Source organism: Mixophyes fleayi, chromosome 5, assembly GCF_038048845.1.
Source record: "Mixophyes fleayi isolate aMixFle1 chromosome 5, aMixFle1.hap1, whole genome shotgun sequence".
Classification (NCBI taxonomy): domain Eukaryota; kingdom Metazoa; phylum Chordata; class Amphibia; order Anura; family Limnodynastidae; genus Mixophyes; species Mixophyes fleayi.
In genome coordinates this window covers 261618709-261690797 of record NC_134406.1, presented here as the reverse complement: position 1 = coordinate 261690797, position 72089 = coordinate 261618709, and the positions used below count along the sequence as shown (strand labels likewise).

At 41.7% G+C, this 72089-nt stretch overlaps 1 protein-coding gene across 1 annotated transcript; it reads right to left on the bottom strand.

Moving 5' to 3' along the window:
• Nucleotides 1-32136: 32136 nt before the first annotated feature.
• Nucleotides 32137-69436, bottom strand: MAL2 (mal, T cell differentiation protein 2). The gene is made up of 4 exons (XM_075213994.1): nucleotides 69148-69436; nucleotides 49650-49820; nucleotides 36667-36819; nucleotides 32137-33723 (listed from the first exon to the last, which is right to left on the bottom strand). Exons 1-4 carry the CDS (start codon nucleotides 69349-69351, stop codon nucleotides 33652-33654), a joined length of 600 nt encoding a protein of 199 aa, XP_075070095.1. The 5' UTR covers nucleotides 69352-69436; the 3' UTR covers nucleotides 32137-33651.
• Between the last annotated feature and the right edge of the window lie 2653 nt (nucleotides 69437-72089).

Here is a 72089-nt window from a genome sequence, read left to right as displayed (position 1 = left end):
CAGGAAATCACATGCTTTGTGATCAGCAAAACTGCACGTAATACATCTTAGTTTACCACACTTATAAAATCCGCTCGATCTACTGAGCCATCTGTTGGCAGATTCAATAGGCTTTGAAATATATTGAGTTCTATCAAAATGCTTGAATAGACTCAGCGCTAATGTTTCTTTAAGGTTTCTAGATCTTCTAAATACCACCATATTGTTGGTCTTAATATCCTTGCCTATAAAGTTATCCAATCTCAACAAAGAAGCATTTCTATTGATGACCTTTCTAATGTCACATGCTGTAGAGTTGTACTGGGTAACAAATGAAAATGATCTAGTATTATCCTGCATATTCCCGCTCTTTTTTGATTGAACCAATAGTTCAGATCTATCGATCTTATTAACATCCAGTAAAGCCTTGTTCAGAATGGAATCAGGATAGCCCTGTTGTTGGAATGCTGTGTAAAGTTTCCTAGAGTGAATAGTAAATTCCTCAGGTTGTGAACAATTTCTTTTTATACGCAAGAACTGTCCCCTGGGAATATTATCTCTCCAGGGTTTTTAATGATTGCTACTATAATGGAGAAAACTAAGAGAATCCACATCTTTAGAGTAATTGGTAGTTACTATTTGATTATTAATGATTTTCACTGTAATATCTAGAAAATTAATCGTAGTGGGATGGAAACATGTAGTAAAACGGAGTCCAAATGCATTAGAATTCAAATGATCAAAAAACAGTTGCATAGTGGGAAGGTCCCCATCCCAAATAAAAAAGAGGTCATCTATATAACGGCCATAGAGGACCAAGTTCGCCCCGAAAGCGGAATCCCATATGTAACGATCCTTAAGAAGACCCATATAAAGATTCGCATAACTCGGGGCGAACCTAGTCCCCATGGCCGTCCCTCTAGTCTGCAAATAATATTTTGAGTCAAATAGGAGATAATTATGGTTCAAAATAAATTCTATAGAACACAAGAGAAATTCCGACAACCTACAGTCCAAAGTCTCCTGTTTGCTCAAAAAATATCTCACAGCCTCTATACCCAAATCATGGGGAATGTTCGAGTAAAGAGCTTCAACGTCACAGGTGATAAAGTAAAAGGAGGACTTCCAATTGATGTTATGGATCAGCCGTAGAAAAGTGGTGGTATCCTTGATATGAGATTTTAATGCTGTCACAAACGGTTGGAGATGAGTATCCACATAAAATGACAGATTACCGGTCAATGAACCCACACCGGAGATAATAGGTCTCCCCGGTGGGGACGTGAGCGATTTATGTATTTTTGGTAAATGGTAGTATGTTGGTATTATAGGGTATTTAGAGAATAGAAACCAGTAAGTTTCCTTTGAAATAATGCCAGATGTTAAGGCTTGATCAAGTATACTTTGAAGCTTCTCTTGAAATAATGAGGTGGGATCATAAGTCAGTTGCACATAGAATCGATCATTGCTTAACTGTCTCATTGCTTCAGCATGATAATCAGAGACACCTTGTATTACTGTACCACCACCCTTATCTGCCGGTTTAACTATTATGGTATTGTCATCTATCAAGTTCTTGATGGCTAGTCTTTCTTGGAAAGACAAATTATCTCTGAGCGGTTTGTGTGAGGCTGACTCACAAATTCGTTGGAAGTCCTCCATAGTACTTTTAAAAAAACTTTCGATATAAGGGCCCCTAAATTGTAAGGGATAGAAATCAGATGGATTTTTGAACTTGTGCATAGATGTAGAAGCATTAATATTGAATAAATCAATCTCAGAAGTGGAATCGGATTTCCAGTTTTCCCGCCACAATGATTCCAACTCAGACAGGGCTACATGATCACCATCATCTAAGACAATGGGAGATAGATCTACCTTGGCCCTTTTATTAGTGTCACTCACCGGACTGTGAGTGCTTCTTCCCGGACATTTAGGAACCGTGGCCGTCCTCCATCCTGAGGGACTGCGCATGCGCAGCCCTTTCTATACCTCCAGTGTATGTTCCTTTAACTTAATTGGCAGATCAGGCAACCTCCCTATATTAAGCACCTGTGGTCAACACCACGTTGCCTGATCTTGGAGTCTCATTCCCCATGAGTCTCTGAAGGTGTTCCTGTGTTTCCTCGTTTATTCAGCCCAGCTGATTCCTGTGGTTTCCAAACCACTTCTACCTCTGTGGTTTCCAAACCACTTCTACTACTGTGGTTCCCATACCACTTCTACCATCTACTGTATCATCGTGACTGTGAGCTGATTCCTATCCGCTGCCTCCGTGCACTACAGTCTTCTAACCACTTCAACTCTACCATGTATCATTGGGACTGTTAGCTGATGCCTATCCGCTGCCTCCGTGCACTACAGTCTTTCATTCACATCCACTCACCTGTTCATGATTGTGACTGCTAGCTGATTCCTATCCGCTGCCTCCGTGCACTACAGGCGTCAACCTGCAACTCGTCTGTGTTTCATCATCGTGACTGTTTGGCTGATTCCTATCCGCTGCCTCCGTGCACTACAGTCTTCAACCTGCAACTCGTCTGTGTTTCATCATCGTGACTGCTAGCTGATTCCTATCCGCTGCCTCCGTGCACTACAGTCTTCAACCTGCAACCCGTCTGTGTTTCATCGTGACTGTTTAGCTGATTCCTATCCGCTGCCTCTGTGCGCTTCAGTCTTCAGCCCTTGTCAACTCTCCCGTGTTTCCTTGAGTCTGCTGCCACTATTGCTACCCGCTACTCTCCGTGATCAACTGTTCCAGTTCAACTCTGCTCCGGTGTCCCATCGTTACTGCACCTGCTGGTTGCTATTGGCTACCTCCGTGTTCCCGCAGAGACCCGCTGCTGTTACTTCTCAGCGCTACTCATCCATCTACTGCTGATCCGCTCTCCACGCCTTCCTGGGTTCCCTGCTGGTCTACCTACCTGTGCGCTGCACCTGCTAGACCACCGCTTCACCCATCCAGGGACTTTGCATCCTGCCGGCCTCCTGCCGTTCAGGTATCTCTGCACTTCTGTCTGACTGCCTTCTCCTGAACCACGGTATGCATACTTCCCATTGACTGTGCTGTGTATTGCATACCTTGCTGGACTGTGTTGGTTCTCCTCTGGAGTGTACTATCCGCTGAGTCTATTGCCATCATTGACTGTGTTGGTTCTCCTCTGGAGTGTACTATCCGCTGAGTCTATTGCCATCATTGACTGTGTTATCTCAGGCTGGATTACTTCAAGAGACTTTCTATATTGGCAGTGTTGTTCAGTCATTTATACATTTATATTGTGCATATTACTGTGGATCAAAGTCAAGGTGCCCGTGTATATATTGTGTTGCAGTCTCTCCCCGTGCACCTCCTCACATATATATTCAGTGGTACAACTTGCTAGTGGCAGACCACTGACCCCTGTTTACAGTCTCACCTGTTCCAGTATCCTCTCACATAGCAGTGGTACAACTTGCTAACGCAGACCACTGACTCCCCGGATACCTCCACTTGGATTCCATTCCTTCACTCAGACAGCGGTACAACTTGCTATCCGCAGACCGCTGACTCTCATCACCTCCTCGTTTCTGTTGGACATTCCTCCTCACTATAGCAGTGGTACAACTTGCTACCGCAGACCACTGACTACCTTCACGTGTCCTTTGTCCATACAGTTCCTCGTGTATTACTACCTCCATATTGCCAGTGCTGCTAGTCATAGACTTTCCTGAGCATCTCATCATCTGCTATTTCCTGTTCCGTGATCACCCTGCTACCAGAGTACCATATTACCACCTATACTGCTCTGGTAAGCCTATCACCTGGTGATCCCTGGGTAAAGACTCCTAGTGCCCGTGACAATTAGCTTTGATGGCAAAATACCGTTTTCTACTAAGAGTCCTGATAAATTTGTTTAAATCTACAAATAAATTGAACAATACTACTAACTGGAGGATTGGAGATTTGAGAAATTTTAACCTTTTTTACCCCGGGTAGGACTTTATACATCCGCTGTTTTCATGATTCATCTGAGCGGCTGCTGATACGGCTGAAGCCGTAGGCGGAGGACACTGAACCCGGCATGCAGGTTTGTCTCTTTATAACAACCAAGCTCCATATAGCTACTACAATTTACATGAGTATTCAGAGCTGGGAGCCTAGGTCATTGAGCTCACCCATTGGCAACATTATGCCTATATTTATAACATGCTATACATATATTCAACATATTGAGACATGACCCTTTGAAGAGAGCGACCTTCTCTATACAGTTGCTCAGATTACTCTGGATATCAATTTAAAATATTATCGGCAATCAACCCGGATGGTAGTCTATACGATACGCGTAATATATACAGGACATTCAAAACCTTTTTCGAACCTGGTTTTATTTATTATGTGATGCATCCTAAGGACACTAAATAATGTTATGCATATTATCCAAGTGATACAATCACATGTACTATTTAGTTATTTTTAATATTGTCTCCATCTTACTCCAGTGTACATTGTAGCAACTTGCTCATTTATATTGGGTATATATTGAGAAGTGAGGCACATTAAGCCAAACGTCCTTAAACTTATCCACATGTTCAGAAGCATAGCACTTACCCATTGAGGGTTAAGTTGTTGGTCACCTCCAGCCAATAGAATCCTGTGGGAGTGTTTAGGTTTGTGTGCCCATATATTCTCACGCAGAGGATGCTGGGTCTCTTCCGTCGCAGAAATCAGGAGGATCGTGGTGTGCGATCTGGTTTTAATGCGGATTTTATTTACAGGTCCATCGGATCGAGAGGGACAGATATGGTTGGTAGGTCATTCCTATGTGTACTGGGCATCCAGGCACGATAGGGAGGTAAGAGGTTCAGTAATACCTGATTCGTTTCAAATTAAATGGTTTGGTTATAGGGGTATGCAGTGGAGTGCTCTTATTCCTTTATTGAAGAAATTGGAGTGTAGTGAAGGAAGACCAGACGTTTTAGTGTTGCATCTAGGGGGTAACGATTTGGGTAAAGGGAAGTCCCTTGATCTTTTTATAGCAATAAGAGAAGATTTGCGCGCTATTCAGGCTTACTGGCCGCAAGTGCGCATATGCTGGTCTAATATTATACCTAGGCTTAGGTGGAGGTCCCCCATATCGATGGCCATTATGAAAACACTGCTTTCCAAAGCCAATAGAATGGCGAGAAAGACGTTGCAGTCCCTGGGAGGGGTGGTTATTCCTCATCCTTTGATCACAGCTACAAAAGTTCATTTATATAGGCAAGACGGGGTACATTTGTCGGTTGTAGGGAATGATTTGTTCATAGAGCAGATTGGGTTGTCTTTGGTTGAGGTCATTAGGTCACTTGGTGGCGGGCTGTCTGACCTTTAAGGTCGTCAGCTTGGCAGGAGAGCCCTTGCAGTTGGCAACTCGGGCGTACGGTGCTATCGCTGATTGGGTAATGCCACCACATACTTCGAAGCATCTTGGTTCGTGGTTACCCGGTACGGGAACCCTGTGTTCTGCATTGTACGGCAATTCATTCGTGAGCCCTGAAGTGATATGGTCACTATTACGCCAGATTTAGCACCGGCCAATCGTAAGGGACTAGGTCCCGGTATCAGTGGTAGGCCGGGGGGCCGTACACTGTTTGGTTTAGCTTTTATTTAGTTAGCTGAAAGCAAGTGCTCTCGCCCCACCAGGTTTATACATTTAATAAACTGTGACCTTTTTTAAGCCATAGCTGAAGTTGTCGGTGTCTTTATTTACTAGTGGTAAGAGGTATGATTGTACATGAGGAGAGGTTGTGCGCGGAAGAAGGAATCTGTGGTATGAAGTTTAATATATTTATGTATTAAATTTTCATGCCGATTTGAGCTTTGCACTATCTTATATTTATTTATTTTCTAGTATCTATTTTCCAAACGGGTCCAGATCCCGTTTAGACAGCAGCATCTCAATCGTGTGTTTTAGGGTAATTAGCGCCCCTTATATATGTGTGCTTGTTGTGTTTATATATATTAGACTATAGACAAATATATTTACATTAGAGAGGCAGTGTTACCACAACTCTTAAAATTATAGGTCACATCAATAACAGGGAAGTTATTGGAATCACTTTAAAAAAAATGACTATTTAGAGTCATATAAATTAAAAGATATATAGATTTCCTGCTTGGAAATAACGTTAAATAAATCTACTGGATTTTTTGGACTAAAGAGATAGATTTGGGTGGATCAGTGGATATAGCTTATTTAGATTTTAGCAAGGCATTTGATACCCGATAATTGTGGGAAAATCCTTGAATTTAATTTTAAAGATAAAGGAATGGATAAAGACTTGGCTAAAGGACAGGTAGTGTTGTAATCAATAGTGAAGGGCTGGTAATCATTGAGGACTTTAGACACCAATCCTGCATCCTGTTTTATTTAATGTATTAAATAGTGATATTCTTTTTGGTCTACAAGGTCTTTTTTGTTTATGGTTCCTATCTTCAAAGGGGGGATTAAATTTAGCACAAAGTGCCGCGATGTGTCTCCGGACCAGTTCACGGAAACACATCACGTCAGAGTTTTCTCTCAAATCTCGGCTAATTTTCCCTCGCGTCTCATAGAGATGCGAAGAGAAAATGAATAAAGATTCTGTACCGTATTATGTGCGCAGTCGGACATCAAAGCGATGTCCTACGGCTCCTCGCAGCTAATTAAATTCCCCCCAAAAAGACATTACTAAAAAAATTATTCAGAGAAGGACTACTGAAATGGCGCTTGGCCTGCACGACAAATTAGTTCAGTTATTAATAGCGTTCTGGAGGCAGTATTGTAAAAAAAATGAGGATTTGTGGACACCGAAAAAAAATGAAAAGCACACAAACAATAAACACGCCTAAATGAGGGTTCTATTCTGTCGTTAGATGTTAATATTAGAGATGTTCACTGACCCTGTGTTTTGGTTTTGGATCTGGATTAACTTCGTGTTTTGGTTTTGGATCCCTACTTTCTTGCTAAAATCACATAATTTGCCTCTTTTTTTGTTCCTACATTATTATTAACCTCAATAACATTAATTTCCAATCATTTCCAGTCAATTTTTGTTATTTCTGTTATGGACAAGAACACTGCTACCCCTCCTGTTTCTGTGTGAGCAATGGCACTGAGCAATGTCACTGGAGAATTGAGAGTGACAAGCACACTGCTACCCCTGTTTCTGTGTGAGCAATGGTACTGAGCAATGTCACTGGAGACTGGAGAGTGACAAGAACACTGCTACCCCTGTTTCTGTGTGAGCAATGTCACTGGAGACTGGAGAGTGACAAGAACACTGCTACCCCTGTTTCTGTGTGAACGATGGAGCTGGATCTTCTGGGGAGGGAGGTACCTATGGAATCCAAAACCTGCGAGATCCGACAACGCAACAATGACATTTTGCCTCGATTCAGATCTGAGGATGCGTGAAAGCACCGAGCTGGCTCGCCAGCCTACTCGGATCCGCTAAGTTCGGGTGGGTTCGGTTTTTAGAAAACAGAGCCTGAGCATCTCTAGCTAATATGATTCTATGCTTCCATAAGCAAGCCATTCCTTTTTAGCTGCATTATTCCTTTCCTAGATATGATGATTGGGAAAAGATAGGAGCTTAAAACTAACCAAAATTAGGGTATTGAGACAAAATTGAAGGGTGCAGATACAAAAAATAATCTGTCGGGGCAGAGCTTTCTAACAGGTTCAGATAGCATCAGAGATACATAGGCGAAAATCAGTATTTATTCGAAACTGATAATAGTGCTAGACACTGTGGTGTCCAGGGGGGTGAGGTAGAATGACATAGGTCTGTAACAAGGGTGGGTGAAGATTTTTGGGGGGGGGGGCAGAGTTGAGCATAGGGGAGGGAAGGAGTGAAGAGAAAAGGGGTCGAGTTCTCATGTGTAGTCAAAAGAAGGAATTACACAAACCGAGTTTCTGAGTTATAATATTCAGCCCAGGCCAGCCATGTAGACAGAATTTGTTTAGGATGATCATGGAGTAAGCTAGTGATGTGTTCTAGTTTATAGATTTGCCAGACATTGTTGATTAGGGTTGTCAGAAGGCCGCTTCTGTGTTAGGAACTTACCTTGTTCCCGTTCCGCTGCGCTGTCAGCGTAATCTGACAGCGGTGTCCGATCTGTGCAGCGCTTCTTCTGTTGGCGCTGCCGCACTTCCGGGTTCTCCCTGCTGCCGATCATGTGACTCCTGGGCGGGGAATTCAAACTCCTATATCTCCCCTGCTCTGACACGCTGCCTGTGTCAGAGCAATGTGTTTCCTGTTCCTGGCTACAGTTCCTGTGTCCTGACTCCTGTGAACCTGCTCCCTGTGTATCCCTCTATTCCTCCTACTCCTGTGTACCTACCTGGCTGTGACCTGACTATTCTTTAGCTTATCTCTGGCACTACGAACTGGACTATCTCCTGTGTACCGACTCGGCTGTGTTACCGACGATTCTCTGGATCTCCCTCTGGCACCGTATACCTGATACCTTCTGTGTACCGACTCGGCTGTGTTACCAACTATTCTCTGGATTTCCCTCTGGTACCGTATATCTGATATCACCAGTGTACTGACCCGGTCGTCTCTCTGGACCCAAATCCTGCCACGCACCCATTGGCTCCGTGCATCTACCGGTTACTGTTCCAGACCTACTACGCCTGGAATTAACGGTTAGTGCCTGTACTTGCACCGCATTGTCTATTTTCTTGTCTGCCTGCCATCACTTAGAACTTTCTCCCTTACGTCAGTAGGCTAATCTGGGGGCCGCGACCTGCGGTTCTTCGGCAGCAAAGTCCACACTACCTTGCGGTGGTTCTTGGTGAAGACCGGAAGGCCGTTAGACTCCGCGCCCTAGGTAAGCCTGTGCTAATACTGACTAAGGCATCATAATCGTAACATTCTGATTGGCTGATTGCCAAATCATCTCGGAAACTGATAGGTGCTTTCTTCATTGATCATGCATATATTATAGAATTTTGTATTTTACTTTCATTTGTATGCAGCAAGGAATATTATATCTGCTGTAGTATACCAGGCCTAATATTGTATGCGTTTTGAGCCATCAAAACAAATGTTTTTGACCTTATGATCTGGATGTGTGTACACGCCTGATGTACACCAGATATAAATCTGGCATCTATACTACACCTGCAGATCTTGCAATGTGCTCAACTCTGCATATGGGCATAAATATGCTATTTTTACTAACAACTTTTTTAGCATAAATTACATACAACATGTGTCCTATTCGGCATCAAGTCCAATTATAAACTAATAGCAAATGGTTTCATATTTTGCAGCTCTTAAGAACATAATAAATGCAAAATAGATTTATGTTAATGTGTCTATAAATTCCAATATTTTTTTACTTTAACTAAACATTTTGAGCGAACCGGCCAACAAAAAGTGTACTCACCTCTATTTATCTGTTTTACTGCACAAAATAATATTTATCGAAGGTGAGTTATTAAAATAATATGATGTTGAATTATAATCACAGCATATCTGCAATATGATGCTCCTTTGCGGCCTGATTCATCATATGTCCAAAGCCTATGTGGGTTATAAATTTCAAAAGATCGCACAGAAAAAAAAATAGAATTAATGCTACTAGTTAATAATATATTAAAATTAATGATAAAAAGGGCAAAAAATTTTTTTTTAATTAATGTCTATGGACCTGATTCATTGAGGAAAGTTAAGCAAAAAATTGAGTACGTTTTCTTACTCAAGTTCTCTGGAGAAAACCATGTTGCAAGGCAAGGGGTGCAAATGAGTTTATTATTGTGCACATAAGGAAAATACTGTCTGCTATTTTCATGTAGCACACATATACTTGATAGATTATTTGTACACTGAAATTTAAAGTTGATCTAGGACATGTCCTACCCCAAATATAAATCTGCCATCACATTTTAAATTTACCTCCCCCTCTAATGCAACATGGTTTTGCCTTACTTACTTACTTTTGCTTAACTTTCCTTAATGAATTATGCCCAATAACTGAATACTTTTTTTCCCTGTGCGTTCTACTGCGACTTTATGTTCCCAATATGTCAACAAGAGACATTACAGATCCGCTTGTAGTTGAATACAGAAGTGCGTATGCCCAAGTTACTTTTGTTTTTAAAAAAACGCAATTCACGTTAGTTTTACGTGCCTTAATGAATTAGGCCCACTATGTGCAACCGAACTACAGTGTTTTTATGAATGTACCTCTGTTTTAATTTTCTGTGGTTTTTTTTCTTTGCAGGTCAACCGTTTAAATACTTTGTAGTAAAACAATGTTGTCTCAGACTTGTAATTCTTATAGTTTTCTGTTAGTTCAATGAAAAATAAACTATGTGTATTTAAAACTAACTTGTGACCGAGTTAGAGGAATTGAAATAGCAGAGCAGAATAGTTTAATTAAAAAAAAAAAAGTATTGACATTCATGTAAATGAACATTAATTTCATTGAAGAGTATCTTGAGTTTATTTCCTAACGCTGTCTGAACAGTGTTTACTTTCCTCTGACAAAACTCTTCCGTTCGCTTCTAGTTAATCCTGGCCTGGCTTCAGGTTTCGGTCTTTAGACCAAAGAACAGGAAACATAGTCTACAAGGTTTAGTCATAGCTACTTTTGACCATTGCGTCTGAACATCCCAACTGGCCTATGAAAAGACTCCTTAACCGAGGGCACGTGTCCTTACCCCAGCCACAGCTAGCCAGGAAAAATACACGTTGTGCGGATCTGTACAGTACATAGCACGTGGACCATTAACCTGCAGCTGCTAATTATATTTTCACATTTCTGAATGGAGCTTTACAAGCCAGACCGCGGCAAATGTTTTTTTCTTTACACTTTTCCAGGAATGCGGACCCTTGATTGACCCGCGTGCTAAATATGGACAATCCATTCCATTCCCCCACATTACAGGAATTCTTGGCAGTAGCTATGAATAGGACATGTATTCAGACCTATTGAAACCCCCAACTGTTACCAGTGCCCACCAGACTTAACAATTATACATACTGTCTTATTCAAATTCAATGTAGCTTCGAACTGGGGCGTTTCACATTTTTCTAGTGAAATTACGAGAAAGGTAAAAATACAACACTGCAATAACTATTCAAATATCTTACTTGCCAATTCACTTGTGGGCATGATGGGGGGGGCGGGGCTCCAAAATTTGGGTCATTTTGGACCCGCCCCATGACGTAATGATGCAAACGCGCCATTTTACAGCAGGGGTTAGGGCCAAACGCCGCGATTCCCGGTGAATCGCGGCGTTTTGGACCTAATTCTGCCCACGTCATTAGGAAGTGGGCAGATCCGGGAGATTGCCACACTCCTCCGGGAATCCGTGAGACTCATGCGAAATGCGGGAGTCTCCCGGACATTCCGGGAGAGTTGGCAAGTATGTCTTAAACAGGGGTTGCTTAAAGGATAGTTCTAATTTTAAATAAAATTTGTAGTACAGATGATGATGGGGATGATATTTTTTTTTGTATTATTACTGTGACCCCAGAAATAAATTTTTGTCCCAATTTTTTTTAGTTGAAATGTTGAGAGTTAGATACAAATTAGCAGAGGAGATAACACATAATGGAGTCTCAGGTCTGTCTCACAGAGCAACCAAACATTTCTGGATCATTGATACTAAAGATAAATGCTTAGATCCGATATAAGTAATGGAAGGCACTTGTTTGAAATGAGAATTATTCTTTACATTCTTGATACTTTTTCTGCGCACTGCAATAGCAACAGTGACCCCTTCAGATCCAGGTATAAAACTGCACGGCTCTTACAATATTGTTTTTATTGAGATAAGTTACAGGCTATTTGCAACTGTTCCTGCAAATCTACATCCAACCAGGCAGAACAGTCTAGTATAGTATGGGATGGTCAAGATTGGTAAGCAGACCTAGGGGTAAATGTATCAAGTTCCGATTTCTGCAAGGAGCTTTCTGTACACTCAGGCAAGGGGGTAAATTTATGAAGCTGTGGGTTTGAAAAAGTGGAGGTGTTGTCTATAGGGTCTGAGTTTCTTATTGTATTCATTCTTCATCTCCTGCATGTAGGTTTTTAAGTGGGCAGAGAGCAACTTGTAGCCAATCAGATCATCGGAATAGTCACAGCAGCAGCAGTTGAGGTTGCTGATTTTGTGGAAGGCAGTGACCTGTCCACTCATGTGATTATATAAGTGAGGGCGGGCTGCATATGACACGGCCAGTGACATGATGTGAGGAGGGTGATGCAGGCAGCAGGAAGCCACAGACTGAGAGTTATATAGCGGAAGGAGCACAGTCCCCCAGTAGCACAGAGTAGGAGATGAGTGATGTGTTGGTGAGGACAGGGCTACATGTGACAGCAAGTGCAGTGTCAGCTGATACAGAGTGACTTTCTGATTCATATACAGGTGATGTCATAGCAGCTTAACAGACTGCAGTCTCATGGTCTCATCATTTTCACCTGCATCAGATCCTATTAGGACAATGTTCTGAGGAGTTGGGAGCTGCTACAGCTGTCTGTAATGCTGTGGGGAAGTAATACTTTACATTTTAACAGAGCTTAAGTTGAACGTCAGGATAACACTGTACTATGTATATTACTGTCGTGGTTCAAGACAGAAAATTTCAATTTCAGCGTTTAGTGGTCCTTTAACACCATGTTGTTGCATTTTTCTGTTTACAACTACATACAAGCCCACCAGCCAGGTATTTCAGGCCAAGTGTCTGTTCTTTTGTGATAAATACCAAAGTCAGAACATACACAGTCACACAAGACTACGCGTGAAAGTAAAACTAAATGTTCCCAGCCCGGACATTTTCAAAAGCCTTTTATCTGTCACTCTAATCTGACTTCATCTTCATACCGTTTTCTAACGTGGTGTCAGCTCTCTACAGACTGTTGAATGTAATTAACACAACAGGACAGCAGTCACTGGCGTCCTGCTCTTGCTGGAACAATGTGTTTTTCCTCTCTCTCGCCGTTGGTTGGAAGCGCAGTTTCGCGCAGCAAATTTCACGGGTGAATCTGAGAAACGTAAAAACAGAAAAATAACTGACCAGGTCCCATGACTTCACTGAATAGTGGAAAGTTTGTCACAGGTTAATACATCTCACTGTTCTTATTATTTATGTTGGTTTTGCACGCATAAGTGTCTATGTGTTGCGAGCGGCAGCTCTTCCCTGCATCATGACAACAGCCGGGACGTCATTTCCAAGATCCGGGATCTTCATGATGTTCTGTTCAGCACCGCGTCCCGGCAACGCTGGTAACCAGGAGTGCATGCAGTAGTAATCATAGCCTGTGGGATAAGTAATGAGTATTAGACACCTGCTGAGGGCCTCATTGGTTCCACCTCTTCCCCCCTTCCCTGATTGGTCACCTTGAGTATTTAAGGCAGGGAGGGCTTAGTTCAGCTCTACGGCAAAGGCAGTTGCTAAAGGTGAAGACCTCTGTCTCCTGTTCTGAAAGCTCATGTCAATAGTCGCGAGGTGTAACATTATAACCGGCCAGTGAAGTTACTGGAGAGAATTATCCATGGATGACAACAGAACAAATCCCTCTCCAGCCCAAGTATTGGCAGGACAAGTCCAAACCTTGTCACAGATGGTCCAAGGACTCTCGCATAGCTTATCCACGCAAGAAAAAGCCTCTAGGACTTCGCAAGCCCAGCAAGTTCCTCTGGCACCTGCTGTGGAACCCAAATTGAATCTGCCAGACTGGTTCTCTGGAGAGAGAGCTTTATTCCGCTATTTTAAAGAAAGTTGTAAGCTCTATTTTTGGCTAGGACCCCGTTATTCAGCTTCAGAGCAGCAAAGGGTTGGTATTATAATATATCTCCTCCAAGGTGACCCTCAGTCCTGAGCATTCAGTCTTGCTCCTTCATTACAGTCAGTTGATGCATTCCTTAATGCCTTGGGCTGCTTTATGATGATCCAGATTAGGTGGCCTCGGCCGAGGCTCACCTAAGGGCTTTGAAGCAAGCTTGGCGCTCCACTGAGGAATACTGTGCTGAATTTAGGTGATGGCCTACTGACAGCGAATTGAATGATCCTGCGTTACACAGTCAATTTCGCTTAGGTTTGTCGAAGCAGATCAAAGATGCTTTGGTAAAGTATCCTTCTCCAATATCTCTGGAAAAACTCATGCAGCTTGCCATCAAACTTGACAGATGAATCAAGGAGAGGAAGGCGGAAAAGGAGGTACCTTCCTGTTCATCATCTGCCTTTGTTCCTGCATCAATAGACACTGAGGAGCCTATGCAATAAGGAGCCTACCGTCTTTCTTCGGAGGAAAAAAACAGGAGACGGACCCAAGGTCTCTGTCTTTATTGTGGCATCAAAGGACTTTTTTGCCGTTCCTGCCCCAATAAATTGGGAAAAGAGCTGGCCTAGGGATTAAGGAGGAGGTTCACCTAGGTCTGCAGATCATCTCCTCCAAAAATTTGGTGTTGGTTCCTGCATGTATCACTTGTGGTTCTCGTTCCTTTGATATTTCTGCCTTTACAGATAGTGGTGCCGCTGGTAACTTTCAGGGCATTGGATCTTATTATTACCAGTCTATTACTTTTATTTTTATCACTTTTATTCATTTTATTACCAGCATACTGCATTATTGTTTTGCACCATTGTTTGCCTATTGTGGTCCACATCTCTGCAGATACTTTACTTTGTCTTATTTCTTCATTGTTACCTAATTGTTTCGCCTGAAATTCTATTTTCTTTATTTTTATTACTTTTGTTCTTCTTATTAACAGTCTATTTCTTTTACTTTTATCACTTTTATTTTTATTACCTGCCTACTGCACTATTGTTTAGCTTTATTGTTTGCCATTGTTGTCCACACCTCTGCTGGTATTTTACTTTTTCTTTGGCTCTATTTCTTTGTTGCTACCTACTATTGTCCTTTCTGACTCCTCCCCTGCCTCTTCCACCTTGGCTCTCTCACCCCTCCTCCACCCTTATCTCTTTTCTAGCACCATGCCTCCACGCTCCTGCCCTATTCCCATCCTCTCCCCTAGCCCCCGCCCCTACATTAATGCTCCCCCTCGCTCCACCAACCTCGCCACTCTCCTCCACATCACTCCCCTTCCCTCCCTCCCCTTCTCCTGTGCCCTCTGGAACTCCAGATCTATATGCAACAAACTGCCGGCTATCCATGACCTCTTCATCTCCAACTCTCTTAACCTCCTTGCTATCACCGAAACCTGGCTCTCCTCTACTGACACTGCTTCTCCCGCCGTTCTTTCCCATGGTGGTCTCACCTTCACCCACTCCACCAGACTGGATGACCGTCCAGGTGGGGGAGTGGGACTCCTCCTATGCCCCAATTGCACTTTTCGGGTCATTCCCTCCGAACCGTCCCTCTCCTTCTCCTCCTTCGAAGTCCATTCCATCCGCCTCTTCTCCCCCATTCACCTCCGTGTCTCAGTCCTATACCGCCCCCCCGGCCCCTCTTCCCTCTTTGGTGACAACTTTCCATCCTGGCTTCCCCACTACCTGTCCTCTGATCTCCCCTCTATCATACTTGGCGACTTTAACATCCCTATTGATCTCCCCTCTGACCCTGCCTCCATCAAACTTCTTGCCCTTTCCTCTTCCCTTGGCCTCACTCAGTGGACCTCCTCCCCCACCCACTGCCTTGGTCACTCCCTTGATCTTGTCTTCTCTCATCGATGTGATCTCTCTGACTTCTCCAACTCTCCCTTCCCTCTCTCTGACCACCACCTACTCTCCTTCAATCTTTCCTCTTCCCCTGCCCCACCCCTCCATAAATCTACCCTCACTAGGCGCAATCTTGACGCTATTGACCCTACTTCCTTTTCCTCCACTCTTGAAACCCTACTCTCCCCTCTTCCCTCCCTGGTCTACCCTGACCAAGCCACCTCTCTCTATAACCACTCTCTCACCACTGCCTTGGATGCCATCGCCCCTGCCACCTCAGTCTGCCGCCGCCGCTTAATTCCCCAACAGAAGTGCACTCGTGCTGCTGAACGTCTCTGGAGGAAATCTCGCTCCCTGGCTGACTTCCTTCACTTCAAGTTTATTCTCTCCTCCTACTGCTCCGCCCTCTCCCTTGCTAAACAATCCTTCTTTAAGTCCCTCATTTCTTCTCAGTCCTCTAATCCCCGCCGCCTCTTTGCCACGTTCACCTCTCTCCTTGCCCCTCCGCCTCCTCCCATCCCACTCTCCCTCTCTGTTACTGATTTTGCATCCTTTTTCTCCTCTAAAATTGAGGCCATCAGACTTGATATCTCCTCCTCCCTTCCCTCTTCTGCTTATCTCTTCACTCCTCCCTCTTCGCGCATCCCACCCTGGTGCCCCTTTACGCCCTACTACGGGCGATGAAATCTACTCCCTCATTCTTTCCTCTCCCCCGTCCACCTGCCACCTGGATCCAATCCCCTCTCACCTTCTCCGCTCCCTCTCCCCCACTGTCTGTGCTTACTTAGCTCACCTCTTCAACCTGTCTCTCTCCGCTGGCACTGTCCCCTCCTCCTTCAAACATGCCCTTATCACTCCTATTCTAAAAAAAAACAATCTTGATCCCACCTTACTCGCCAACTACCGTCCCATTTCACTTCTCCCCTATGCTTCTAAACTTCTCGAGCGAATTGTCTACAACCGCCTCACCTGTCACCTCTCAGACAATTCCCTCCTTGACCCTCTCCAATCTGGCTTCCGCCCCCTCCACTCCACTGAAACCGCCCTCACCACTGTAACTAACGATCTCCTCTCTGCTAAATCCAGGGGTCACTTCTCCCTCCTCATCCTCCTGGACCTATCCGCAGCCTTTGACACCGTAGACCACCCCCTCCTCTTGCAGACCCTTCACTCTCTCGGTCTCTCTGGCTCTGTCCTCACTTGGTTCACCTCTTACCTCGCCAACCGCTCTTTCTCGGTTTCCATGTCCGGATCATCCTCCCCCCCTTCCGCCCTCCCTGTAGGAGTCCCTCAGGACTCTGTTCTTGGCCCTCTACTATTCTCACTCTATACTACCTCCCTAGGTGCTCTCATCACCTCATTCAGCATTCAGTATCACCTATACGCCGATGATATTCAACTTTACATCTCTTCTCCTCATCTCCCCCCCCCCTCCTCTCTCGTGTATCTGACTGCCTCTCTGCCATCTCCTCTTGGATGTCCTTACGCTTTCTCAAAATTAACATTGCTAAAACCGAACTCATTGTTTTCCCTCCATCTAAGTCCCCATCCCATCTGGATCTCTCCATCACTGTCAACAACTCCACTATCTCTTCTGTCCCCCAACTCCGCTGCCTGGGAGTCATCCTCGACTCCTCGCTCTCTTTTGCCCCCCACATTCAATCCCTCGCCCAATCCTGTCATTTCCAACTTTGCAACATCGCCGCATCCGGCCCTTCCTTTCTCATGAAGCAACCAAAACTATTGTCCACGCGCTTATCATTTCCCGGCTGGACTACTGTAACCTTCTCCTCACCGGCCTCCCCCGCTCTCGCCTTGCCCCTCTTCGTTCTATACTTAATGCGGCTGCGAGGCTTATTTTCCTTTTTCGCCGCTCTCTTCTGCCTCCCCTCTCTGCCTTGCCCTACACTGGCTCCCCTTCCCTTACAGAATCCTCTTCAAACTTCTTACCCTCACCTACAAGGCCCTCTCACATTCCACTGCCCCTTATATCTCCAATCTCCTCTCCATCCACACTCCCGCCCGGTCCCTGCGATCGGCCAATGACCGTCGCCTCTCCTCCTCTCTGATCACCTCATCCCATTCCAGAATTCAAGACTTCTCCCGAGCTGCCCCCCTGCACTGGAATGACCTCACACGCTCCGTCCGTTTGTCCCCTAACCTGTGCTCTTTCAAACGGGCACTCAAAACTCATCTCTTTCTCAAAGCTTACCAGCCTTCCACCTAACCCTCTCTCCACCCTCACTCTTCCTCAGTAGTGGGGAGCACTTGCTCCCCTCCTCCGACTCCCTTTGTGCCTGCCGTCTGTCTACCCTCCCTATAGGATGTAAGCTCGTATGAGCAGGGCCCTCCTACCTCCTGTCTCACTACCTTATCTTCTGCACCACTTCAATATATTTGCCTTGCCTGGAGCCTCTGAAGTCTTGGTACTACTCGTTTATTGTTTTGTACTGTTATTCCCTGTACGGTCCATTGTTTGTACTGTGTACGGCGCTACGGAAACCTTGTGGCGCCTTATAAATAAACGATAATAATAATAATAATAATTGGATTTACCAATTCTTCCGGGATTCCTTTCATGAGAATCAGTACTGCTATTACTGTATGTGGCTTAGAAGGAAGGCCACTCCCAGGCGGCAAGATCTTGTGTGAAACTCCCCTGCAACAGTTGACAGTTAGAACCCCTCACTCAGAAACTCTGTCCTTCTACCTTATCAATTGCCCTTCTGTACCATTAATACTGGATCATCCCTGGCTTCATCTTCATAATCCTGTAGTGGATTGGGCTAAAGGGGAGATAATTCAAAGGAGTTCCTATAGTTCTCAGGCCTGTTTGACTGTGCCCCTCCAGGTTCTGCAACTTGTTTCAGAACAGCTTCCTCCCCAATACCACGAATTCTGGGATGAGTTCTCTAAAAAAGTGATTGACTCTCTGCCTCCACATTGTGATTTTGATTGTGCCATTGATTTAACTCCGGGTTCCAAATTACCCAAAGAGAGGTTGTATTCACTCTCTGGTCCAGAAACTAAGGTCATGCAAGAGTATGTGTAGAAAAATTTGGATAAAGGTTTTATTAGACCTTCTAAGTTTCCAGTAGGAGCTGGATGTTTCTTTGTATCAAAAAAAGATGGTGGGTTGAGGCCTTGCATCGATTTTCGAGACCTTAACAAAATCACGATTAAAAACACCTATCCTCATCCACTCATCTCCATGTTATTTGATAAATTAAAGACTGCTACCATCTTTACCAAGATTGATCTGCGCGGAGCATATAATCTTATCCGCATTAGAGAGGGGGACGAATGGAAAACGGCATTTAACACACATTCTGGCCACTATGAATACCTGGTCATGCCGTTCGGTCTTTGTAACACGCCCGCAGTGTTCCAAGATCTCATTAATGAAGTATTCCGCAAATTTCTTGGCCAATTCGTTGTCGTGTATTTGGATGATATCCTGATATATTCACAGTCCTTGTCGCTACATTGGTCCCATGTTAAACAGGTCCTCCAAAAACGTTGTGATTACATCTCTTTGCCAAGCTGGAAAAGTACGAATTCTAAGTACAGAAGATTTCATTCTTGGGGTACATAATTTCCTCTACTGGTTTCTCTATGGATCAAAGCCATCCAGAGGTTCTTGTGCTTCGCAAATTATTATAGAATATTTATTTGTGGGTTCTCAGATCTAGTAGCTCCTATTGTACACACATAGCACACTGACAAGCTCCGCAGGAAATTCTTCAAACAATTTTCCAGGAAACCCAGGTGTCTGGGTTCCTTAATCCCCCTCAAGAGGTGGGGTACTGTTACGAGTGGTGGCTCTAGTGGCTCTACACCATTCACTCCTATCTGCGCCCCGGCTGTCATGACAACATCTGGTACGTCACTTCCGGGATCTTCATCTCAGCCGTTGCCAGGGCAACGACCGAGACACTGTTCTGTTCAGCGCCATGTCCCGACAATGCTGGCAGCTGGGCGCGTGCAGTAGTAATCATAGCCTGTGGGGTAATTAATGAGTATTATACACCTGCTGGGGGCCTCATTGGGATTCACCATTCCCTGATTGGTCACCTTGAGTATTTAAGGCAGGGAAGGCTTAGCCTCCCTGCCGGTTATAGTGTTTATCCCCTGTGGATAGGTGATCTGCTGTGTGCTGTGTTGCTGATTCCTGATAGATTCCCTGTTTTGACCTTGGCTTTGTTTTGGACGTGCTAGAATTCTGATTGCCCTGACCTCTTCTTGTTATTTAGATATCCCTGCTTGCTGCCAGCCCTGACCCTTTTGCCTGTTTCTGACTATTCTACCTGTCACGGACTCCTGACTTAGGCTAGTTTCTGATCATCCACTCCTGTCTGGCTACTACTTTATACCCACCTGCCACAGTATTGTATATGAGCTTTCACTACGCTGAGCTTAAGACCTGGGGGTAGCCGAATGCCTGTGAGCATGTTCAGCTCTACGGGAAAGGGGGCTGTTGAAGGTGAAGACCTCTGTCTCCTGTTCTGAAAGCTCATCTCAATAGCCGCGAGGTGTAACTTTATAACCGGCCAGTGAAGTTACTGGAGAGAATTATCCATGGATGACAACGGGATGAATCCCTCTCCAGCCCAAGTCTTGACAGGACAGATCCAAACTTTGTCACAGGTGGTCCAGGGACTTTCGCATCGCTTATCCGCGCAAGAAAAAGCCTCTAATATAGACACTATGTCAATATTATCTTTATATATTTGTGCATCACTGAATTGTGCTGTTTTCAATGTAATTGTAGGAAAAAGGAATGTGAGATGAAAATATTGTAACTGGCTTGGATATAGTTGTTTGTCTATTTATAGGTCAGGTTATGGCAGCGGTGGGCAACAGGCAGCCTGCGGGCCGGAAGCCATTTACCCGGGGCAGGTGGAGCAGGTGCTCCGGGTGGCCACAGTGTGGGGGTGGCGCACAGGTACAGGTACACATCACAAGAGCTGGGACTGGTACACAGCACAAGAACTGGGACAGGTCCACAGCACAAGATCTGGGACAGGTACACATCACAAGATCTGGGACTGATAAACAGCACAAGAACTCCGACAGGTACATATCACAAGAATTAGGACTGGTACACAGCACAAGAACTGGGACAGGTCCACAGCACAAGATCTGGGACAGGTACACATCACAAGATCTGGGACTGATACACAGCACAAGAACTGGGGACAGTTCCACAGCACAAGATCTGGGACAGGTACACATCACAAGATCTGGGACTGATAAACAGCACAAGAACTCCGACAGGTACACATCACAAGAATTAGGACTGGTACACAGCACAAGAACTGGGACAGGTCCACAGCACAAGAGATTCAAATATTATTTTACTGTTAATATCAGTGATGAGTGTTCTTCCAGTTTGCAGAATCAGTTACAAGCAACTGCAGCCAGTATCCTGGAGGCAGATCTTTATGCTCCTCTCCTGGCCTGAGTCTGGTCATTGTGAATTGGACCTTGCTTCTGTGCTTTACCCCTGACCTCTGGGAATTACTGAACTCTGCTCCTGTATGCTGCTACCTCTGACAGTTACTAGACTCTGCTTATGTATGCTGCTGCCCTTGACCTCGGAAAAATACTGGACTCTCCCTCCTACACTGCTGCCCCTGACCTCCAATTATCTACTGGACTCTGCTCTTGTACGCATCTTCCCCTGATCTTGGATAGTTACTGGACTCTGCCCCTGTACACTGTTGTCCCTGACCTTGGCTAGTTATTGGACTCTGCTCCTCTACGCTTCCACCCTTACTTCTGAAAGTTACTGGACTCTGCTCCTGTCCTCTGCTGCTCTTGACCTTGGCTAAATATTGGAATCTGCTCCTGTACACTGCTGCCCCTAATCTCGAATATTATTGGACTCTGCTCCTGTAGGCTGCTGCCCTTAACCTCTGATAGTTACTGGACTCTGCTTCAGTACGCTGCTGACCCTGACCTCAGATTATCTACTGGACTCTAATTCTATGCACTACTGCCCCTGGCCTCGGATAGTTACTGGACTCTGCCTCTGTAAGCTGCTGCCCCTGACCTCTGAAAGTTACTAGACTCTGCTCCTGTACGCCTCTCCCCCTGACCACGGATCATTACTGGACTCTGCTCCTGAATGCATCTCCCCCTGATCTTGGATAGTTACTGGACTCTGTTTCTGTACTCTGCTGCCCCTGACCTCCGTTAGCTTATTGGACTTTGCTCTTACTTTGAAAGATACCATTTCATCAGATATCTGTTCTGGCTTTCCTATTGCCCCCAACCATGTCCTGTCCATCCTTAACACTGCAATATCCAGAGATAAAAAGATTCTACTACAAGTCCTGGCGCAGCCCAGTATTCATAAGCATATCTCGCTCAACAAGAAAAGGTGATGAGTTCAGGAGGAGGTTCTTGGAGGTGTCATCGTCTCCACCGGTATTGTCTTAACATTTACTAACTACCCTCCCTTCCTAATAATAATACTTTGGTGGGGTCTATCCCTGGGACTATTATTGGGAATGGAGGAGGTGATTTAGTAAAATTCACATTTAAAGTTTCAAAAAAGAAAAAGTGGAGGTGCTGTACTTTTTAGAAGGTTTAATAAATATACCCCCCAACTGTATCTTTACCCCATATTAACACAATAGGGGATTATCCTGTCTGAAGAGACCAGAGAATGACTATAACATCTGAAGCATGAAAAAAAGTTATTTTGAAGTCTTAAATGAAAAAAATGCTTAGAATAAAATGTACATTGTATATTTGTTGGATCAAAGACCGTTTAATTGTACAGTATTAATTGGAGTCTTGGTGCAGCTCCTACTGTATATTGTTGTGGTTCTACCTTGCCATCTAGTGGGCAAAATAATTATTACAATTAATTTATTTTGGAAAGTGGCAAAATCACTTGTTATTAATCCCCTTCTTAAATATGTGTATATATTTCCCCTATTCCCGTGAAAGGGGACAAAGTTGCAATATTTAACACACTGGATACCACACGTTAATTTTTATTAGAATATGATGTAGTTACAACATTGTAAAATTATTCTGCAGTGACTACCGCAGAGCTAGTGCATCTGCGCAGGTTACACGCGATAGTTTCTCAGCAGACCGTGGAGCACTACAAACCCCATCATGCCTTGTTTACTAGCGGTGATATTAGTTTACTTTGTGCATTTTTTTATATTAATTTTCAACAAATGTTAACTTCTAAGGCCTAGAAAACCAGAATGGATGTTAATAGCTGCATCCTATACACAGTTAAAATAGGAATAGTTTATTAGTTGGTCAATGCTGAAAACAGGGACAAACCATTAAAACCTTGAGTAGTCCCTGGGATTTAGAAATAGTTGCCAAATATGGATATCATCATCATTTATTTATATAGCACCAACATATTCCGTAGCGCTTTACAATTGGGGACAAACATAGTAAACTAATAAACAAACTGGGTAAAACTGACAAAGAGGTGAGAAGGCCCTGCTCACTAGCTTACAATCTATTGGACAATGGGAGTTTGACACATGAGGTTAAGTCTACATTTGCAGTCGACCCAGCCAGACTGCAAAGGTAAAAGTGACTCATAAGCTAAATGATCCTGTCACACAACAATGTTGGTCAAGGGGTAGTTGTATAACAGGTGGTAATAGGGTAGTGTAGTGAGGTTAAGAGGGTGGTTGAGGAATATTATAAGCTTGTCTGAAGAGGTGGGTTTTCAGAGAACGCTTGAAAGCTTGTAGACTAGATGAAAGTCTTATTGTGCGAGGGAGAGAATTCCATAGAGTGGGTGCAGCCCGGAAAAAGTCCTGTAATCGGGAATGGGAGGATGTAATTAGTGTGGATGAGAGACGCAGATCTTGTGCAGAACGGAGTTGCCGAGTTGGGAGATATTTTGAGACAAGAGAGGAGATGTTTGTTGGTATAGCTTTGTTGATGGCCCTGTAGGTTAGTAAGAGTATTTTATATTGGATTCGGTAGAAAACAGGCAACCAGTGTAGAGACATACAGAGTGATTCAACAGAGGAATAGCGATTTGCAAGGAAAATCAATCTTGCCGCAGCGTGCAAAATAGATTGTAGGATTGTTTGAGTCTGTTTTTGGGAAGGCCAGTAAGGAGGGAATTGCAGTAGTCAATGCTGGAGATGATAAGTGCATGAATTAAGGTTTTTGCAGTGTCTTGTGTGAGATATGTGCGAATTCTGGAAATGTTTTTGAGATGTATGTAACATGATTTAGATATAGAGTCAATGTGGGGAACAAAGGATAGGTGTGAGTCAAGGATTACACCTAGGCAGCGAGCTTGTGGGGTGGGATTTATGGTCATGTTATCAACAGAGATAGAAATGTTAGGTGGGTGGGAATATTATTAACTCTGTGTTTTAGAAAGATTAAGTTTGAGTTGGCGAGAGGACATCCAAGATGAAATGGCAGAAAGACAGTCAGTTACACGGGACAACACAGATGTCGAGATATCAGGAGAGGGTAGATAAATTTGGGTATCATCCGCATAGAGATGATACTGAAATCCAAAGTAACTTATTAGATTTCCAAGAGAAGCGGTATATATAGAGAACAGCAGAGGACCTAGCACTGAGCCTTTGCGGTACTCCAACTGATAAAAGAAGAGGAGCAGAGGTGGCCCCAGAGAAATTAACAGTGAAAGAGTGATTAGAAAGGTAGGATGAGAACCAGGATAGAACAGTGTCTTGAAGACCTAGGGATTGCAGCGTTTGTATGAGAAGAGAGTGGTCAACGGTGTCAAATGCAGCCGAGAGATCCAGGAGAATAAGGAGAGTAATGGCGTTTAGTTTTAGCAGTGATCAGATCATTGACAACCTTGGTCAACGCAGTCTCTGTGGAGTGTTGAGAACGAAAGCCAGACTGAAGAGGATCCAACAGGTTGTTTACGGAAAGGAAGCGTGTGAGGCGAGTGTAGGTAAGTCTCTCTAGAAGCTTGGAGGGGCATGGGAGCTGAGAGATGGGACGGTAATTTGATAGAGAGTTTGGGTCGGAATCTTGTTTTTTTAGAATAGGAGTAATCACTGCATGCTTGTATAGTGACGGCAAGATGTCAGTAGAGAGCGAGAGATTACAGATTTTAGTTAGAGGTGAGATGAGCAGAGGAGACAGGGATCTACCAATTTGCGAGGGGATAGGATCAAGAGGACAGGAGGTAGAGTTGGAGGATAAGAAGAGAGTAGAAATTTCCTTTTCATTTGTGGGATCAAATGAAGAGAGTATGTCAGAGGTTGGTGGGAAGGAATTGAACCAATTGCTTGTCAAGGAAGAAGATACCAATTCTCGTCTGATCTTATCAATCTTGTCCTTGAAATAGGAAGCAAGATCCTGGGCACTGATAATGGACGGAGGGTTTGGGGTGGGAGGATTGAGAAGAGCTTTAAATGTCTTAAAAAGGCGTTTGGAGTTGGAAGCCTGAGAATAGATAAGAGATTGGAAGTATGTTTGTTTTGCAGTGTCCAGAGCATTTCGATAGGAGCGGTAGATAGAAGTATATATGAAGAAGTCATTAGAGGTGCGAGTTTTACGCCAGTGACGTTCTGCTTTATGGGAAAGTTTTTGAAGATTTCACGTTGCTGTAGTGTGCCACGGCTGACATCGAAGTCGACGTGTAGTATGTAGTGTCGCTGGAGCCACTTGATCAATGGCTGTTGCTAAGGTTTGGTGAAAATGAGGTACTGCCATCTCAGGGGAGGAGAACGTAGAGATAGGGGAGAGAAGGTGTTGGAGAGAGGTGGAAAATTGTTGAATATTAATAGAATTAAGATTTATGCAGGTATGAGGAGGCTTGGTAGAGTTAGACAGTAGAGAGGTTGCCAAAAGTTTTGAGAATGACACAAGCATTGGTTTTCACAACGTTCGCTGCTTCAGTGTTTTTAGACTATTTGTCAGATGTTGCTATGGTATACTGAAGTAAACTTACAAGCATTTTATAAGTGTCAAAGGCTTTTATTAACAATTACATTAAGTTTACGCAAAGAAATCAATATTTGCAGTGTTGACCCTTCATTATGAATACCTCTGCAATTCGCCCTGGCATGCTGTCAATCAACTTCTGAGCTACATACTGACTGATGGCCGCCCATTCTTGCCTAATCAATGCTTGGAATTTGACAGAATTTGTGGGTTTCTGCTTGTCCACCCGCCTCTTGAGGCTTGACTACAAGTTCTCAATGGGATTAAGGTCTGGGGACTTTCTTGGCCATGGACACAAAATTTCGATGTTGTGATCCCCAAGCCACTTAGTTATCACTTTTGCCTTATCCATCATGCTGGAAAATACATTGTTCATCACCAAACTGTTCTGGTGGTTGGGAGAAGCTGCTCTTGGAGGATGTTTTGGTACCATTCTTTATTCATGGTTGTTTTCTTAGGCAATATTGTGAGTGAGCCCACTCCGTTGGCTGAGAAGTAACCCCACACATGAATGCTCTCAGGATTCTTTACTGTTGGCATGACACAGGACTGATGGTAGCACTCACCTTTCCTTCTACGGACAAGCGTTTTTCCAGATGCCCCAAACAATCTGAAAGGGCATTCATCAGAGACAATGAATTCATCAGAGACAATTCCCCAGTCCTCAGAAGTCCAATCCCTGTACCTTTTGCAGAATATCAGTCTGTCCCTGATGTTTTTCCTGGAGAGAAGAGGCTTCTTTGCTGGTCTTCATGACCCCAGGCCATCCTCCAAAAGTCTTCACCTTACTGTGCGTGCAGAAGCACTCACACCTGCCTGCTGCCATTCCTGAGCAAGGACTGCACTGGTGGTGCCTTGACCCACAGCTGAATCAACTTTATGAGACGTCCTGGCGCTTGCTGGACGTCCTTGGGTGCCCTGAACCCTTCTTCACAACTATTGAACCTCTCTTCTTGATGATCCGATAAATGGTTGATTTAGGTGCAATATTACAAACAGCAATATCCTTGCTTGTGAAGCCCTTTTTCTGCAAAGCAATGATGACTTTACTTGTTTCCTTGCAAATAACCATGGTTAACAGAGGAAGATCAATTATTTCAAGCACCACCCTCCTTTTAAAGCTTACAGTCTGTTATTCTAACTTAGGCATGGCCAACCTGTGGCTCTCTAGGTGTTGTGAAACTACAAGTCCCAGCATGCTTTGCTAGCAGATATCTAGTAAATACCTGGCAAGGTATGCTGGTAGATGTAGTTTCACAACACCTGGAGAGCGAAAGGTTGACGAGGCCTGTTCTAACTCAGTCAGCATGACAGAGTGATCTCCAGCCTTGTCCTCGTCAACACTCTCACCTGCGTTAACGAGAGAATCACTGACCTGATGTCAGCTGGTCCATTTGTTGCAGGGCTGAAATGCAGTGAAAATTTTGTATTGAGATAAAGTTCATTGTCATGCCAAAAAGGGACTTTGAAAATAATTGCAATTCATCTGATCACTCTTCATGACATTCTGGAGTATATGCAAATTGCCATCATAAAAACTGAGGCAGCAGACTGTGAAAAATAATATTTGTGTCATTCTCAAAACTTTTGGCCATGACTGCAAATAGTATTACACTGTGATACAATAAACATTACATTGTTTTCCACTTAAGTGTTTCACTAACTTAACTTCAGTGGAGTCTATAGCATGGGCTAAGAAATCAGAATGAAATGTTGTTCATTGGCCAATGGGAAGCCAGCTCTTCCCAACCAATCATAACACACTCTTCTCACAGCACTGAAACAAGACAAAACAAAGTCAACAAACGTAAAATACACTAACGTAAAATCAGGGTTTAATTATATTTTACTTTGCAAGTTTGCAGCAAGAGCATATTATGAAAAAAATTGTAATTGTTATCGTTAATAACAGGTTTTCGTACAATCTACGCTCATTAGAGGGGATGCGGTCACGATACACATGGGTATGGACGCATCCCCTTAAAAGCACCCCTTCAATGCTAACACCCGCTGTTAAGGGGAGCTTGTTAGTGGGCCACATATCCCAGCTGTTCTGGACAATCAGGACTGTCCCCCCTAAATCAGGAGGTCTGCATTGTGATGTCCAGGAAAAATAATATAGGACATAGGATATGTAGGACAAGGCTGGAGATCACTCTGTCATGCTGATAGGCTCATAGGACAAATCTTTAATTCTATCTATAGATCTATATTATATCGCAAGGTGTTCTTTCCACTAATGGGGTTCTCCTCTGCTATAATAAAGAGAATTTCATGCATAAGATTTACTGTACTCAGCGATTCCAGCATTAATAATGTCATCTCCAGGATCTGAATACGGCTCAGCTCACAGAAGCCCGACCATTAGATGCATCTCTATAGATTGCATATGGTTTTTTTTTTCTTTCATTATAATGTTCATTAAATAGAGAAGCCATACACTAGCCTGTCAAATGTATAGGATTCAGCTCAGTAATCCACAGCCTTTGAAATTCAACCTTTGTATACTGAGACATGGGGAGAAGGAGTAGTATGGCAGAATGTGGAGGAACAGCTTTGAAATACATTAATGTTGGAAGGAGAGAGGGACAGTGGGAGGGTTGGGAACTGTGTGTTAGTGCATCCTCTGGTCACATTAATGCATACTTGCCAACTCTCCCGGAATGTCCGGGAAACTCCCGAAATTCGTGTCGGTCTCACAGACTTCTGGGAGAGCTGGCAAGTCTCCCGCATCCCACAGTTGGTCCCAAAATGACGCGTTTGGTCGCTCCCCTCTCCCGGATACAACTTGCCAAAGTAGGCAAATATGCATTAATGCAATGTTAAAATTAAAGGGCTAGTGAATGAAATCCAAATTTATACCAATAAACTATATCGACAGCAGAATCAGCTTTCGAGGAAGTGCTGATTGTACACATTGAGTAACGTGGAAGGTCAGAAGTATTGCAGAACTTAAAAAAAGAAACACCCTAAAAACAAAATCAAAACTACCCGCCTCTAGCACAAGGTGGCAGCACATGTACAGGGTATTAGCATGTTTAGATCTGTGTCCTGCTAGCTGTGAGTAGTATTGTTTCAGTAGCATTAACCATGGTAAAGAGAATTACTTAGTTGTATTTAAAAATACACATATGCCATTCTATTCTACTGCTGGAATAATCTGATCCATAGGCAGTGCATGGACAGACATTAATGAAGTAGCCTGGGCTACTAGTCCTCCTTTTATTTTAGTTTTAGGTCTTTGGGATTAGAAGATGGGCCTCTGTCCCCAAGACTAATCCGGACTGCCCCTCTTATCTGTCCACAAGGGTCAGCCTGACATTTTACATTACCTATAATGGTTATGGGCAGCACAGTGGCTCAGTGGTTAGCACTTCTGCCTCACAGCACTGGGGTCATGAGTTCAATTCCCGACCATGGCCTTATCTGTGTGTAGTTTGTATGTTCTATCCGTGTTTGCGTGGGTTTCCTCCAGGTGCTCCAGTTTCCTCCCACACCCCAAAAACATACTAGTAGGTTAATCAACTGCTAACAAATTGACCCTAGTGTGTGTGTGTGTGTGTGTGTTAGGGAATTTAGACTGTAAGCCCCAATGGGGCAGGGACTGATGTGAATGAGTTCTCTGAATAGCGCTGCGGAATTAGTGGCGCTATATAAATAAATGGTAATGATAATAACCACCCAAACTTACTTCCAAGGCTGTTACTAGAGTCTAGCACCACCACTGAATTCATCACCCAGAGATTGGGAGCCAGGTCAAGGACGCAGACAACCAGTGTCGGAATTTTCCTTCTGCACCTTGTTAAAACCCTTGATAAGTTTGAAAGCTTTAATCTTATCCCCCTCTCCCTTCTCTGCCTCACATTGAACAAATTGAGCCTTTTCTGATAAGTTTTGTGGTGTAGACCATGGACCATTTACTAGTTCTTCTTTGCACAATCTCAAATGTATTTATCTCTTGGGGTAGGAACCCTGACAAAGCAGCTAGAAATTTGAAAACAAAAAGCAGGAGAGAATACACACAACAGCACAGGTGACATTTTATTTTCCATGTCACATAGCTCACCCCAAAAATATAATCATATAGCATAGTGCTCCGCAACCAGTGTGCCGCCATCTCCCACTTCTCTGTTGTCCACGGACGTCACGCCCGACATTCATTGTAGAGCAGTGAGGAGCGCACGGACAGGAGACAGCCATGATGGAAGACAGAAGAAGAGAACTTGAAGATTAAAGACAGAGAAGAAAGAAGTCAATAGAAAGGTAAGTTACTGAAGAGGAGGATCATAAAGGGGTGCTGCAAGCAATAAAGGGGAGACAAGGGGGATAAAAACTGCATGACGGGCGCAGTGTGATGATGAAGGGGGCACAGTGTACCAAGATGTTATTAGCTACGATGTTAAATTTATCACATAAAAAATAACAATTAAATGTAATTTCTGTGTATGCACTATGTAATTCCTGCTTTTTTTGGTCTATTTTTGCTCTTGGGGTGCTGTGGAATTCTGGGAAGGGCTTAGGTGTGCAGAAGGAGAGAAAAGGTCGAAAAGCACTGATATAGCACATATCAGTCTTTGATGGAAATAACGGTAATTTTATTTACATATTCAACAATTTACTCTGTAGCACAGATCTTCGTTACTTGGCAATACTAACCACACTGCAGCTCTGGGTACAGGATCTGCCATCCTGTCTCTTACCTTTAACATGGTTGCTGCCACATTAGTTACACTGGGCTTCCACTGTCAAACTGAGCACCAATACACTGCTCTCTGTCGCTGGTCGGACTCAATAAGCCAAGTGCAGACTCACTGGCATCTATGAGTGAACACCTGCACTCACACTGCTCAACTCACATCATCTTGCTCAGTCATCTCTATGGAAGTCATCTGCCGAATTTCCGCAACTTCCCCTCTCATATTGGGTCCCGGAGTTACCCTCTCAGAAATCACATAGCAGATCGGATACCTCAAACATAGTCGAAGGAGTAACAATTCAGGCTCTGTCTCTATCAGGCACACATTCCCGAAAGGTAAGCTCTGTCCTGGAATACTAGCCAGCCAGACTGCCCAATCACGCATATTAAAAAATCGTATCCTGCAGACGCCACAGTTGCACACACATCAGAGGGGCATCACTCTCGCTCCCTAATGCTCAAAAGAGTATTACAATCATTTAAAGATGCACATTGCATGGCAATTGTTACTATTTAGACAATGAAAATGTTGACATTCAGAATGTTGACATTCTGTCAACATTATGGTGTCAACATTCTGAATGTCAACATTTTCATGACTTGACTTTACAACCTTTATAACTGTCTACCTAATGAACATGTCAACATTCTGAATGTCAATATTATAGTGTCAACATTTTCATTGTGGACATTTTGTACCCAACCCATTTAGTTACGCTTTCAGCTTTTCGGTAATTCTCCCTTTGGTTCACACCCCCCCCCCCTCTCCCCCTTCTGTTAGGATGCATAATAAGATCAGGCCTCCACAATAGAGGGCCTGATTTGTAAACAGGCTGCAAGCTGGGCCCCTCAGCCCCACACCTTGTCAACACGGTGCTGCAGGCCGCTGACGCAATGCTCAATCACACATCAGCAGCCTGAAGCAGCGCAATCACGAGCGCAGGAGGCGGGACTGATAGAGGGCGTGTCTTGCAGCTACTTGCACATCACCCCACCCCTTGTTTTGAGGCCCAACAAGATCAAGAGCTCCCAACACCTCAAAGAAGATGATCCCAGAAAATCGATCTCCATAATTTAAAATACTGGCCTGTCATCTCTAACGAAGTACATTAAAGTACTCTGTGTCTCTACGAACCTCATCTGGCGCCCTATAAATAAACATTAATAATTAAAGATAAAACATTGACGTATGCCCGTTTAAGGGTGTATATATGAAAGCTTGCATAGCCTTAAATCATGAAAAACTGTTTCATAGCCATTTATTAACATTCCAACGCATTCACTAGAGTTGCAATTGTAGGTTGAAAACAGGGATCGCCGATCCTGAAGATACCCGCCCTAACTATACCAACTGTATTTCTACGACACAGTCCATGAATGATGCTCATGTTTTATATCTGGTACATCAGGTGTTTACAGAAAACACAACGGTTACAGCTTCTATGTTAAGCAGCGGATCAGCGAGCCATATATATTTCTTTTTTTACCTAGCGCAAAGCTGCAGTTATGTGCTGGTGAGCGCAGCCTGGGAAACCCACCCTGGGTGTACAGGAAACCACTTTTGAGTACATCCCCATAGGGTCATGCGGTCGCCATTAGACTCGCACATTCAGGCTTTGCATGGGCGCATAAATATATTGGGGTTACTATACATAGTAAGAAGTAGACTTAAATGCACAGTGCGATGTGCGACTCTTTATATCCCTTGCAAAAAAGTAGCCCGGGGACAACAAAAACAGCCAAATGATCATGAAATCCTATGTTAATCTGAATGTTTACCAGGACATTTTTTACGAGAGAGAGCAAGCGAAAGATAGAGAGCGAAAGATAGAGAGCGAAAGATAGAGATATATATTTTAATCATTTTAATAGGAAAGATGAACTAGATGCTGCAATAATACCTTCTTCATCTTTATTATGCTTTAAATGGCTTATCGCACCAGTGACAAAAATGACAACACTACAGTGGCACAGAGTCAAGTAAAAGAAAGTGCAAATAAATAGTCTGTTTTTCTTAAATGCGCTGACTTTTTCTTTGTTTAATCATATAAAATATAATGGGGTTTAAAAAACAAAACATTTTCACATATAAAAGTGCAACTAAAATACATGGACTTTGAGTAACACCTGGAAGGTATAGTAATCAATAATGAAACGGTTTCAGCAAAACGCACCCTATACATACATGATAATGATATGTAAAGTCACATACAAGTACTGTGGCCGTATAAAGCAGACGACACAGATACATTTGCACATCATGAATTTAGAGTTATAATTGTCTGGCCAGACAATGTAATGATTCACTGGCTGGTACCGATTAAGGCATCTGTGGTTCCCCGCTAACAGGAGAACTGTATACTGGTTGATGAATAAGAAAATTATAGGAGAACTCCTAAAAACGTGTGTCCCAATAAACCTCTCCTCCCAAATGTATAACTATGTGGGTTGTGTCGTGCCCAGGACCCCAGCAGTTTATGAGATAGTCACTTGTTTTCGGCACTCTTCTCCCACTTCCCCGCCTAGTCGGACAGCCTGGAACAGTTTGAAAATAAATATAATCAAGTGTGAGGTGGTCACAGCTGATTGGACAAGCCCCACCACCCATCCAATCGTCTCCATCGACGACCTCTCAATGTATACCGTTTACTTTCAAACTTCTTCTGGCTGTAAGCCCGGGACAAGCTTTGTGCGTAATGCCAGTGGGGCGAGCACACAAACCGCAATGTCCTCTCTATGTCCCGTCTCTTGTACGCATCTTCTACTTGTATGTCCTTGTTTTGTTTGCATGTGCGATTTTATTTGTTGGGGGTTTTTTTGTACAATTTGTTATACCCACTGTCTGACGCTGCAGTTTTATGGTCTTATAATTTAGATGATGATGATTATTTGACTCCCTAATTCCACCAGTTGGGGGTGAGGGGATTTACTGGATAAAAACACACTTTTAGCTACAGTTCCCCTTTAAGTATGAAAAAAAAACAAACGAAAAAAACCAAACTAAAGCTACTAACTATATAATACTGCTGAAACGAGAGCAGTAGTGTTTTAATCGTAATAAATCGTTTTTTTTTTTCTTTTTATTGTCACAAATTACCGGTCTTTCAATTTTGTTACTGTAAGATTCCCAATTCCCACAATACATAGATGAATAGCGCTTCCTACTACCAGAATGGCTGTGCACAATCTTAAATTAAAATATACAGTAGTTGTGTTTCACTCCCTTTTTTGCAGTTTTTACGAGATGGGGATTCATAATCTACTGCAGGTCTATATAATAGTCCTTTCAGGCTGTGATGTGGCTGCACTGAGACCAGGCTGCGGGTGATTCTTGAAACAAGTCCATTTGCACCACCTAGAACTCTTCTTGCACCTTGTATCAGATTCCAGCGTCTTTCACGTTACTATGCTTTCCACCGACGGAACCCCAGAACCATGCTGCAACCGTAGCAAAGGGTGACGGCGAAAGCAAAAATCTAGGACAAGAATAGAAAAAAAAATTCAGTCTTTTCACAAAAAAAAAAACAGACAAAAAAAATCTTTAGCGCATATCTTAACTAGTAAAGTAAACTTCAGTCTGAAGTTATTCTTGCGAAGACAATTATATTTAACAAGGTGATCACTAAACTAACAGAACATTTGTTAAATATAGGACATCCTCCTTTTATGTTTTTTTTTTACTACTGTAAATGTTTTACTAGTGTAAGTTTAGTGTTGGTAATTGCGGGTGATGTTTACAATATACAATATAAAACAAATCCGTTCTGCTTGAAGCTTTATAGCTAACGCGCCCTTTGTAAACCAGACAATGTATATACATTGAGATTATATATATATATATAAAATGAATAAAAAAGTTGTTTGCAGAAATAAACAATAACCAGGCGGACGTGGAATACACAGGATGTCTCGCCTGCATTTTAAATGTTTGCCCCCCATTATTACAAATATGCTCCATACACCAACGGGGGGTGATTTAGAGGTTGGACGGAAGTGCAATTTGACGCACAGTACGTGCAGACACCATAAAACAGTATGTTGAGGTGTATGTGGAGGAGCTGATCAGGGGCTTTCATGTGCATATGCAGTACAGTAAGGGGGGCAGACGCAAGTTATGCCCCTTAGAGACTAGTCCTATTTTGGGTTACACGTATCTTTGAAAAACGTCCCTTACTAAGTGTAGATTACATGCCCACACCGGAAGTATTACTGGTCAGCTGACAGCCTAAGATCACCACATAATAAACACCATGAACATTTTCTTGTACATAACCACCTTTAAGGCAGTGATGTCGTCTCAATCTCCAGTTCACTCCTGACATTTAGTAGCACGAGTTCAAGTCCTAAAATAGCTCTCATACCCTATTGTTCTCTATGCAAAACAGAAGCAAGGTTATGGTTTCTCACAGCGTCATGTTTGTATTTAAATCCTGGTGTGTTCAGCCTGCAGACGAAGCACTAGATATCCCAAAAGGATCTAGAAACAATCTATATAACTCCTATGAATATAGCTTAGCAAATAGATCCATAATTGTATGTCTGGTATAGCCTAGAAAATAAATCTTAATTTGCTTAATTGTGCTTCAGTGTGGCGCCGATATTATTCATTCATCCATCCTGATCAGTTTTCGGAGAGAGCTCTGCCGTTTCATGTAGTGAAGTTACTAAAGGAGACTGTTTTGTGATATATTGCGTTCACTGGGAGTGACCCTACTTGGGAACACCGTTTTGTAATCAATCTTCACCTTCTGCTGGTCTGTGTGCCAACATTTTGAAGTGATAGAATTATCTGTAGCCAATCAGATCACGGAATGTCCACAGCAGCACAGAGTATTCAGAAGATGAGTGAGCGGATCTTATGGGGGCCGGTGACCTGGCCACTTGTGTGATCGAGTAAAGAGAAGGCAGAGCTGCATGTGACAGGGGCGGTGCCATGATCAGCAGAAGGGACTACTGGTAAACAATATGCCACAGACTTAGGCGTTAGGTAGTGGAAAGAGCAGGGTCATCCAACAGCACAGAGTAATGATTGAGGCTACTGGCAAACAAATTCAAAAGACTGTTGTCAAACACCAAATAGGTTTACTTTTGGAATCATGTAGTTATATAGTCAAAGAATAAAGATATGTAATATAATTTTTCTTCCTGTTGGTGGTCTAGAACTGAACAAAGGTGCAGGAGTAACATGAATTAGTGTTAGGGAGGGAGGGAAAAAGTTGGGGTGAGGATATTAAAATATTTATAGTTTTGGGGGGTTATTTTATTGGGGCTCTTATTCACACATTTGTCTAAGGGTAGAACATCTTCTTGTTAAAATTCAAAATCTCCTACTTGCCTTTGTGTGTCCACTTTAGAAGTGGGTGGGAACAGAATGACGTGTTACCAATATCAAATTGCCAGAATGCTCACAGCAGCACAGAATGTTTCAGAAGATGAGTGTGATGCAAGCAGTAATAACCTAGGTCTTAATAGTGGCGCGTACTCAAAAAGGGGGCGTCATCACGCTACTCAAAGGTGTGGCCATGGTACAGTGAGGTGTGCCGACAACATTAAACTTTGCATTAAAAGGAGCAACTGTCAGCTTCCTGGAATTAGGACAAAAGTTCTGTTCCGATGGACTGTCCTGCCTTAATCAGAATCTACACTACACTACAAATAATAAGTTACAATGAGTTTCACCCACATTCCACTCTACACTAGTTATTTACACAACAGTGCACGACCTTGGCGTTCTGGATACAGATTAACAGATCCATAACACAGAGGAAAAGTTGAACAGAGAATAAGACAAAGGAAAGAAAAATTGATATAGTCACTGAAAGAGGACACCACAGAGGCACAGACACACACCTGAATAGCACATTGACACATGACTATGTAGGACCTGTCCACCAAATGGCTTAGCACATGTCATAAATAACGTACAGGACTAAAGTTATCACACACGTATATTTAAAATAATTTACTTACATTGTTTAATTAACAAACATTTCAATGTTCACAAGCCTACAAGATTTTTTTATATATCTCTATATATAAAAAGGTCTAAGCGCCAATTGAATGCAGCCTAGTTAAAGTGTTCCTGTCAGGCCACGTCATAAAGGTGCCGACTGTCGGAACAATGGGATGGAACCTTCGAATCAGGACCGCCTAAATCTACACAGTTTTGTGGTATGTGGAGGCATTTTGTGAGCTTCAACTATCTTCATGGGAATGCAGCCTATTAATTCACTAGGAACTAGTGGGAGGCTTGAGGCACGAGACACATTGTGCCCCGTGCCTCGGTTATGTTGCCAGTTCCTACTGAATTGATAGGCTGAATATTGGCTCAGCCCGCAGGATGGCTGCCACCAATGAGATCACTCGGTGGGCACACTTTAGTTATCACCAGGGGTTAGTCTTGTTGTACAATCACATACCGTCGCTGCTACGTTGAGTCCAATCTGGCGGTTATCAAGATGGACAACAGATGTGAGCTGATTCCTCGATAGACTGGCTAAAGAGGACACCGCAGCTTGAAGAACGAAGGCTCCGAAGTAGAACACGAAGGCAAAGAAGTGGAAAGCCAGGTCCTGAAAAACAGAGAATATTTAATTGAGAAGAAGTCAGACCGAACTTGGAAATCAATGCAGTGCTTCTAAATGCTCAGGAAAAAAAACAAAAAACGTCTCTTTAATTATTGATGCAGAAGCGGAACGAGCTCATTCAAGGTCCGGTGTGGAGAAGAATAATTGAAAGCAGCATTTTAATACTGTAATAAAAAAATAAGACAATACACTCCAACATGGGCAAATTTAATTGTTGCTTATCATAGGCTCTCTGGAGCCACAAGTAAGCTTTGGAGACAAACCCTCACCAATAGGAGTAACTTAGTTTTATGATGCAATAAAACTATACTTACATTTCAATAGGACTGTTCAATACAGTGTTTGAATACTACTTGGTTTGGACGTCACATGAGATAATACTTGGCTAAATATTACATGGTGATAGTACAGTAATTTTTCTTACTAAACACTGAATCGACGCTGCAACCCTCATTCATTCATAAGACCAGCTGCCTGTTACAACTCACAATACTGTTTTTTTTATTTATCTCTCCTTGTTTCTATGCATCATCCCATCGGTGTTATTAAATATGCCAAGGACTTCGTTTCCTCCTGCCCTTATCACCATTCCCAACTGTAAGACTTCTCTTGTGCTGTCCCCTTTACTCTGAAATACTCTCCTGCATTCTATAAAGGATCCCTCAATCGTCAACATTCCGAGCAGACCCCGAGCATCAACTCTTCCCAGAATGCTCATCACATTCCCTGGGTAGTCTGCTATCGGCATGATCTCTTTGGGGCCATGGACCTGGGTGCAGAAGCAAGTGTTGTGGCACACTAGGAACATTAAATGCAAGCAATACTATTTTGGCTTCAAGGAGCACCATTTATTCACCAAGAAATGAATATACATTTACATAAATGTTAATTTTCAGGAAATAAAGCTTAATGTATAACCCGGATCCACGTGTTTTTCAAAACATTTATCGATGGGTAAAGATAAAAAATCAATTCTTGTAGTAACAGGAATATATGTTAATTTACATATTACTTGTTGCAAAACGCGTAAACAAAAAACGTTCTGCAATGAACCCCCACTCTCACACCTCTCTTTGTGTCCTAAAAATATAGTAATAAGGCGGGGTTGTAAAAGAAAACACTCTCACACACACCCATCTACTGCATAGATGACCAACTTGCCAAAACTCGCACAGAGACAACACCCAACAGCACGGTCCACATTGCAACATCTTGCAGGAAAGCAGCAAATTATTGCAAAGATTTACCACATAGACCAAACAGGTTGTTTGGGTGAGGTTCGATACAGCAACATCTTAACATGACTTAATTCATCTTGAAGGGAGGTTAATATAATTGTAACGATTGTCTGTTAGTAGTTTGTGAACTGTTCTAAATTAGGGACATTCATCTACTAAGAAAAAAAACAAAAACTGAACTCTACGGGGGAGATTATGGCAGGAATCTATGCTCATTTTTCCCACCGCATCCCATAGAAGTGCTAGGAAATAATGAGTCTAGATTCATACCGTAAAGGCTGCCAATGTGCTCAGCCAGACATCATTGTGATGTCAGCGCGGCACAGCACCAGAAATTGATGTTTACCAGTAAATTTCTGGTAACATAACTTCATAGAGTTCGAGGACACTTGGCTACGTACATGCAATGGGCTTCAGTGCACTCAACCAATGTACTGGAGGCTGAAATAGGGGCAGAATATATGCCAATATAAAATGACCAATGTGCAAAATATATTTTGGAAATGCTGACAACAACATCAACAACAGATAATGAGTATAGCTTCCAATATAAAAACAAAACAAAAACAAAAAACAGACAAAAGCAGAGATACTGTTTAGATTGTCAAATGTTATAATAATAATTAACTATTGTGTAAAAGTTGTATAAATGCACATTATATAAAAAAGTAACCAAAAATAACCCAAAGCAATAAGCAAAAAATAGTAAAAAGAACTAAACAAGTTGTTTATATGTAATAAAGGGCAAATGAGGATTTTGAAAAGTTCTTTGTTCAACTAAACTTTTTTTTTTTTTTTTAAATTGTATAAGTGTGTGGATAGATTATATATATATATATATATATATATATATATATATATATATATATATATATATATTATATTTTTTTTTTTTTTCATTAGTTAGGGGTATAAAACTAGGGTGTAAAAAATATCACTCCAGGGGGCATATTCACATAAAAGTATTATCGTTGTTACGGTAATTCTAACCCGGATTTCAGCTCGCAGCTCCCTGAGCCGGCCAGTTAAAGGTACTGTAATAACAGTAATTACGCGCACTATTACCATACGGTAATAGTGCGCAAGCCGTGACAGTAACGCAGCCAATTGAATATGCCCCAAAGAGTCACAATCTTGCATGACACTAAGATTAGAGGAGTCTGAATATTTATCAAACTCTGGAATTGTCTTCACCTGGCTTAACTTAAAGCCAAAACAAGTCAATCAAGTTTTGAAGCCGCTAGTTCAAGTCAATCAAGTTTTTTTTTTTTAATATATCTGGAAGGGCACCAACAGTTTATAGCATGTCATAGTCAATGTTTTGGATGGATGTTAGAGATGGGTGAGGCCGCACTTCCTTATAAGTGTATGTGCAGCCACGAAGTAGAATCTATATAGTAGAAGAGGGGAATCCCCACCCTCCAGGGATGACTGTAGAATAGCAAAGTGCAGGTTCTGGGCGCAATGTAACAATTGAAAGAATTGGTGATATTTATTGACATGTAGTTTTTAAAAACAAACAAGAGTTCTGGCCAAAACAAATATACATTACTAAAGCAAAATTCATAAACCGGTGGTGAATAGTATTGTCAATAGTCAAATGGTTTGTAGTTGAAATGGAGAATCATGCATTGCATAATAATAAAAAGCAGTCCAGATATGATATAGGATCTAATAGAGTCATTGTCCATAAATAAAGTCTGTTCCTTCTAAAATGGACTTGGTAACGGCGGAATTGCCAGATATAGGATGATATGGTAAGTGTTGCTCGCAGTCACACAGTCTATGTATCAGGTTAGTGTGTGATTGGATGGTGATGTCACACCGTGAGCGCAGTCACACAGTCTATGTAGCAGGTTAGTGTGTGATTGGATGGTGATGTCACACCGTGAGCGCAGTCACACAGTCTATGTAGCAGGTTAGTGTGTGATTGGATGGTGATGTCACACAGTGAGCGCGGTCACACAGTCTATGTAGCAGGTTAGTGTGTGATTGGATGGTGATGTCACAGAGTGAGCGCAGTCACACAGCCTATGTAGCAGGTTAGTGTGTGATTGGATGATGATGTCACAGCGCAGTCACACAGTCTATGTAGCAGGTTAGTGTGTGATTGGATGGTGATGTCACACAGTGAGCGCGGTCACACAGTCTATGTAGCAGGTTAGTGTGTGATTGGATGGTGATGTCACAGAGTGAGCGCAGTCACACGGTCTATGTAGCAGGTTAGTGTGTGATTGGATGGTGATGTCACACAGTGAGCGCAGTCACACAGCCTATGTAACATACCGATGGGCAACAGGGGGACCTCTAAACCTTTACATGTGGCCACCAGCTCTTTGCTGCTTTATGGTCAGAATTGTTTGATATATCTAATAACACTTATTTAATAACCTATCAGTAGGCATTTTAAATATAGACGTCCTTTTCTGATTAAATGTATTGTTTTAACTTATTACTGAGATTAATGGTAATGTGCGTCACTTTTAAAGGCCATGTAAATAATATAACCAATAAAATAAACATCTATACGGTGATTTTCTTCTTATATCCATTTATTGCAATAAACTGGAGTTTAACTTAGAAATAATCACTGCATATAGCCTGATCAGGACTAATTTGCACCAAATAAATAAACAAGTATAAATTTATTATCATAAGGACGAGATAGTGATTGACATTATTTTTTCTTCTCCTATTAGCACTATGATAAATTGTAATGTGGAGAAGAAAAAATAATACAGGTCACTGATTCTGTCAGATATGATATATGTCTGTATTGTGATGTGGGGAAATGACTTGTTAGAAGTTTAAACCTGTCTTTGGGAATGTGTATTCCGAACTGTCTGAAGAAAGGCCCATATGTTATTTGGGTCTTTTGATGTGAGGTTTCACTTGGAGACAGGAAGGTTTAATTTAAAACGTGCTGCTACATTTAAAACAAAGATGCAGGACATCACAGCATTTCTAGAATTTCACAGATATGTAAATATTGTTAGCTTTGCAATTCATGTAAATCTATGTTTTGGTAAGCAGGTTACATCCTGATTCTAAAAATAGCCTGTGTCCAAATCTGTATAAAAGCACTGTCTTGTACACTGAAATGTAAATCTTCAGATTTCAACATCTGACCTGATCACTGGTACCTCTAACCAGCGAGAGCAAATAAACATCTTGCCTCAAAGACCTGCTTGAAAATATCTTCCATGCTGAAAATCCTGTGATTTACAGATTAGACCCAAACTCTAATCCATTCTCTGGCTGACTCCAAGGTTGGATCCAGCTCTCCAGTACCACCGCTCTGCCTGCTACCCAGCAGCCCTGGTCAGTGTGATAGGCCAGGGGGGATTCATCCACAGCAACCCTGATCCATAGTAAGAGGTTCGGAGTACCATCCCAGGTACACCGGCAACTAGCAGCATCAGTTACCCAGAAGGAACGTGGTTCTGAGTGCCATAAAATGAGCTCATTGGTGGCAGCAGGCCCCTCCCACTGCGGCAGGAGGGGGCGTATTCGGAATAATGAAAGTGAACGGTTGCAAAGTAAGCCCAGCTGGTTCCCAGCAACAACAGACAGGGTGGCATAGGCGGTCCATCCTGTCACAGCATTGTATGTATATTAGGAATTAAGAACATCACGGTTTTAGTATTTCACGAAAAAAAAAAAAAATTAAAACATTTTTATTAATGATTATAATATTAAGAGTTGTAAAATAGTTTTTTTGCATGCACTCTGACGTACACATATGCATTGCCCGTATCCTGCAGTATGTTCTGTCTGTTTGTATACGGCAAGAAACTTATAGTCAGAACGTACTTCTACCTATGTTCAAATGGAAACGCTTGTACATGAATACAGGCGTACATGTTCCGTACATTTCTCTCTTTATTTTTTTATAAAACGCAAGCTACGTTGCGTTTGAAGATGAATCAGACCCAGTATGTTGAACAACCATACTGTGCTTTAAAGCTGCGTTCCCAGTTAGGTTGTAATCATCACGTTACTCAGCACGACCTTCCCAGCCCGGCCGGAAGCAGCTACTTATTGGTCTTGCCGGCCTGGAGACTCCTGCTTATTGGTGCTCCCGCGCACAGCTCCCTCTGCAGCCATTTTAAAGTAGGGAACGAAAATATTTGTGGGTGCTATAGTTCCCAAAATGGAGAAGCCCCAGGAAAAAAAAAAAAAGTTTCTACGTGCAATTCCCAGGGCTCCACTTTGGGAAAATCTGAAGTTAAAATATTTTTCATTATGTATATGTAAAAAACTATAAAATAAATAAATAAAAAATAGGGTTTTAAAGTGCTGATAAACTTATTAACACAGTTGGACTTTTACCTCAGAACACAAATTCCCAATACATCATGTGACAATTTAAGCACATGATCGGGCCAGGTACAGGTGATTACTCATATTTCAGCAGCTTGTTAATCATTATGGTGTAATCAGCTATACCAAACCGTAGGGTGGAACCAATCCCTTTCACGCTTAAAACACTGCCTCTGTGTTGTGTGAAATCCAGACTAGTGAGACGTGTGCACATTGTTTCACAACATGTCCACACCTGTAAGAAGCTCCGAATCCTTTAAAACTACAGCTCCGGATCTGTTCAGTATTATCACTGTATCATATCCTTACAATGAAAATACATAATAAAAGATATTCTAAATAGGAAGCATCAGTCAGCATAATAAACTCATACTTCAAAGGTCATGTTATGGGATATAAATTTCTCAAAGGTATTTTAAAGGAGAGAGAGAAGCACGCTGAGGACTTCCTGGCTTCTAACAAAGGAACGGATTCTGGTAAATCAGAAATAATTCATCTCCTAATTTCCTCGACATAAGTTTTGTAAAATTGTTATATTCATTGCATCATAAGCGTAATACTTGCAGTTTCATGTAGTCTGTCAGATAGCCAACCGTGACGCTGGTTACCCACCAGTGTTTGCAAAACTCCAGTGACAACGCAAGACAAATACGATCGTGCTGGACAGCCAATTGTAGCCAACGCTTACAGTTGCTAATGGGGTCTGCTTGTGTGTCAGTAGAGGATACTCCACTGATTACCTTGGGATCATTTGCAGTGAACATAAGTAGAACAGGCCGCAGTCAAAAAAAACAAAAAAACAAAAAAAACTAATTAGAACCCATAAGTTCCCTTCCCATAAGATCAATTGAGGAATGTTGTCCCCGTTCTCTATAAAGGTTTGTCAGCGGGTAAAAGGTATATAGCGTAACTCAGAAGTGCTCAAGCCCAGTCCTCAAGAGCTACCAACAGGTCATGTTTTCAGGATTTCAGGTCTGTAGGAACAGGCGGGAAAATTACTGACCCAGCCAAACAGATTAACTCACCTGTGCATAATTAAAGAAATCCTGAAAACATGACCTGTTGGTAGCTCTTGAGGACTGAGTTTGGACACCTCTGGCGTATAGCATTTGTCGTCTTCATCGCTTACACATTTCAACTTTGCATAAACCCATAACACCACCAGAGAACAAGAAAATCCCAGTTACAAATGGGAATCTATACAAATAGTAAAAACTTTATTCATCTTCACAGCAAAAGGTTCTTTAGCAAAAACATTACATTGGATTCCTAACTGCCCATGGCTCAATCTTCAGAGGACTGACATACCTGCCAACGTTGTCATAAGCCGTGCCAATGACTTAGTGAGCATGCCTCTGACCCACTCAACCTCACCCAAAAGCTGATCGCCCACTGGACTGATATTTAGGGCACTTCTGTCAGTGGAATAAAATTGTGGACAGTCCTACAAAAAAAAAGGGACTATCCAGTGCATTTGCAGGGACTGTCTGAGGAAATATACTATTATAATAAATGTAGGTTTGTAGCCTATATTTTTGTTACTACATAAATGTTTAGGTGACGTTATTACCATTGTCGGAATAAAGAACATTTAATATGACCAGGACTGAAAATTGGACCCTTAGGGCTGGGTGATATTGTAAATTTTACATCTTGCTTATGTGTTTTCATGTTAATTTTATGTGAGAAGTGTGTCCCTTAGACTAAACGCAGTTAAAATCATGCGGGTGAGTGACTTGCCAAAGAACCTATGATCTGTGGATTCCTGGAATTTTAGCCAATGGGAGCAGGAAGGGGATGGGACTTATACACAGTTATAAGTCAGTGCTCAGAGGTTACAGTCCTTCCTGCTTCCGGATTCCTCCCGCCCTCACTGCAATTTTCTGAGAGAACTTGTATTTGTAGTCAGTTAGAGTAGGAGAGCAGTGCAATCTGTAACTGTGCATATGGTGCCCGGGTGAACTTGTCATAGGTCACTACCCCTCTGTGGTTATGGTGTCATACCATGGTTGGTCCGTATGTTAGGAGGACCATTGGGCCAGTTTTGTATGGTTTATACTGGCGGAGTTAATAGGGGGCGTAGTCTTGCCGTTGGACTTGATCTTAGCACCGGCCAATAGATAAGGTATGATCCTGGGTTGGTGGTACTATGGTCTGACCTTTCCACCTTTATTGGTTTTGCGTTCCTGACTGCCCTGCTCTCGTCCACCTTACAGTCCTATTAGTTTAAATATAAATAAATACCGTCATTCATTCCAACTTTAATTTGATGTCCGTGTCTTTATTTGGTTTGGTAAAAGGTTATGTCACAAGTGTGTTATTTGGGGAAAACTTCCCCGCTATGCATTTTAATATTTCTGCAGCATTAGATAAATAAAATTAATGGTGTTTTAGATAAATACAGGTGTAAAAAAGTATTTATTGCTAAATTGTCACCCACAGACAACACATGAGTTATTAATTTGAAATATTTATTTCTATTAATATACATTACAATCTACACCCTCACTTGTGTAAATATGATAGTGATTATCCACAAAGTGGCATAATGTCAGCTGACAGCCTGAGCCAAGTGTTATGTGCTTAGTGTCCGTGCTGGTTACAAAGTGCAGGATTATTTGAAACGCAGAGTTAATCAGGTTAATTCACTCTCACAGGCAGAAGGCTGAAACTTCTTACTCTTTAATCTTTGGCTCTATCCAGGTGCCACTATCTTCTATATGAAGGACACTGATAATCTTTCCACACTATCTGCCTTAAGGTTCATAGCCGGTAGATCAAAAACCACTGAAATAATCTGTTGCTTTCAGGAAATTGACTCGTGTGTTATTATGTTAAAGAGTAACTATACTCATTTATTTTGCTTAATTAAAGTTATTAAACTAAGTACAACCACTTACGGATACAACTCCTTATACTCGAAATAAGACTTTTACCTGAAATTGCATGTTGAAAACACAGAAAAATCCTGTAGCTGCCATTTGACAGTTGTGAGATTTGCTTGAACCAGATGCATATCACTTCTTGAATCAGTTTGCCAAATGAATTTTAGACCCGATAATACCCCCCCCCACCTCCACGCTCCTCCCTCTTATTTTATACAAGCGAAGGATATTTAGATGTAAGCCCCAATGGGGCAGGGACTGATGTGAGTGAGTTCTCTGTACAGCGCTGCGGAATTAGTGGCGCTATATAAATAAATGATGATGATGATGATATCCCTGAGTGGATATGATCCTATTATTAGCTTCCACATCCTCCCTCCATCCCCAACCCCTCCCCCACCTAAACCCAAAACAACCAGCAGTCTCTCTCACTTCTCTTTTGTCCTCAATTCTACTAGGTATCCCTATTTTGTTGTTTTGGATTTCTTTAGTATTTGATAATGATAGACCACGAACACCTAACGTTCACCAAAGTTCTAGATTGTTGTTGCTTTACTCTTTTTATATCTCTTAAGCTATATATGCTCTGTTTATGCCTCTACATCTTTTGTTTATCATATTCAACAATTTCAATGACCTGTACTGTTAACATCTGCTGTTACAAATATAAAGTAAAAACAAACCAAAAACAAAAACAAATAAAAGCCAAACAGGTTTGTCAAAGTTCAAACCGGTTTTTCACACTTACACGTGTGGAACATTTTAAACACGCTTAAAATTTTACAGTAATTTAATTGCAAACGGTGAACGTTAGACACATTAGACACACTAGTGTTCAGTTTAATTCAAAAACAAAAGATTTAAAACCATAAATTTGCATCGGGGGTTACTGACCACTGTACCGCAAACAAGTTCAAGACCTTAGATAAGTTCCACATAGGTGTTGAAAGTTATATTTTTTTCAAAGCAAGCATCAAGGTAAATACAACTTTCATAGCATTTATATCATCTTCCTGCTCCCTGCTTAAATCTGTTGGTTATCAGTGCTCTCTTCTCTAAGGCCAAGTGAAAGGGGTGAAGGACCGCACGTGCCTTCAAAGAGGGCGCACAGAGGAAGCAGGGAGGGCACAGTGCAATCCTTCCACCCCCGAGTATGCCGTGGGACTGCCCTGCACTGTGCAGAAGAGGTCATGGTCTTAGAAGTCGACTGCCCAGTTTTAATAAGCTTGGGAGCAACCAGATGGGGGACCGCAGGTGAAGGCCCGGCGGGTCGCATTTTGCACACCTCTGCCCTAAGGTCTATACATCATTATACTTTTCAACTTTAGATCATTTATATAAAAAAGTTTAATGTTATAAATACACCTATACCTTTGAAAAACATTTCTATCTCAGATTGCTTTAAAAAGATGTTGATGTGAGTGAGCCGATCAGAACTAGGTTGAAGGTTGCACCTGGCATACAGTGTGTAGTGGCAGGCAGTAACTTACTGAATGCAATGCCGTACTTTTATGATGGGAAGGAATTTGTGAGAAATAAAAACTGTACAACAAATATTTATTACACATTTACAAAGAGATTACGTGGTAACCAGGGGCGGAATGATGCTTCATTGGGCCACATAGAAATATGTGAGTAGGGACGGGTAATGCAGTTCTCACCTCCTGGGCACCCCCGCTCTACACTCAATGGAACCACCATGGGCATATGCCGACACAAGAGCCAGATTAAGGGGTGCCAGCGGGGGGACAGTATGGTAGTTGGTAGCTAGCCCCTCCTCCAGGACCAGCCACCTTCCTTCATTTGGCCGCTGATCTAATGATTCATTCCGCCCTTCCTCTACATCCCTAAGTCTTGCCTCGTCCTATCCCAGTCACTGACAGATGTCACATGGGGCACGCAGCACATGACAGGCGCTTTCCCATGTGTGCAGATAGAAGAGTGTCCCTTCAACACAGCGCGGATGGAAGAAGGTAAGTGTGAGGGAAGGGAGGGGGTCTTAATATGATGTGTGTGGGAGGTAGGCTATTAATCTAATGGTGGAATATAGGTGGGGGTAATTATTTAATGGGTGCTATTTTGTTTGTGGGGTGATGGTGGGGCAATTTAATTTAATAGTGGGGCCTATTAATATAAGATAGGGTGATGGGACCTTTAATTTAATGATTTTTTGGGGGCTAGTAATTAAAAGTGGGGCTGTTTGGAGAGAATAAGGCTTATTTATTAAATGTCAATATAAATGATTTAATGGCAGTGATGGCTGCGGGGACTAGGTATATTCATTAAACGTATATGCTAGTAATTTATTGCCCGGATTGGTGGGGAGGGGGGGGGGGGTTTCTACTACAATTTGAGTGGGAGATGGGCTATTAATTTAATGGTGGACTGTGGGTTGGAGCTATTTATTTAATGGTGGGTGCCATTAATTTATTGTGGAGTTATGGAGGGGTTATTTCATTTAATAGTGTGACCTATTAATTAAAGGTGAGGTGACAGGACCTTTAATTTAATTTAATGCTGGGGTGGTTTGAGGCTATTAATTGAATGTGGGGCTGAATTTGGGGTGGAGGGCTATTTATTAAATGTGAATATGAATTATTTAATGCTGGGGATGGTTGTGGGAAATAGATATATTTATTATTATTATTTAATATGAATTGCTATTAGTTTATTGCTGGGACTGTTTGGAGGGAGTGAAATAAGTTTAATTATTAAATGGGGCATGGGGATGTTCGAAAGAACGTTGCGGCTGTGCATTTTCTATGGTAAAACGGTACCTCACCATGTCGCATTTCCCTTCGCAATCCTATGGGGGGCAAAGGGAAATCAGCAATGTTGCGGTAATGCGGAGTGCCTTTGCGCCCGTTCCTGAGGCACTCGACGCTTGATTGAATATGCCCCTATTAATTTAAGGTTGGTTGGAGGGAAATAGATCCGTTTATCAAATGTAGTATTTTAACGTTAGGGCTAGAGGGAGGCCTAATTATTAGACGTGGGTGCTACTGAGTTAACGCTGGGACTGGTTGGAATTTTCTAAATTTCATGTACCCATTATTTTATTCCATTATAGGGCCTCCAGCATTCCAGGATCCAGACAAGCAACAACTGAGCTAAAGACACCAGCAGCCATAGGTGGTGAAAGCTGCAGGAACAGCAGGACATTCTGCCCACTGTCCTTAATTTGGGTGACTGTCTCGCTTATTCAGACTACAAGAACAGTTGGGAGGTATGTCCAGCTTCACACTGTACTGCTCATAAAGCCAGAGTTGCGTGCACCTAACAGTAGTGCACACAGTATTACCTGTCTATTTTTCCAAAATAATAACCATGCTACATCACAAGGCCCCCCCTTTCTAAAGTGCCCCAGGCCCCCCAGACCCTTACTCCAACTCTGGTCGACAAACCTGTTTCAGCCTAAATTGAGGTCATAAGTGCAGGGTAGGTGGATTCACATTGACTGTCAGGCTGCTTTGTAAATAACATTACCCACAAGTCCACTCCACTCTTATACAGACTTCTTGGCATGTTGCTTACAGGGAGTATAGCTTAAAAAAAACCATCCAATTTATTTTAATTTTTCTAGTTAGCAGAGAGAGAATTGTTCGTTCAGAAGGTTACAATGTTCAGGACATTGGTTATGCTTTTCTGTGTAATTATGGACATTATCGTAGGAGATGTTATTTGAGGAATATTAACTTGGTTTACATTCCAAACAAGAGTGGAATTACCGTTTGTGGTGAATGTTTAACCTAGACAAGATCCCGTGAGTTACAGGAGAACATCAATACAAGCCACAATGGGTAACAAAGCTAGAACACAAACATACATTAAAGCAAGAGACCAATACTAGAAGATCTATTGTCCATTACTGGGAGAACCATTAACTAGAAAATCTGGGTGTCAATCTCCGTGATACATACAACTTCACCACATCTCCCATTATCAAACAATCACCTCCATTGTACTGGATTACCCTTCGGGAAGACAGAATTCTAAGAATTTCTTCAACAAACACTGGAGAGAAGAGCTGTGAGTGTGGAAATTCTATGCTAGAATATCTGGATATTGTCTAGGAGTACTACGGCTAAAACATGAACTTCTGGTGAAGAAGATTGAGAACGTTAAGCGGTATCAAGTTATACAGGCTCTTAGCAGCAGGAGGGGGAGCAATAGATTGAAAAAAATATTTTACCATTAAAGATACATGAAGAATTTTATGTTCAGTGCAACTCTGCACATCCGCGTGTGTTTATTCTCGGTCTGTGTAAAAGGAACAGCGGACAATGATGTTTTTGTCTCTGGTCTGTGTGTTAACATGTAGCGCTGCGGAAAATCTCGGTCCTATAGAAATATTAAAGATAATACTCACCACAAAGTTCCAGTTGGTGTGAATCATATTGACCAGTCTACACAGAAACATGCAGAGGTAGACTAGAGAGCCTACGAAGGCGGTTACCGCTACAAACATCACCCATCCTTGTACAACCGGCACCGGTACGTTAGAGGCTGCCACCAGGATCCAAACAAGTGCGCCAAAAATCTGCAAGACAACAGTTCAAAAATGTAAGCATCAAGCGTAGTAATAAAATAAACAACGTCAAACAGATGAGCCCTGCTTAGATGTCATGCACCCAAACTAATTTTGGAGAATAGCCCTCTGTGCAATTCCATTTATATTATTACGCCTATGGATTTCCATCTAGTTTTTAGGAAAAAAAATACAAGCTAGTGCTACGGAATCCGTTGGCACTATATAAATAAATGTTGATGATGATAGTGTTGACTCAGATCAATTAATCTCCAGACAGCCTGTTTCATCCTTGTTAGGACTCCACAGTGCAGGATAGGGTGTGCCGGTCAGTATGAAGTGCTCTAGACAACCGCACTAAATCAATAAAGAGAATTAGGCTATATGAACACGGACGTTAACTAATTACATTCTCCTCAGTTCAGTTTATGACAGTTGAACGGAAGACAGAACAACACAAAGATCATTGTTCTCTGTAGAGAGGACACGCTGGCATCTTAGCAAGACGGATTGAGTTTGTCCTCTGCTCAATTGTATTAAATAATGCCCGAATAAACACGTTATTTTTTGGGTTACACGTGTCTTTGAAACATGTTCCTTACAAAGAGTAAATTCAGCACCTACACAAGACTTGTGTATATTGGTGCATATGCAAATGGGAATCTTTTACGCTAAACTGTAAATCATCACTTCTACCCCCTGTTAAACAGGAGCCTTAACTGTATCCAGTAAAAGAACGGCCTCATGTCAATAAATATCAAGTTAGACTTTCCTATGTTTCCTCTTTACTGCTCTGTAACTGGCCCCGTACATTACTATCAGATTAATTTTACACAGCATCTCCTTTGGTTGCAAACAAAAATATGAAAAAAAAAACAAAGCAAAATAACCCAGCAACAAAACAGAATTTTCTTTATAGCCTGTTAAGTGTGTTAATACACATGTAAAGTAGACATATTTGGTCAATTTTGGAGAATTACACAGTTAACGATTGATGTAAATAAGCAGAGCAGCGTTTTTGCGTGATGTCTATTTTTTAACCTTTTGCTCCCCCTATTTAATGCCTATTAAATATAAATATATGTTCTATATTCTACTGTTCCAAAAAATAACTAAAATTCAAACGAGTAGCAATTTTTTTTTTATTATGCAACGTTGTAGGTGAACTGCAAATGCAGAGGAGGGGGCAAAACAAATGGCATCATCATCATCTATTTATATAGCGCCACTAATTCCGCAGCGCTGTACAGAGAATTCACATCAGTCCCTGCCCCATTAGAGCTTACAGTCTAAATTCCCTAACATACACACACACAGACAGACTAGAGTCAATTTGATAGCAACCAATTAGCCTACCAGTAAGTTTTTGGAGTGTGGAAGGAAACCGGAGCACCCGGAGGAAACCCATGCAAACACGGGGAGAACATACAAACTCCACACAGATAAGGCCATGGTCGGGAATGGAACTCATGACCCCAGTGCTGTGAGGTAGAAGTGCTAACCACTAAGCCACCGTGCTGCCACAATCACTTTATAAAACTATATTAAACAGGACTATTTGGCCAGCTCCTACGGGAAAATGACACAATTGTGTTATTTCATCATGGGGGTGGGGCTAATATAACACGATTCGTGGTGAATCACATCATCAAGGCAGACATCCCACCCACATCACTATGAAGATACGAGAGAGTGGGCTGTTCTCACAGAATCCGGGAATTTCCTGGACACTCCGGGAGAGTAAGTATAAGATGTATAAAAGTTTCTGGCAGTTTTTTATTCATGAAAAGTGCATGTATGCAAATACTTTAGACCATTTTCAGAATAAAAATAAAAACACTAGGGTTGTGCAGGAATAACAGCCAATCAGCTTTTATCTTCCTAGTGAAGTCAGATAAGAAAGCAAGTGTCTGATTGGTTGTTATGGATTAGTCCAAAATTTTGCACCCAAATGCAATGAAACCTACTGCTCATAAATATAAGTGTGGATTCTAGCTTCAGTTCATTTGTCAGCAGAGTCGATAAAGATAAGGAGGTTTCTGTACAACAGCCAGCAGACAGGACAAAGAATTGAGAAAAGCAATGGCAAATATTTGCTCATGCATAACACAAACACATCAGTCACCTCTATAAAACCAATTGCTATAGACTCAAAAACGCTTCCACATTTGGTCAGGATATTTTGTCTGCAGCATCTGGCCTTTAATTCCCAGTCCTCTTCCACCCACACAGCAGAATAAATGGACAGTCGTCATCCTAGAAATATTCATAAACTATACATTTACAAATACAGTGTGAAATGCATATCTTCTATTGTTCCTGCTTTAGGTAGGATAGATCCCTGAAATCGTGACTGTAACATGTTTCGGGACTTTTTTGTCCAATTCGGTGACATTTGGGTGTCCCACTTAGTAATGACCCTTCAATGTACTTGCGGCAGATGCATGAAGGGGTGTTTTTATGGAAGAAGGACTGGGAACGGCCCAGTGCATCTGAATCGCTGGGAGAGTCCTCCAATGTGATTAGGCCACCCTCTCTCACGTGTATGCTGTTGTTTTGCAAAGTCTGTCCCAAATCCTCAGTCCGAAATGTTGGGAAATACAGGAAAGGCACAGCAGAAGCAAAACTCCAGACTTTGCCTGTTCTGCAGTGAAACTTGTGCAAAATGTCACCAAAATTTAGCCCACATGTGGTCTCTATTTGATATATACACACACACACACACACACACACACACTTCAGAGATGCAGCACAGGAAAATATTTGAAAATTTTATACGAGTCTGTCTAGGGCATACTTGCCAACTCTCACGGAATGTCCGGGAGACTCCCGCATTTCGCGAGAGAGTCTTCCGGACTCCCGGGAGAGTGTGGCAATCTCCCTGATCTGCCCACTTGCGTCATTACTTCACAATGCGATTTTTGGAGCCCCGTCCCCTGCACGTCCACCTCCCCCCGGCAGCCAAATCTAAAATTTTAGTAAGTATGGTCTAGGGTAAGAACACCTATTTTATTCTTTAACACCAAGAAGCTGAAGTGGGCGAGGTTAGAACTCTCTGCAAACAATACAAACGTGCACAGTGGAGCAAAGTATTTCAGCATAATTCACACGCATATGTGTAAGGAATTTTGAAGTGGGAGTCTTAGGCTAAACAATTAGCCAATCCGAGCATCTCCTGTCAAACACGCCTCTATAGGAAGCCAAGTTCACACATCCAGTTTGTGCACACAATGATACTGTAAAGATATTCCATTGGGACTAAAGCATAAAATGTGGAAACTAGAAGGCCTACAGAAAACATCATCAAAGGGTCTCATGACATTAAATGTATAAACCACATGTTTTGTGATCGGTCTCTTCTTCGGGTATATATTTAGATGTAAATGCTGCAATATTTTGATTTTTTTTTTTGTAAAAACCTTGGTCAGGGAACTACACTTACGGGTATATTTACTAAACTGCAGGTTTGAAAAAGTGGAGATGTTACCGAAGGCAACCAATCAGATTCTAGCTTGTAGAATGTACAAAATATATAACTAGAATCTGATTGGTTGCTATAGGCAACATCTCCACTTTTTAAAACCTGCAGTTTAGTAAATATACCCCTAAGTGTTCAGGGAGTTCGGTTATCTGCTGGAACACACAGTGTTACATCCTTTCGCAGCTTCCTCCCAGTAGAATGTTCTAAACCACACATAAAACTGTCGGACTTAATAAAAACATCTGCAGCAGCTGTGGGAGATTCTCTTTGCTCCATACTAGTGTTACAAAAAAGGGAGGGGATTTATACAGACAATGAGCACACAGTGAGCTAGTTATTCCAGAGTAGAAAAATATATGCAGTTATTCCACATATGTCAATGATTTCATGACGTCCCCACAAAGTGCAGATCCACCAAATGCTCGAATATGTGGATAAATATTGCCAAACGCATATAAGGACAATCGAACCGATATGGTGGCCCACAGGTACCCCTAAACTAACGGACTGCAAAATGACATGCCTGCTTCCAGGGTTCACACCCCGATCCGAGTCACAGGCTAACCAGAGAGGGGTTTTATGCCTTATAAAGTCTCCTACTTGACTGTTATGCAAGTTACCTAAATTGGCTTTTACAATTACAATAGGTTCATTGAGAAGGACTATTGGGGATAGGAAAGATAGCTCATTGGCTGGTATATGCCGTGGCTGATATTTAAGAACTTATTTGACACTCTTTATTTTAATAATTGTATAAAATACAGGAAAACAAATCAGCCCTTCAGTCCACCAGCAATTGCTTATAGTATGTAAATCATGCTTGTTTTGTTAATATACTTGTAAATCAGTTCATCAGGACACTGAAGCATGGGTGGGCACTGCTGAGCTCTTTATTTAGCCATTTGCAGACTCTGGGTACATTGCACACTGGCCACACCCACTTCCCAGCATTCCCCATGGTCTTAGGGACCATCACTAAAGATTCAAGCTTAAACATATAAGGGAGTGTCTACAAACATTAAGCATATCTAATGCAATAACATCACATCTTCTTTTCTTTAAAGATAAGCCCTGTATCCTTCAGTATAACAATTTAACAATATAACATTAAGAACATCATCTAACACGTTTCAATGAGTCTCTCAGGTCTGCGTATTTCTCTTATGGGTCTTTCACACAAAGTCTGTGTATCGTCAACCATGTTGGACCTTTCTTCCATCATGGTTTGTTCACCATTATCAAGTCCATCATACATGTCAGATGAAGGGTATTCTTCAGTCGTGTTGCCATCACTATGGTTGGGTTGAGATCTTAAATCGACCCGATTTCTTCTTACTTCTGTTCCACGATCTGTACGTACAATATAAGATCTTGGTGCTACTTGTGCTTGCACAATACCTTTCTGCATCCAAATGCCTTTCTCATGATCTCGGAGACGGACTTGGTCACCTGATCTTAGATCAGATAAGCTTTTTGCTCGCCTATCATGGTACAGTTTCTGTTTCTCCTGTTGACGTACCTTACTCAGTCTCACCAATGCTGAGTTATGCGTATTAAGCAGTTCGTCACTTATCGGAAGATTTGCTCTAATCCTCCTTCCCATCAGCATTTGTGCAGGAGAGAGTCCATTCTGTAAAGGTGTACTGCGGTAGATTAAAAGACTTTTGTAGAAATCTTCTTTGCCGTCTTGTGCTTTTTTCATTAGACTCTTTACAGTTTTTACTGAACTTTCCACCAACCCATTTGACTGTGGATAGTGGGGACTCGATGTTGCATGGACAAATTCCCACTCTTCAGCAAACTGTCTAAATTCAGCGCTGGAAAACTGAGGTCCATTGTCAGTGAACACTTCCATAGGAACACCATGCCTTGCAAAGATTGACTTCATGCAACTGATTACGGCTTTACTAGTAGTTGTAGGTAGAGTCTGCACCTCAGGGTAATTAGAATAATAATCAGTCACGACAATGTGTGTTTTTCCAATACAATCAAACAAATCTGCGCCTACCTTCTGGTATGGTCTCTCTGGCACTGCATGAGGACTCAGCGGCTCGACTTGTTGCTTTGGTCTGTACGTAAGACACAGTTCACATGTAGCTGTTGTCTGTGCTATGTCCTGGTTCATTCTTGGCCAATACATCACTTCACGCGCCCTCCGTTTACATTTCTCTTCTCCTAAGTGGCCTTCATGTATCTTGCACAGCATAATTTTTCTTAGTCGTGCAGGTATAATAATTCTATTGCCTTTGTAAATAATACCATTGACAACCGTAAGGTCAGTGCGGTACATCCAATAATCATGAATAGACAGTGGGCACGCATTTTTTTCTGCTGGCCATCCTTTCAGAATGATGTCTTGTAACACTTTCATTGTGATGTCTGTCTCTGTTTCTTTTCTTATCTGTTCTTGTCTTGCAAGAGACACAGGTAGAGAAGCTACAATCAAATTAACATATGCTTCTATCTCTTTATCCATCAGACTTTCAGAACCTTCACTTTTGTTCACAGCACGGGAAAGTGTGTCAGCAATGTACATGTATTTACCAGGACAGTACAGCAATTGGACATCATATTTCTGTAGTCTTATAAGCATTCTTTGAATTCTCATGGGACAGTCATGTAACGATTTAGCCATGATAGCTACCAATGGCTTGTGGTCAGTTTCCACTGTAAACGCTTGACCATACACAAATTGATGAAATCGCTCACATGCATATGTGATTGCTAGAAGTTCTTTTTCTATCTGAGCATATCTTGTTTCAGCACTTGTCAATGCTCTTGATGCATAGATTACCGGTTGCCATGTATCCTCATGTTCTTGTAACAACACTGAGCCTAGGCCAAATTGCGAGGCATCTGCTGAAATTCTTATACTTTTTGTAGGATCAAAGAATCTTAGTACCGGTTGCTCTGTGATGGTCCATTTCAAGTTTTGCCAACTTTCTTCTTGTTCATGTGACCACATCCACTCATTATTTTTGTCCAACAACCATCTTAGAGGTGCTGTTTGTTCGGAGAGTTGAGAAATAAACTTTTCCTAAGTAAGTAATCATTCCTAGGAATCTTCTCACGTCGTCTTTGTTGTTAGGACGTTCCATGTTTATTATGGCTGATATTTTCCTCGGGTCAGGCTTCACACCTTCCTCCGAGACCACGTCACCCATAAAGGTAAGTGTTTTCACACCAAATTCACATTTGTCCTTGTTCAGCTTTAGATTCACCTTCTTGATAAGTTCCATTACTTGTCTCAGTCTAGAATCATGTTCTTCTTTTGTAGATCCCCAGACAATAATGTCATCCATCATTGTTTCAACACCTGGAATGTGTTCAAAAATCATGTGTATCCTTTTGTGATATACTTCTGGAGCAGACAATATCCCATATGGTAGTCGAAGGAATCTGTATCGACCTTCTGGGGTATTAAATGTACACAGCATTGAGCTGGCTTCATCTAGCTTCATTTGCCAGAATCCTGAAGATGCATCCAATTTACTGAACCATTTTGCTCCCGCAAACTGTGACATGATTTCATCTCTGGTTGGTAGTTTGAAATGTTCTCTTTTAATAGCCTTATTTAAATCTCTTGGATCCAGACATATTCTGAGTTGTCCATTTTTCTTTTCAACAATTACTAAGGAGCTCACCCATTCAGTAGGCTCATCAACTTTCTGTATCACACCCAAAGCTTCCATGCGGTTTAACTCCTGTTTTAGTTTTTCTCTCAGCGCAAATGGCACTTTTCTACAGGGGTGTATCACTGGAGGAACTTGCGTGTCTAGATTTATCTTATGCTCGCCAGGCAGACAACCTAAACCTTCAAACATGTCTCTGTATTCTGTAAACACTGATTTGCATTCACTGTTAAAGGAACAATCCATTCTTTCTTGTCTGTACTGCAAAGTTCAATACAATTCACAAAAAAATCTTCAGACGTAGCTTGTTCAACGGCATGCACTTTGTTTGTTTCACTATTGGTTCTACAGCATTTGGCAAAGTGATTAAGTCCACCACATTTCATGCAGGTTTTACCATAAGCAGGGCACATTTTAGGATTGTGAGTATTTCCACATCTACTGCAGATTTTCCTATTAGATTGCATTTTAGACTGCTTCATTTTAGAGAATGGTGGTTTGCTTGGCTCTGTTTTCTTCACCACATGTACAGTAGTATCAGATTCCTTGTGTAACTGTTTGGCTTGCAGTCTGGTCATTTCTGTAGATCTGCACATAGTCATTGCCTTGTCAAGTTCTAGGTCTTGCTCTCTCAGCAATCTTTCTCTGAGTCCATTATCAGGTATTCCACAGACAATACGATCTCTAATCAGTGAGTCCTTTAAATCACCAAACTCACAGGTTTTGCTGAGTGATTGCAGTTCTGTAACATACTGATCAAATCCTTCTCCAGACTTCTGATCACAGGTGAAAAACTTATATCTTTCATATGTCACATTTTTCCTTGGCACAAAGTAATCTTCAAACTTTTGCATTATAGAAGATAGCACCATATTCTGCCCTTCAGCAAACTGAAAACTGTAATAAATGTCCAGCACATCCTCTCCTATCACATGGAGGAAGATGGATGACTTTGTTTTATCCTCCATTGCATCAGCTCCACATGCAGCAAGATATATATTAAACCTTTGTTTAAATCTTTTCCAGTTTTCAGACAAGTTGCCAGACATGAGCATGCCTGCTGGAGGAGACAGCCTATCCATAGTTACTCACTGTTTGATGTGACCAGAGCACAAGACAGATATTCAGACACTGCGTGTCACAGCTTTACAGACTTCTGCAGGATCCTTTCACACTCTGAGCTCTAGCAGTCTAGTTAAAACTTCTTCTGACACCATGTTTTGTTAATATACTTGTAAATCAGTTCATCAGGACACTGAAGCATGGGTGGGCACTGCTGAGCTCTTTATTCAGCCATTTGCAGACTCTGGGTACATTGCACACTGGCCACACCCACTTCCCAGCATTCCCCATGGTCTTAGGGACCATCACTAAAGATTCAAGCTTAAACATATAAGGGAGTGTCTACAAACATTAAGCATATCTAATGCAATAACATCACAATGCTGGCCAACTTTCCCTGTCTCCCCTCCGCGTCCTGAAGCCCCACTGGGATTCGGGAGAGTGCCGGCGCTTCCAGGAGAGCAGCCACGTATGTAAATAATTGGGGTTTGTTTGTTTGTTTAACAAAAATGTGCAAAGTGAGAATGATGTTGCCTCTGAAACCTCTCTGTCCTTATGTGATCTTAAAAATGAAACATTATACACCACATAGAAACTGCGAAGAGTCATATTATAAATACCATTGCCTTGCTATTGGACACCATCGTGACAACACTAGATACGGCCCAGCATGCAATGTTTCTACAGATCTCAAGAGGAACATCTACACGGGTTGGCGTTTGTTCCTCGGATTATTAAAGGGGATCCATCCAGCAGTCTTGTGATACATTATGTGTCACTGCAGGCAGTTACCATGAGCTAACACTTTTTTGCATCATCACGCAGCGGTAGGAAGGCCGTGATATCACAAAACGCGTAGTGGCGCCTTAGTCCTTCCCTCTACGCCTCCCATCCAGTAGGATGGCAGATTTACCAATGGTTGGGGATAAATCAGCCACATTTCTTTGGACTCAAAACTAAAATAATCATCTGTACTTATTGCATTGTTTGCAATAAAATATGTCTATCAAATGTATACATTGTGCACTATAAGGTGCATTAAGAGATTTCTTTTTAAAATAAGTTAGTTATAAAAAGTGTCTTAAAGCCAGACAGAGTACATGCATACAGCAAAAGCCACACAGTGTGAGATGAGATACTAGAGATATCCGGCCATTCAGCACCGATACCAGATCAGTAAACCCTGTTAGTGTGTGGTCTACAGAGGACTACTCACACAGATAGCGGTCTTATTGGACATGATCATAATACAATTCTATTACACTATATACAGACATAGGACACTACACCCTCAGCAATTGTTGGACAAATCATGAGAGATTTCTGGACCCCAAAACTGCATTACTTCCACAAGACTCTTAAGCTGGGTACACACTACAGAATTTTCCACCAACTTTTTATGCCGAGCGATTTTACATGCGATCGATGGTCCGATTGCTCGGTCCATGGACTGCATACACACTAGCCTTGTTTTAGAAGATAAAGAGAAGAGCGGACGTCCCTTTAGCGACTTTTTACAGCCATGTTGTCGTGAGCAACGATTGCAATTTCGTACACATTGGTTGGAAGTTTATACACACTACATAACGGAAACGAGATTGGAACGAAAATATTTAACAGTACGACCAACCAAATGAGGCGACAATCGTCCATTTGGGCAGACTTTCGACCATCGTGTCGCTACACACACTGACCCGACTTTTGAACAAGCGGTCGTATGTCGGCTGGTTGAGCTGATTGTTGGACGAAAACCCTGTAGCGTGTACCTAGCTTTACCCACTGGCGTTGCTTTTGTGTCAAACAAATGTAAGCACAAACCAGATAACTGCTATACCTTTGTGCCAGATAAGAGTTTGGAGTGCAATTCACATGCAGTTGATATGAACTGGACGTGTTTGTATGCAGAGAAACATTGTGTCCAGTGGCTCCTGTTAACCCCTAATGAGTATGTACACAATATCCCCCATAGAGATTAATGGACTTTTTCAAGTGTGCGGACCTGCTTTGAATACACTGAAATGGAGCAAACAGCATCCCAGAAAAAAAAAAAAAAAAAGAGAGACTCAGAATAGGAAATAATAGCATAGAATATTTATATATATATATATATATATATATATATATATATATATATATATATATATTATATATATATATATATATATATATAATATATAATATATAATATAATAATAGCATAGAACAGGTTTTATTTTCACATCCGGGTGCATAAGAGATTTTTTTAGCTGTGACTTTTTCTAAGCTACGAATCATTGATTATTTTTAAGTGTTTTCTAGCTGACTACTAAGCACTGCATTCATTAATGTGCCCAAGATAAGTGGTGTTTAACTGCAGTGATTATGGTAACTATATCCAACAACTCTCCTATCAGTGGTATAATCCTGGTTCCTATGCCAAAAAAGGCAGACTGTGGAGTTGTGACTGTGCAGATCCACAATGAGGTCTGGCCGGATTTGTGTATGACCTAGAATGCCCCTATTATGTTAAATATGTAAATTCAGGTACACGAAGCTGAACGTGAAAGGAACAGCAGCATTTTACTTACACATCAAGTTTACTTTTTAAGGGAAAGCTCAAAGCTCTAGTGGTGGCTTAGTGGTTAGCATTTCTGCCTCACAGCACTGGGGTCATGAGTTCGATTCCTGACCATGGTCTTATCTGTGTGGAGTTTGTATGTTCTCACCGTGTTTGTGTGGGTTTCCTCTGGGTTCTCCGGTTTCCTCCCACACTCCAAAAACATACTGGTAGGTTAATTGGCTGCTATCAAATTGCCCTTAGTCTCTCTCAGTCTGTGTATGTTAGGGGATTTAGATTGTAAGCTCCAATGGGGCAGAGACTGATCATCATCATCATCATCACCATTTATTTATATAGCGCCACTAATTCCGCAGCGCTGTACAGAGAACTCACTCACATCAGTCCCTGCCCCATTGGAGCTTACAGTCTAAATTCCCTAACATAGACAAACACTCACACATAGACACAGACAGACAGCAAGGGAGAGACTAGGGTCAATTTTGATAGCAGCCAATTAACCTACCAGTATGGGTTTTTTTTGGAGTGTGGAAGGAAACCGGAGCACCCGGAGGAAACCCACGCAAACACAGGGAGAACATACAAACTCCACACAGATAAGGCCATGGTTGGGAATCGAACTCATGACCCCAGTGCTGTGAGGCAGAAGTGCTAACCACTAGGCCACTGTGCTGCACTGATGTGAACAAGTTCTCTGTACAGCGCTGTGGAATTAGTGGTGCTATATAAATAGATGAGGATTCAAAATGAGAATAGCATAGTAAGCTCTTGCTCTTGTCCTCCACTGATTCTACAACAGGATGTTTTGGTTTTTTTGTCTAAACTCTGTTACACCTGTGCTCCAACAGGGAGATATGGAAAACATGCACTGGATTTGGGAATCCCTGCCTTAGCCCATACTGTATAAAGTAAGGTAAAGAGAGTAGTTTTAGCAAGGCTGTAATTTCCATGTTTTGTGTCTGACAATCTTGTACTAGTTTCTTTGTGATGTAATACAGATAGCACAAATAACCCACAATCCTCCATAGGACAAATACTCATTCAGTAATATCAGGTTCCCCTTCTGCTTTTACACTGCACTGTCACAATCCTCCCAATCTACGGAGCGCGGGGTCTGAACCATGGGAAAGGTACTCAGACACCCGATAAATTCCAGTGCACAAAGTGAAAGCTGACCCCAAGCTCATTATTATATTTCTCGCCCTCAGTAGACAAGTGAATAAACCTGTAAGTCAGGATTTGTAATTGCTGTACATACACCCATTTTATCTTATTTACACCCTGTGTAACTGATGTAATAAGATATCACTGGGGATACATAGGAGAAACTATAGTTGGGGAGGTAAATTTACATTGAAGCTTTTACAACAAATTACTGCAGACACTTATCAGTGCCCCAATTATGTTAAAGTGAAATTTATTATTGTGAAATCGCCCCTTTCTCAGGCAAAAACCTGAGTTTTCACACAAGTTAGGGCTTCTCCTGATACATTGGGAGGTGACCGACAGTAGCTGTCAGCGGTAGACACCTCTGGTGATCAGACTTGCTCAGTTTTACAGAGTGCCTATGTAAGATGGCGATAGCGCTGGATACCAAGGAAATATATATTTATCCATTATTGTTTGTCAATATGTCTTTCAAATTGCTCTCAATCTGTGTGTTTTTGTTGTTAAGACTACACAGCCTGGCTCTTTTCTGTGATGTCTGCAGGGTAAATGACCTGTGTAAACTGGACCACCGATATATAATATCTTTGTTCTATTTTTATTTAAACACTTCGATAAAAAAAACAAAAAACGTCTGCATACACCACAAGGACAGACTTTTCATGCTGTAAATAAGGTACATTTCATGCAGAGAGATACATCCATTCAATTCTTATCCGCTGCAAACAAATTTTGATTATGTAAACATGTTTACGGATGGTGCAATGCTTGGTCAATAATGTCCAAACCTTGTCACTGCCGGTACTGCAACGTCTTACAAGATAATAGTAAAAACAGCAACAACAACAATAATAACAAATAATAATAATAATAATAATAAATAATATTTCAAACCATAAGTATTTTTTGGGGGGCTTAAACAAAATAAAAAACAGATTTGCATGAATCTAAATTTCCATAGGATGAAGAATATTTACTCACTAGCCTACACAACAGGTATAATATACATATGTAAAGTGTGCTGTGACTTTCAAACATACTTGCCAACTTGTATCACCTCTCTTCTGGGAGGTCATGAAAGGGAGGGGGGATAACTTGTATTAAAACAGTCCCCAAGTCAGACTAGACCAAGCAGTATATTAGAAAACTTTTTTAGAACTTTGGTTTCAGTTCATTAGATAATGTTGTGTGTGTCTAGTTAGGCATTTGTTGATAAGAATATATTTTGTTCATCCATTGTCTCGGACACTGGTCTTTAGCATATTGCAGTGAAAGGAAGGGAGTGGTGCATTAAGAAAGCAATCTCCTATGTTAACATTAGAAAGGTCTATTAAACGGTGAATAAAATATAGATATACACATAGTTATGCAACGGTCATATTGATTTTGAATTAAATCAACCACAGCATCCTAGCACTGGGAAATACTTACATGTCTAGGGGCCGTTATGGCAATCCTGATACGGAGATCGAGGTATGAAGAGAGTAGCTGTCAACTATTTTAAATAGGGGAATCTTTAAATCCGACAAAAACTCTCTTTTCCACCTGAGAAGGGGCTTTGCTTCCGTTCTTAAATAGACCCCTTAATCCCCATCTTACTGCTTGACTCTACCCCCCTACTCACATTCATCATGGTCCTCACTAGCATACTCACTCATGTAGACAGGTCACGGGCCACCTACAAGATCGTCTCACGCATCCTGAAATACTTTGTGCTGCTGTAACAATTCCAGTTACCTGATAAGTCAACCCGTAGCCATTGTCACACTTACACCAAAACAGGGCACACACGCAGACAAACAGGAGTTTGAGGATGAAATAAAATTCATAGATAAGGGGTCAAAAGGTGCAAGTAGTGAAGAAAAGGAAAAGTGAACAAACAATATCCAACAGAGCACAATTCCTGTTATTGGACTGCCCTGGGTGCCTATAATTATGGCTAGCGTGGTGGCAAAAGGACACCTATGGGACTGTGAAAAGAAAGGGGTGATTGTTGGGGAACCTCTGCTAGGAGCTTCAGTGACCAAGAGAGCTCAACTTGACTTGGAGTCAGCATGGAGGTAAAAACTATCAGCAAAGAGCAACAGTGGGTTGAGGCATATAATCCAGGGGGTAAATGTATCAAGCGGATAGTTTTCCGGTAGGTTTGAAAAACCAATCAGATTCTAGCTATCATTTATTTAGAACATTCTACAAAATGATAGCTAGAATCTGATTGGTTGCTATAGGCAACATCTCCACTTTTCAAACCCGCCAGAAAACTCTCACCTTGATACATTTACCCCCAGGATTGGGATATCTGTGCATTAATTAGAAGTGTAAGGAAAAACAGGCAGCAACTGACCGCAGATTTCAACCTGCCGCAGTTTAACCAAAAGCAGTCCGATGAGAATTCCCCACAGCAGAAGAGCATAGTCGATTTGCGATTTCAGTTGTGCAGAGATCACAGACAATGGACTACTAAGCGGTGGAGGAAGATAATATGATCCCTTCACTATGTTCTGGGACAAGTTCGAGTGTGATGTTAACCCAAAGAACTCTACAGTCCAGAGTGCCTGTTTCCAACAGTGAAGGGTGAAGCATTCTGGTGGTTCCATAACATTGTGGGTTCTTGGCATGGTTTGGTTAGTTTGGAATAGTGATGCAATACTATTTTCGAACTATGTAATTTTAAAAATAGTTTTAAAACTTTTTAGTGGAACTGAAGCCCGAATCTTTGTTTTCAGCTCCACTGCGTATGTGAATGCCGGTAAATCTGCCCATATGGAAATGGTAGATAAAAAAAAATCCTATGCCCGGATCAGTCACATATTGATAAATATGCCTTTGAATGTTTAGCAATATGAAATCGCACTTAGAACATACCTGACAACTCTCCCAGAATGTCCGGGAGACTCCCGAATTCCGGGTAGGTCTCCTGGGTGAGCAGGCCATCCTCCTGTATCCTGCACACTTCCTAGTGAAGTGGGCAGAATGGGAGCCTCCATTACATGATTTGCGGTGAAATGCGTTAATTTGTCCACACGACAAAATTATACTTTCGCGTCCGGAACCTGCCGGCTGCGAAGAATGGAAAGTTGGTAAGTATAATCTAGAACTATATATACACAGCGGTGGGCAAAAAATGAAGGATTCAGCCAGGAAGTCAAACCAGCTGGATCTTCAAACAAGCCAAGGTCAATGTGCATCTATGGAACATCCTCCCTCGTACAACAAGACTTTCCTCTAACCTCCAAATCTTCAAGTGTTCCATAAAAATTCACCACTTTAGACAGGCTTCTAAAATTCCTGAATCACCTTGTTAACCTCCCTAGGTTATCCTTCCCGATTACCAGCTCTCTACATAGTTGACCCAAAACATTTATTATTCTCCTTCTATACTCAACCCTCCAACATCCATACCAACATTACCGTGTGACCAGATCATATAGCCTCACTAAACACTAGTTTTACTTCGCAATCTGGCTGGACCAATATGCAACATGTGCCACTTAATCTCATGTATTAAAACACCTATTTTCCTTTAGATTATAAGATTGAAATCAGGGCCCTCTTACCTCTTTGCCTGTCTGTTAATATATGATCTTGGTTTACTTTTGTGTTTGTTCCTAATTGTAATGTGCTGCAGACTAAGCTGGCACTGTATAAATCAATGTCAATAAAGAATAATTGTGGGCAGCACGGTGGCGTATTGGTTAGCACTTCTGCCTTACAGCACTGGGGTCATGAGTTCAATTCCCGACCATGGCCTTATCTGTGAGGAGTTTGTATGTTCTCCCCGTGTTTGCGTGGGTTTCCTCCAGATGCTCCAGTTTCCTTCCACACTCAAAAAAACCCAAAACATACTGGTAGGTTAATTGGCTGCTAACAAAAAATTTATCCTAGTCTGTGTGTGTCTCGTGTATGTATGTTAGGGAATTTAGACTCTAAGCCCCAATGGGGCAGGGACTGATGTGAGCGAGTTCTCTGTACAGCGCTGCGGAATTAGTGGCACTATATAAATAAATGGTGATGATAAATGGAAAGGAGTGCCAATAGCCATTTTTGTAAGTGCGTAGGCTACCTGGCTCCAGCGTGATAGACATTTCTTTCTCACTGGCTACTGAATTCTGTTGCCCCCAAGCTAGACCTAGAGAACCATTAGATACACATTATTTCTTCTGCTTTATTTTCCCACAACTCCCAAAGATTGGGGGGCTTTTATGGATGATATTGTACCTGTACACCACTGAGCTTAGTAGTAAAGCAACCTATGAATCTGTAGATTTTCCACCTGGTTATTAAACATGACAAGAGACTGAGAATTAACACCATTCTTTATCCCTCTAAATAGCTCAGCCTCTCCCTGTCACTAAGTCCGTTTTATACAATACACTACAACTAGTTAAGCTGCCTTCAGGAAATCACCTGCCCTCCTCAAGCTAAGTCATGGTGCCCTGCCCTAGGAAGCTGGCGACATCCGCGGTCACAGACAGATTCTTGCTAATCAAGTTTCTTTTCACTTAAAAAAAATATCAACAACAAAACAAGTTATCGCCATGACACCAATGTAAACAGAGTATTTAAACAAAAACCCTCTGATGGTGTCATTTACTATGCATTTTTTTCATGCCTGAAATACCCACATTGAAAACAAAATAAAAATAACAGGTCAGCTTTTGGCCTGGTAGAGATTACAGGCCTCAGTCATTAAGGAGAGCAAAGTAAAAAAAAAAAAAAAAAGGAGTAACTTTGCATTTGGCAAAACCATGCTGCATTGGAGGGAGAGGTAAATTTAAATTGTGGGGACAGATTTATAGATGGGGAAGGACATGTACTAGATCAACTTAAAATTTCAGTGTATAAATAAAGCTATCAAGTATTTGTGTGCTATATGAAAAAACAGTCAGTATTTAACTTATGTGCAAAATAATAAACCAAGGTGCACCCCTTGCATTGTAACATGGTTTGTCCCGGAGAACATTTACTCCTTTTTTTGCCTTACTCTCCTTAATGCCCTACATCTGTAACACAATAAAAGACGTGGACGTTTTGGAGCAAACACAAATAGCATTGTTAAAGCATAGAGAAATCTGATGTAATGAATATGTTATTCCGCAGCCATTCTAAAGAACACATCTAGCAGACAATCGGGCCATTTGTGGCCACGTAGAAGCAACGCATCGTCCTCTGCCCGATTGCACTTAATTAGCGTAATCAATTGCTTGCGGCCTGTCTGAGATGAGATTCCAATGGTCTTTAAGAGTTCCATCTGTGTGCGAGTTGCACTCTGGGGGGGTCGAAGCTCTAGATCATAGTTGACCACATTTCCAGAATGTCTGGGAGACTACTGAATTATGGGGGACCCAGACTACCAGGAGATCAGGTAAGTCTCCCAGAGAACGCTTGCCGGCCACAAGGTGAGGGGGAACATAACCAGACTCTACCGCTGCCTTCAACCTTTTAAGCACACTCTCAAATCCCACCTCTTTACTATAACCTATCATACCAACACCAGATACCACTCCCTCTGGGTATACTGTCAGCTACAGAACCAATTCTCTACTCCGAGTTCCACTAGCTTCTACTGTTCCAGCATTGCCCTCACCGGCTAGACTGCAAGCTCACAAGACCGGGACCCTCTCTAACATCTGCACCTTCTCCACCAACCTCACATGTACCTGTTTACGTAGGATTTGTTCTCACGATTTCTTTTAACAACTGTCTGGCACTGCAGAGTTTTGCAACGTCATGCATTGGGCAGCACAGTGGCTCAGTGGTTAGCACTCCTGCCTCACAGCACTGGGGTCATGAGTTTGATTCCCGACCATGGCCTCATCTGTGTGGAGTTTGTATATTCTCCCCGTGTTTTCGTGGGTTTCCTCCGGGTGATCTGGTTTCCTCCCACACTCCAAAAACATACTGGTAGGTTAATAGGCTGTTATCTAAAATTGACCCTAGTCTCTCTCTCTCTCTGTGTGTGTGTGTTAGGGAATTTAGACTGTAAGCTCCAATGGGGCAGGGACTGATGTGAATGAGTTCTCTGTACAGCGCTGCGGAATCAGTGGCGCTATATAAATAAATGATGATGAAATAAACATAAATGATGATTTAACATCAATAGATTTTGAATATTTTTCTTCTGCAGTGAAAGAGATTGACATACTTGTAACATTTCTAAGAGACGTCAAACTATTCAGCCCATTTGTCATAAGAATGTGACCTCTAGGTGGCACTGTTTATTGATATTCTGTTTGACGTTAGCCAGATAGTATGGCTGTTTTTATATTGTATGTTCCATAAAAATAAAATACGCAGTGGAGATCCCAGTTGTAAAACACTTTACACCTATGTATTTCACTGAGCAATTTAAAATCCCTGAAAATAAATCAAACTTATAACTAAATACACATTTCAATCACGCATAGGAGGTGCTATGAGGGGTTAAAAGAGCGTATAATCCCTGGTCTGACCCACCCTGTGATGCGATATTGGTACGATAACCTGTTGAACTTTATTCCGATATGTTATTTACATTATGTGGATGGCATCCCAGTGCCCACATAAAATATCTGATTAAGAATGTAGTAGATTGTTAAATGCAAAATACTATTCACTGCTGCCAACTTCAAAAGGAGATTTACACCACACACAGATTCACCGTTCCAAAATAAATAAACTGCACCTTTCTTTTCACATGTTACCTACTAGAGGACAATGCTTCTGTGACAAAAATCTCTCTCTCAGTTTGGGAGATTGTAAAACGATGTGAAAAGAATGCTAAAATTTCAACAGGAAAAATTTGTTTTAGAAAGAAAAATGCTGAACCTTTCAAGAAAAACCACTGCTAGTAAGAAATACATGGAATGGTCTCCCAGCCGTGGTGGTAAACAAAATGAATTCAATTCTAAAAATTATTAAATCATTATTAAAATACAATTCTTAAAAACCAACCAATGTATAAAATGTCAAAATTGGTAAACTGAGCATGATGAGGCACCTACAATATTTTCATATACACTACAGCAAATGGAACCAGAAAGGCATATTAATACTTATTAAAAATTCTTACAAGAGGAAATAAAAAGCTTATTTGCTATATGAGTAGTAAAAATTGTCCAGGACAATCTGTAACCATCCAGCTGTTGTGGAACTACATATCCCAGCATTGTCCTGCTAGCCTCTACTTGATACTACACAACGCCTGGAAGTTGCCTAGTCTGGTCTATGAAATGCAGATTGCTGTCATATCAGAAGTTAAACTAGAATAAGAATATTTACAGCAATGCACCCATAAAACATAGCACAGATGCTGAAAATACTCCTGCAAAATTAAACGTCAATCACAATATGCATCGTCCAGAATGCAGATCAGTCCATAGGTCAGAAATGTTTCTATTATGAGCAATGCCAGAAACATGAACTTCCCCAGTGATCTGCTGCTGCAGGTGCTGTACTTACTATTTCCAGGCAGACAAAGGCTCCCGTGTATGTCCTGAGGACCTCTGGCCCAGTGGGCAAGCTGACAGAGGCTGCAGGGTAGGAGAGGGCAGCGGGGCTGGGGACCGGAGGGACTCCCTGTTCAGCCATACTGAGCTTGGTGTGACGTCCAGGTAACACAGTGCAGGATGCACCAGAACAGGTAGATTCACCTGGGCAAGTCATGTGATCACCATGTACAGCCCCACCCAGCCCTGCTAGTCCTTTGTGCTGGATTTAGGTCCCAGCTTTGTGACAGGAGGGGAGGGGAGAGATGACATCTAAAACGATTAAATGAAACCACTGCAGCTATTGTAAATGAAAGTACTATGGGAAATGCCAGGAAGTAAAACTTTATCCCCTCTGCTCAGTTCTACCCTGTGCTACTTTGCTGCATGTTCTGCACAGGATAAAAGCATCTTGCATGGGTGTGAAAAGAGCGATTATTGCAGACCACATCACCTGTAGCTCTCCAGGTGATGTGAAACTACAATTCCCAGCATACCCTGCAAGCTATTGGATGGCTTTCTGCTGGCAGAACATGCTGGGGTTTGTAGTTTTACAACACCTGGAGAGCCATAGGTTACCCAAACCTGGATTATTGATTTCTATAGCAGTGAGTAAGCGCCAACACTTTTCACACTTGATGCACAATTAGAAATCAATATTTTTTTTAATTTCTTTATTCCTATATCATTACTGTTCTATTTAAATTTGGTGAGGTAGTAATTCAATTTGATGATCCTTTAAAATGTTTCTGGTCTGTCTTTTGTTATAGTATGCATTTCTCTCAGAATCACAGTGTCTATACATTTATTTTTTTTAGACTTACATATATAGACGCTATGGTATCACGCCAATAAAAAATATTTCACACAATTTAAAAATAAAATGTGCGCCCACTGGTCAGCCTCTAACTGCTTCCACAAACCATTATATAAAAGAAACACCAAGGGGTATATTTACTAAACTGCGGGTTTGTTAAAAATGGAGATGTTGCCTTTAGCAACCAATCAGATTTTAGCTGTCATTTTGTAGAATGTACTAAATAAATGATAACTAGAATCTGATTGGTTGCTATAGGCAACATCTCCACTGGTTGTATAGTACCCAATCCGGCATACACACTACATGGTCGGAAGGTGATTGGAACAAGATTATTAAACAGAATGAGCAACCAAATGAAACGGCGATCGGCACTTTGGGACGACTGTCGTTGATCGTGTAAGTATACTCACTAACACGATATGTGGCCAAGCGGTTGTATATCAGCTGATTGGCCTGATAATTGGCTGAAAATCCTCCAGTGTGTACCTAGCCTTAGGCAGTTTTAGGGCTAGATTTACTAAGCTGCGGGTTTGAAAAAGTGGGGATGTTGCCTATAGCAACCAATCAGATTCTAGCTTTCATTTATTTAGTACTTTCTACAATAAGACAGCTATAATCTGATTGGTTGCTATAGGCAACATCCCCACTTTTTCAAACCAGCAGCTTAGTAAATCTAGCCCTTAAGTGTCATTTGCATGCAATTGCGTTCATTGGCATTTGTGGGCATACGCAGAATTATTTTTTTACGCACTATACGCTACACAAACAGATGGAGGTCCCAACAAGAATCTGACAAGAAGAAACAACTTAATCCATCTTTACTTAATAGGATGGAACATGCTCTATAATATGTTTATGCAACGCCATGATAATGCAAGAGTGTGCAATTGTGTACAAAGTACCTGGAGTTACGTTTTAGTTGGAGTTTTGTTTTAAATTTTTTGTGTTTTCCACACTCAAAAAAGTCAACTAATAAACGTGATTTGAAAAAAATAAATAATAATTTAACCTCATTGAAAGAATTTTCTCTTTCTGCAAAATAATTTGGATATTTTAGTGTAATATCTACAGTTTTCTATGGACTGGGATATGTATGCTCATTAGACCTTTAAAGCTGCGGACAGCCCAGGCGCCTCTATTTCTGTAGCAAAGCAAAAAAGTAACAGGACAAACATGTTTTTATGTTAGCACATACATATATAATATGTGTATTACATGGTAGTTTAACTTCAGAAAGGGCGTGTATTGTACTTCAAGCGACATGTCACCATTCCTCAAAAACTGCATTTTTCTTAATAGTAAACAGCAGATAGTGGTTAAAGTGAAATTATAGTATATGACATGCATTTCCTTCTATGTCCTTCCCCAAATATATGAGATTTCAGGGTGAGATAGGTAGAATACTGTATATGTAGCAGATTATGGTCATAGAACACCACATCTATTAATCTCACTGCCTGACAAGTTTCTCAACATAATTGGGGACATTTATAAATGAATTATCTCTCAATTATGACTCATGATAGAGCACCATATTTATAAGGCATTCACAAAGGGGCGGGTTTATTTCTACAACAATAGCACTTGTAACTAAAAAACAATATTAAGCACTTGCTCTACGACAGGTCAGAACGGGTGTAGGACAAGCTCATTGCAGTTTTTATGCATTATAGAAATGTCCACAAATGTATCATTGATTTCCTCTATGACGGTGTGGACAACTCCTTATAAAAAACTAAAATGATGTTTCCAAACTTACTGAGATGAACAGAATGGATGTAGTGTAGTTATTTTTAGACTAGCACAACCTTTATTTATTTTCTTTCCACAAGATCATCATCACCATTTATTTATATAGCGCCACTAATTCTGCAGCGCTGTACAGAGAACTCATTCACATCAGTCCCTGCCCCATTGGGGCTTACAGTCTAAATTCCCTAACACACACACACAGACTACGGTCAATTTGTTAGCAGCCAATTAACCTACCAGTATGTTTTTTGAGTGTGGGAGGAAACTGGAGCACCCGGAGGAAACCCACGCAAACAAGGGGAGAACATACAAACTCCTCACAGATAAGATCATGGTCAGGAATT

Excerpts from the sequence above, each read along its gene's own strand:
- MAL2 (XM_075213994.1), bottom strand. The coding sequence starts at position 69,351 with ATGACTTGCCCAGGTGAATCTACCTGTTCTGGTGCATCCTGCACTGTG. Across the intron at positions 36,820-49,649 it reads ACACCAACTGGAACTTTGTG|GACCTGGCTTTCCACTTCTT; the intron begins GTGAGTATTATC and ends TCTGTTTTTCAG. Across the intron at positions 33,724-36,666 it reads GACTCAACGTAGCAGCGACG|ATTTTTGCTTTCGCCGTCAC; the intron begins GTATGTGATTGT and ends TTCTTGTCCTAG.